This window comes from Peromyscus leucopus, chromosome 16_21 (assembly GCF_004664715.2).
Source record: "Peromyscus leucopus breed LL Stock chromosome 16_21, UCI_PerLeu_2.1, whole genome shotgun sequence".
NCBI lineage: Eukaryota > Metazoa > Chordata > Mammalia > Rodentia > Cricetidae > Peromyscus > Peromyscus leucopus.
In genome coordinates this window covers 47,079,964-47,151,327 of record NC_051084.1, presented here as the reverse complement: position 1 = coordinate 47,151,327, position 71,364 = coordinate 47,079,964, and the positions used below count along the sequence as shown (strand labels likewise).

The following is a 71,364-nucleotide window of genomic DNA, read 5'->3' as shown; positions in this document are numbered from 1 at the left end:
ATTCTACATCCTACTCCAGAGACACCTGCCCATCATGTTATAGCTGCTCTAGTCACAACACCCAGAACATGGAAACATCCTAGATGTCCACCAACTGGTGAATAGATAGTGAAACTGTGTACCTACATATGATGGAATTTTATCCAGAAAAATAAAATAATGAAAATTTCGGGTAAATGGATAGATCTGGAAAACATTATACTGAGTGAAGTAGCCCAGACAAAGTAAGACAAATGTCACGTGTTCTCACTCATATGTGGCTCTTAGTGTCAAATCTTTTGATTTGTGTGCTTAATTTGAAGTACCTGTTGAACACAGGAAAGTAGAAAGGAACTAGAGATTCACCTGAATAAGAATCCTAAGAGATGTGGTGAGGACTGGAGAGATGGCTCAGAGGTTAAGAGCATTGACTGCTCTTCCAGAGGTCCTGAGTTCAATTCCCAGCAACCACATGGTGGTTCACAACCACTTGTAATGAGATCTGGCGCCCTCTTCTGGCCTCCAGAGACACATGCAGGCAGAATACTGTATACATAATAAATAAATAAATCTTAATAAAATAAAATAAAAAATAATATTGAAAAAGAGAGAGATGTGGGATTGTAGGATGCCAGTCATATGAAAAGGGAAAGAGAATAGTAGGGAGGAGGAGATTAAGTGGGAAGAGGGGGAGGAAGGGGTTGAGGGAGAGATAATTAATTCTAAGGATGTTTGAAAAGCCGTATGAAAAATGGTGATAAGACCCTATTACCAAAGTCACCACACACATTAGAGAAATCAAGTCAGTGCTGGCCAGGAAGTCTCCTCCTTGCTGGCTAGCTTTCATGGTGCTGGAAGAGAGTATGAAGGCTTTTTTTTTTCTCCAGGGGGAGAGGGGGGTCATTAACAGTCTTACCCAAGTGTGAACCTTGTGAACTGCACTTATGACCAGCATTGCAAGGTCTGCCCATGGGTGCGATAGTGGCACAAACGTTATGGGGTTAACCAGCCCCTTCCTGCTTGAATTTGAGACCTGTTCCACAGGAGGAAACACATGCTTGGTACTATAAATCTGGCCAAGAACCACTAGTTTAGAAGCTCACAGGCCTCAGGGGTGAACCTACTATCATTATACTGTTAAATGGGCAAAGTATCAAACTTCTCCCTTAGATTCGTATCTCTCTGCCCAAAGATCACTGCTACTCTCAGGCCTCATCAGAAAATTTTCTTTGTGCCTTCAGGGAACTTTGTGAAAAGGGGATGAAAAGATTGAAGGAGTCAGAGGTCAGGGATGATTGGAGGGAAACAGTGTCTTCTGGATATGAGAGGACTGTCGCATTCATGAACTCACAAACGCTGTGATTGCCTTGACATGACCTGTGTGAGACCATGTCAGCCAACTCTCTAGCATAGGGTGGGAAAGTGGTTCATGACCCCTCAACTAACTGAGGAACTGTGGGTATATGATTGCTTCTTGGTGAGGAAGAATCAGGTTTGTTTGGTTTTTTTTTTTAAGGACATGTATCCTGGTAGATTGACCACACTCTAGTAGGTGGTCCCAAACTCAGAAGAGTATGGACCACACAAATCAGAGTCAATGGGTTACTAAATTTTAAATTTTTTAAAATTGGGTGAGTAGTGAGGTGGGGCAGATCTAGGAGGAGTTAAGGGGAGAAGTTGGGATGAATATGATCAAAATATATTGCATGAAATTTTCAAATAATTCATAAAAATACTTTAAAAAATAAGGCAGCCGGGTGGTGGTGGCACACGCCTTTAATCCTAGCACTCGGGAGGCAGAGCCAGGTGGATCTCTGTGAGTTCCAGGCCAGACTGGTCTACAGACCAGGACAGGCTCCAAAGCTACAGAGAAACCCTGTCTCAAAAAAACAAAAAAAAAAAATTTTTTTTGAGAAAAAAAATAAGGTAAATAACTCCTAAGGAATGGTACCCAGGGTGAACCTCTCGTCTCTATATGTACATATGCATCTGAGAACACTTATATACACCACGTGTATATATATACATATACAATTAGTAAAAAGAAGAAAAATCATGCAAGTAGACAATATGCAGAAAGATGTGAATTGGCCAGGCAGTGGTGGCACGCCCCTTTAATCCCAGCACTCAGGAGGCAGAGGCAGGCAGATCTCTGTGAGTTCAAGGCCATTCTGGGCTACAGAGTGAGTTCAGAGAAACCCTGTCTCGAAAAACGAAAAGAAAAAGAAAGAACAATGTGAATTATGCAGGAAGGGCAGAGCAGATGTAAATGCAGCACTGATGCCTACTGTCTTAGTTAAGGTTTCTATTGCTATGAAGAGACACCATGACCACATCAACTCTTATAAAGGAAAACATTTCACTGAGGTGATGGCTTCCAGTTTCAGGGATTCAGTCCATTGTCATCATGGTAGGGAGAATGGCAGCGTGTAGGTAGACATGGTGCTGGCTACCTCTTGATCAGAAGGTAACAGGACTGTGACACGGTAATATCTTGAGCATAAGGAGATCTCCAAGCCCGCCCCCACAGTGACACACTTCCTCAACAAAGCCACACCTCCTAATAGTGTCACTCCCTATGAGTTTATGTGGCCAATCACATTCAAACTACCATACTTATGCACCCTGTGGATCTGGATGTTCTCATTTCCAAGTCACCTGTCAATATTAAGTAACAAAAAAGATACCTGACCACCTGTGTTAAAACAAGTTGGAATTATTTTTCCAAAAAAAAACCTTACACGTCGGCAGGTAGGTTTCTGCCCACACTTGGTCTAGCTGTTCATCTGTGGCACTCAGGGTCCAGGCTCCAATCTCCATCTGACTTCTCTTAGTAAATCACTGTCGTCTATCGCCGGATGCTCTGCTGTCATCCATGACCTCGTGGTTATGAGATAGCTGCTGTTCCTCCAGATGTCATGTGTTTACAGGAAGGAAAGGGGGAAATAATAAATGTATCTGTCTATACTGTCTTCAGACTACCACCCCCAGCGTCATTATCATCTCCGCCAACATCGTCGTTCTTATCATCAATGCCATCATACTGTGATCATCTCCATCCATCACCATAACACATCAGCATTATCTTCGCTGCCACCATCTCAATGACCACCAGCAGCATCCACTTCATCCTACCACCATCCACACCATCACCACCCCCATCGACCACCACCTTCATCACAATCACCACCACCACCACCACCACCACCACTGCTTCCAACACCAACACTATTGTAGGTGGCCTGGCAAGGATGAAGACATTCTAAAGGGACACTTTAGAAAAAAGCCCAAGCTAGTCAGTCAGTTAGGTTTTCACTCAAAGATTTACCTTTTATTAGACCATCTTACGGAAAAGACAATGGTGTGTCTGTCAATGATGGGTATGACCACAACTTGCTCAGGACTGCTTAGTTGTGCATAACTATAACCCACTACTTAAAACTTAAGCTCTGGGGGTTGGGGATTTAGCTCAGTGGTAGAGCGCTTGCCCTGTGTTCGGTCCTCAGCTCCAGAAAAAAAGAGAGAGAAGAAAGAAAGAAAGAAAGGAAGGAAGGAAGGAAGGAAGGAAGGAAGGAAGGAAGGAAGGAAGGAAGGAAGGAAGGAAGGGAAAGAAAGAAAGGAAGGAAGAAAGGAAGGAAGGAAGGAAGGAAGGAAGGAAGGAAAAGAAAAAAGTTGGAAAAAAAAAACTAAACTCATTTCAGGATCCCAAAGATACCAGGATCCCACGTTAGGATCACTGGCTCTCTTTGCCTCTTTCCAATGAAACCATATAGAATAAATTTCCCTTTTCTGTTTTTCACCATTAACTTGGCTATTTTAATTGGCTTATTGGGAACAGATGGCTGAACATGGCTTGTTGGGACATAATCTAGACCTAAAGTCCAGTAACACCATCAATCATCCCTAACAATGCCATCACCACCAATAACACCACCACCATCATCACCACCACCTCTAACACCACCACCATCATCACCACCACCTCTAACACCACCACCATCATCACCACCACCTCTAACACCACCACCATCATCACCACCACCTCTAACACCACCACCATCATCACCATCATCCCTAACACCACCACCATCATCATCACCACCACCTCTAACACCACCACCATCATCACCATCATCCCTAACACCACCACCATCATCATCACCACCACCTCTAACACCACCACCACCACCACTACTACAACCATCATCTCTAATACTTACTATCACCATCATCACTGGTGGTACCAACCCCACAATCACCAGCAGGCTCACCATCAGCGCAGAATACTTATCTTCCACAGTGTCCTCTCCATATGTCCTCTGAGCCCTTTAACCCAGCCTTTGAATCAGTCAGGGAGTGAATGGGTGGTGCTCCTCAAATGTTCTTGGGCTGACCTGAAGTTAAGATCCACACATCGGTGACAAACAGCACAGGAGACCAAGACCCCGATGTCCTTGCCACCCTCGCCATCCTCTGTCCCTGCCCTTCCACTCAATCCTCACATGTACATTTCTCTTTCCCTTAAGGACACTTATTTCCGCAAGTGTACAGGATGGCAACAGGACTTCAGTGGGAGCGTTCTTGATTAAAGGCACATTAAAGGAACAGGCTAAAGAAAGAAAAGGTATATTGAAAGAAAACAGCAGGAAATGACCTCAACCAGCCCAAGAAAACACATGGTTCAGTTGAGCTCACAGTCACCGTTACATACCAACCACAGGTGATATGTGTCTGGTGAGTACAGAGCTGAAGACAAAATCTATAGTCAGAAGTCCACTGCTGCTGGGCGTGGTGGCGCATGCCTTTAATCCCAGCACTCAGGAGGCAGAGGCAGGCGGATCTCTGTGAGTTCAAGACCAGCCTGGTCTACAGAGTAAGTTCCAGGAGAGGCTCCAAAGCTACAGAGAAACCCTGTCTGGGAAAAAGAAGAAGAAGAAGAAGCAGCCCACTGCCAGCTCTCAGCTTGCAAGTGTGTCTTTAATTAAAAGCAGTAAGTCTCCACCTTTTAAAACCAGAATAAGACTTCGGGTTTGTTGCAAGTTCCACCTGAATAAGGTAGAAGTCCTGCGGTTTGATGATTCTAGGAATGATGAGAAAGTCCTGTAAGCTAGACCCCAGTGTCCCTGATGGTAGGAACAAAAACTATACCATGTGTCCATGCCATATACCCTTTGGTGAACTTTGATAAGACCCAATGTTATTTGCAGGTATTTGGGAGCAAGGTGAGCGGAAGAGGCTTAGAACTGCGTGTTGAGCTCCTGGCTCGTTAAACAGTTTAATTTTTCACCATGCACAGAGCACTCCGTTAAAGCGAAAGATGGAGCAAATGACATTCAAGGAGAAATTTTTTACTTGCCGAATTGAAAAAAAAAATCTGTTAGGAAAGATATTACCACTTCCAAATTTGCATGCTTAAATCCACTAATGTTCTAAACGCCTACTACTTCCATTTTTCTCCTGTGCTATTCCTACTGGTAATGAGTCGAATTTACTTTCAACAACTGAGAGCAATTACGTTGGCTTTCTGTCACTGTGAGTTAAATCCACTTAAAAACCAGGAACAGTGGGGTGAGGAGATGGCTATGGCTGGTAAAGTAGTTGCCTTGCAAGCACAAAGACGTGAGTTCGGGTCCCCGGCACTCAGGTGAGAAGCTTAGCATAGCACTGAACATCTGTAGCCCCCACATTGGGAGAGAGAGACAGAAGGATTCCTGGGGCTCCTTGACAGCCAGTCCAGCCAAATTGATAAGCTCCAGGTTCAGTGAGAGACCCTGTCTCAAACAATTAAGGTAGAGGAATAATTGAGGAGAATGTCCGGCATTGATGTACACAAAGAACGAACAACCAGAAAAGATTGGTCTTGGTGCCATAGTTGTTGGATGTTTGGGTTTGGACTGTGGCAAAGCAACGTGTCATGTTGAGAGTGCCTGGAAATGGCTCGTTTACCTCATTGCAGCCAGAAAACAAAGAAAGGCAGGAAGGGGATGTGCCCGTATATCCCTTTCAAAGGGGCTTCTCCAATGGCCTAACCTCTTCCCATAAGGTCCCACCTCTTGAAGGTTTCACCATCTCCCATAGGGTTATAGGCCTGAGACAAGGCCTTTGACACATGGACTAGTGGGGACATTAAGATCCAAACCACAGGGCCAGGGAAACTGTTCAGGGGGTAAAGTGTTTGCAGACAAGCATGAGAACATGAGGTCAGATCCCCAGATCTGTGACATTATCATGTGACGTCAGATGAGTATAATAGCACAAGCATCTGTAACCCCAGAGTGTGTAGAGCAAGATAGGAAATGGAGGCAGGAAAAAAAACCCTAGAACATAGAACAGTGGTTCTCAACCTGTGAGTCCTGACCCTACATGGGTAGTATATCCATCAGATATTTACATTCCAATTCGTAAGAGTAGCAAAATTACAATTATGAAGCAGCATTGAAAATAATTGTATGGTTGGGAGGTCACCACAACATGAGGAACTGTATTGAAGGGTCGCAGCATTAGGAAGGTTGAGAACCACTGTCCCAGAAGCTTTCAAGCTAGCTACCCTGACACACAGCCAGAAAGAAGAGACCCTCACCTTGGACACGGTAGAAAATGAGGCCCAATATCCAAGTCCTCTGACCTCCACACATGTCCTGTGTCACATGCCCACCTACAAACAAACAAAAGAATGAAACGACACCCATCCTACACATGCACACAGATACATACATGTGTGCACACACCATTAGAAATAAGAGCCAAGCCAGGTGGTGGCGCACGCCTTTAATCCCAGCACATGGGAGGCAGAGCCAGGCGGATCTCTGTGAGTTCAAGGCCAGCCTGGGCTACCAAGTGAGTTCCAGGAAAGGCGCAAAGCTACACAGAGAAACCCTGTCTCGAAACACCAAATAAATAAATAAATAAATAAATAAATAAATAAATAAATAAATAAATATTAAAAATAAAAATAAGATCCAAACCACAACAGCAACTAAAGTCACTGTGACCACAGCTCCAGGCACCAGGACTGATGGACAGAAAAGAGTACCGGCCACGAGGGGCCAAGCAGAACAGGAGCAGGGTGGGCTCGGGCCTTCTCTGGTTTGCTCCACAAATTTGGAGCACTGCAAACATGCAAATCAAGATCTGGAATATTCCCGTCACCCCAGGAAGTCTACTCTTTCTGCCCACAGACTCACCCACTGCTTTGGTGTGCTTTCTATTGGTGTGATGAAATACAGTGACCAAAAGCAACTTGGGGAGGAAAGGGTTGATTGCACCTTCCAGCTTACAATCCACTGTGAAGGGGTGTCAGCTCAGGAACTCAAGGCAGGAACTGAAGCAGAGGCCGAGCGTCCAGTTCACTTTAAACTCTCAATCCTCCTGCCTCTGTCTCCAAGTGTGTGCCGCCACATTCATTCATACCATTAATATTTGTATTTATTTATTTATTCATATTTTATGTGCATTGATATTTTTGCCATGGGTGCCGGGTCTCCTGGAACTGGAGTTACAGACAGTTGTGAGCTGCCATGTGGGTGCTGGGAATTGGACCTGGGTCCTCTGGAAGAACAGTCCATGCTCTTAACCACTAAGCCATCTCTCCAGCCCCACCATTAATATTTTTTAAGCTATTATGAATATAGTCATATTAATCCATGTACATATGAACACCTAATTTTTGACAAAGAAGCCAAAACTATACAATGCAAAAAAGAAAATTTCTTCAACAAATGGTGCTGGCATAACTGGATGTCAATATGTAAAAGATTACAAATAGATCTATATCTGTCACCATGCACAAAACTCAAGTCTAAGTGGATCAAAGACCTCAACATAAATCCAGTTACACTAAACTTAATAGAAGAGAAAGCAGGAAGCACTCTTGAACACATTGGCACCGGAGACCATTTCCTAAATAAAACACCAATAATACAGACCCTGAGCACAACAATTAATAAATGGGACCTCTTGAAACTGAGAAGCTTTTGTAGGTCAAAAGACACAGTCAATAAGACAAAAAGACAGCCTACAGAATGGGAAAAGACCTTCACCAACCCCACATCTGACAGAAGGCTGATCTCCAAAGTACATCATAAAGAACACAAACTAGAAAAGATCTTCACCAATCCCACATCTGACAGAAGGCTGATCTCCAAAGTACATAAAGAACTCAAGAAACTAGACATCAAAATCCAATTAAAAAATGGGCTAAAGAGCTAAACAGAGAATTTACAAAAGAAGAGTCACAAATGGCTGAAAGACATTTAAAGAAATGCTCAACATCCTTAATCATCAGAAAAATGCAAATCAAAACGACTCTGAGATACCACCTTACACCTGTCAGAATGGCTAAGATCAAAAACACTAATGACAGTCAATGTTAGAGAGGATGCGGAGCAAAGGGAACACTCCTCCACTGTTGGTGGGAATGCAAACTTGTACAACCACTGTGGAAATCAGTATGGCGGTTTCTCAGAAAATTGGGAATCGATCTGCCTCAAGACCCAGCCATACCACTCTTGGGCATATACCCAAGGAATGCTGATTCATACCATAAAGATACATGCTCAACTATGTTCATAGCAGCACTATTTATAATAGCCAGAACCTGGAAACAACCTAGATGCCCATCAACTGAAGAATGGATTAAGAAAACGTGATACATATACACAATGGAGTACTACTCAGCAGAGAAAAACAATGACAGCATGAAATTTGCAGGCAAATGGATGGAACTAGAAAAAATCATCCTGAGTGAGATAACCCAAACCCAGAAGAACAAACATAGTATGTACTCACTCATAAGTGGATTCTAGATATAAAGCAAAGAACAATCAGACTGCAACCCACAGAACCAGGGAGGCTATATAGCAGGGGGAACCCTAGGATGACTGTGGTTTATAATAAATTTTGGTTTTACTCAATTACTGGGCAAGCCTCAATCAAACATTTCACTATTAGGATAAGAATTTATACTGTATCAAGCTGATAATAGAAAAATAAATAGATAAATAAATAAATAGGAAAAAACAAAAACAAAAATAAGTAAGTAAGTAAGTAAGTAAGTAAGTAAATAAATATAGTCATACACATCAATAGATGGATGACCCAAGGAAATGAATGAGAAATGTGTAAAAGGAGAAAAAACAGATGCCATAGAGAGACAAAAGAGTTCATAACTTCATGCTCTGGAATCCCTTTATTTTGGTTCAAAGCTTCCTGATTTTTAACTGTCCTAACCACAGTTCTGAGGAAACTGTAGCTCTGGTTTGTAACAGTTTCCATATCTCTGTTAAAATACCTGAAGTGTATTCATGCGTGTTGTCTCTATTTGCTGCTGAATCCTTTAACATATGTTTCATAACTGTATTCAAATCTGTCTGATAATTCCAACATCTGGGCCCGCTTCTGTTTCTGTGGATTTCTTCCCCCCTCTTGGCTGAGGTCATTGTCTATTATTTCTTGGTGTCCTCACCGCTGGTTTTGGATACCAGATTCCATCTAAAATAACAGTGGAGACTGAAGTTAATGGGATACAGTTCCAGTGAAATATCCCTTTCTGATGTAGCCACAGCCAAGCAGAGATCAAGGACATTTGACTGTGGTCCTCTGGAGTTGGCAGGTCACAGGGATTCACCCTGTGGCGTCTGCTCTGGGCACTACTCTCCAGTCATGTGGGGCTACACAATGAAAATGTTGGCTGTCAACAGTCATGGTGGCACACACCGTTAGTCCCAGGCAGAGGCAGGCAGATCTTTGTGGGTTCTAGGTCAGCCTGCTCTACAGAGGATTCCAGACCAGCCAGGGACACAGGTGAGACCCTGTCTCAACACAAAACGAACATGAGTGTTGGCTGCCTCCCCCCTCCCTACAGCATGTTCTTTCTCCCTCACGATCTTCCAAGATGAAAGCTATCCAGACCTTAGCTTATCGTCAATTCTTTATAACCCCAGCTATCTGATGACACATATACACACACACCATACACACATCATACATACACACACATACACATATCATACATATACACACTATACACACATATACACATCATACATATACACACACCATACACACATCATACATACACACACATACACATATCATACATATACACACTATACACACATATACACATCATACATACACACATACTACACACACATATACACACACATACACACATCATACAGTATACACATACTATACATATACACACAATACACACATATATCATGCATACACTATTTATACATGCACATGCACATCATACATACATACACTATACACACATACACACTATACACACATACACACATCATATATACACACTATACACATACACACAATGACAATAACACACATATATATCATGCACACACACATCACACATACATGCACACATCATACATACAGATACACCATACATACACACATACATCATACATACACACACATATACCATACATACACACACACTATACACACACACATCATACATACATATACTATACATTCATGTACATATACACACACAATACATAAACACACATATACCATACGTACACATACCTACCCTTCTCTCACAGGTAGGGTAAAATTAATAAATGACATTGAGAAATTGATTCATAATTTGAATTGATTCATAAATTTTGTCATGTGGCAAAACAAATTCTAACTAAATTTAAATTTTAAACATTGATAGAACAAGAATGAAGGTGTAGCACGTTCAGAGAGCACTCACCTAGCAAGTGTTTAGTCCTGGACTAGATCACCAGCCCATACATGTTTATTTAAAATAATTACATAAAAGAAATGTGTAGTCATGAGGTGCGATGTGATAGTCAAATTATATCAGTAAGGTAATAAAGATGATTTGACTAAATAGAAAGCAAGAACTTATATATGGCCCCCAAAATTAATTGAACATATAAAACCTATGAAAATTATTAGTGAAATCTTAACAACTTAGAGGTTGACATCATTAATCTTTTCTATTTTGGTTGTGAGCCTCGCCTTTAACAGCTGAGCCATCTTTCGGACCCCATTAATCTTTTAAAAACAATTAAAGGGATGGAAAACCAGCTCCGCTGGTCGAAGCACTTGCCTCGCGTGTCTTGTGAGGGGTGTTCAGTCCCTGGAACCCACACACAGGTGGAAGAAGACAGCTGAGTCCACAAAGGTGTCCTCTGACCTCCACACACACCCATGACACGCACGCCCATATATGCACATCATGCACACACACTGCGCCAGCTAGTTTTATGTCATGCTGCAGGCCGCAGGAAAATGTCATGGAATCTAGCTACTATCGCAAAAGCTACCACTTGGAAAGGTCAAGGACCTTTCCGAAGGTCAAGCCACGGCTTAAGAAGTTGTGGTGATATTTTAGCTTTTGTATATGTATTAGCCATTCCTATGATGATTTTCTTGTATGCTGTGTGTGCTTCCAAGAACTCCTAATGGTGTATTTTATCTGAAATACCTATCAAGCATCCAAGGCCAAACGATCTCCTGAACTAAGGTAACAATATATATATAGAATATATATATATAGAAATATATATATATATATAACAATATATATATATATATAACAATATATATATAGAAACAATCCCTGTCTCCTGGGGCAGGTGGATAGCTTTATTTCTTGTGCAATTTAAGCTGAGACCCTCCTTTCTTATACAGCCTTAGTGGTATTTATACTAACATTATAGACATCTAACATTTACCTAACCACCTCTAGGAATGTAGTTTGAGCACATAAATTCCCTTTTTCTGATATATTAACCGATTTTAGCTCGTAGTTGACCTCCTCCTTTACCACTCCCCTTTTGGGTTGTAAAAGAAAGGCTGATTTCACTGCCTGAGGAAAACTCTTGTCTGCCTTTATGACCCTGTAAGAATTCAAGCCTGGTGACCTTGCACTCCTATTGTATGGATATATATCCATACAATATATGGGACTGAGGGAGGATTTTGACTGGAGAACTAGATGGAGAACTAGAAGAATAAGATGGAAGATGAGGAAGAGCCAGATGGGGAAGAACAAGATGAGAGAATTAAGATAGAACTTAGAGGGGACGACAGATAAATATAGACAGAAATTAGTCAAGAAAGGAGCTAGGCAGGCTGGAGAGATGGCTCAGAGGTTAAGAGCACTGACTGCTCTTCCAGAGGTCCTGAGTTCAATTCCCAGCAACCACATGGTGGCTCACAACCATCTGTAATGAGATCTGGTGCCCTCTTCTGGTCATACATGCTGTATACAAAATAAATAAATAAATCTAAAAGAAAGGAGCTAGGCATGAGTACAAAAACTGAAGCTGTGTAGACAGGATTTTATCCCAGAGGAAAAAAGTAGACGGACAAAGAGTTTGGTGTACTTATTTTCTTTTCCCGAAAATAATCCATGCCGTTTGTAGCTTCTCTTCTGGGTTCCTGGGAAGAATATTATTAAGGCTGGTCCATAATAATATTTGAGAATGTCAACTTGACACAAGTTAGAGTCATTTGAAGGGGAACCCCAATTGAGAAAATGCCTCCATAAGACTGGGCTGTAGGCAAGTGACTAGGACATTTGTTTTGTTTTGTTTGTTTGTTTGTTTGTTTGTTTGTTTGTTTGTTTCGAGACAGGGTTTCTCTGTGTAGCTTTGCGCCTTTCCTGGAACTCACTTGGTAGTCAAGACTGACCTCGAACTCACAGAGATCCGCCTGGCTCTGCCTCCCAAGTGCTAGGATTAAAGGCTTGCTCCACCACTGCCTGGCCATTTTTTTAATTATAATGATTGATGGGGGAGGGCCCAGCCCATTATGGGTGGTGCCCCCTCTGGGCTGGCGGTCCCAGGTTCTATAAAAAAGCAGCTGAGCAAGCTGTAAGGAACAAGCCAGTAAGCAGTGTTGCTCCATGGCCTCTGCATCAGCTCCTGCCTCCAGGTTCCTGCCATGTTAGAGTTCCTGCCATGTTAGAGTTCCTGCCCTGACTTCTTTCAGTGATGGACACAGATGTGGAAGAGTCGATGAAATAAACCCTTTCCTCCTCAGGTTCCTTTTGGTCGTGTGTTTCATGACAGCAATAGAAACCCTAACTAAGACACACACCATAGCAATAACTAAAATTTAAGCAAATACATAAAGCGATCAGAAATACAGATGTACATACTTCACTAGACAGATGAACCAAGGAAATAAATGAGAAAGTGTGGAGGGGCCCCAAAACAGCTTGACCACACAGCAGCCATGACAGGCTTAGTGGCCTAGACACAGCTTCTGTGACAGGTTTACTGGCAGGCAACACCCAGATCCAGGAAAAGCCTTAAGCTGACCCCACCCAGGGATCCACCCAGGGATGAGAAAGGACCTGACATCCCAGACATTCTAACCATTAGATAAGGTGGCCAGATGTCCTTGAGTCTAGCACACACCTATTTTTGTTTTACAGATACCCCTAGACAATTGTCAGCCAATCAGGGTCTTGGACCCTGGAAATCCCCTCACCCCAACTTCTGCTATGATTAAAAATTCTGCCCCACCTGAGCTCAGGGCTCTCTGCTCTCACCACTGTGAGACAGAGGGACCAAGGTCCAGAGCTTGAAATAAAGGCTCTACGTGTGGGATTCGGTCTCCGTGGTGGTCTTTTGGGGGTCCCCGTGATCTGGGCATAACAAAAGTTGCAGAAGAAGAACAGAGCTTTGGAGGGTTGGAAGAAAGAAGCAACTTTCTCTCTTTGGTAACTTTCTCTCTTAAGGTTGTGATTTTAGTTGTTGTGACTAAAGTTCTGTGGGAGCTAATGCAAAAATAGGAAACTCAGGGGTTTTGAAGTATTTTTCTTTCCAAAAAGTTTTTTTGAATTTTAGAGACAAGGTCTCAAGCAGCTCAGGGTAGCCTTGAACTCACTAAGTAGCTGAGGATGGCTTTAGACTCGTGATCCTCCTGTCTCCACCCTTGAGTGCTGGGATTTCAGGCTTGTGCTACTACACCATGTTTATGGTACTCTGGGAGTCAAACCCAGGCTTCTTGGAGGCTAGGCCAGCACTCTTAGCAACAGAACCACAGCTCCAGCCCCTCAAAAAATGTTTCAAGGGTTGATGATATGCAGAACCAGGAAGAGTGGTACAACACTGTCATAGACTGCTTACAGAATGCAAAACTAATATTATAATATACTAATATTACCCCCAGGAACTAGGATTCTTAAACACACCCTCCATTTGCTACAGCACATGCTTGTTTACTGAGCTATCCAAACAAAGGAGTCTGAAATGCTGACAATTTATGAATACAAAACATTCCTTTGGAGCCTGGAGAGATGGCCCAGTGGTTAAAGAACACCTGATGTTCTTCTAGAGGACCTGAGTTCAATTCCCAGCATCCACAAGGTGACTAAACAGTCCCTGGGACCCAAATGGCAGAGGAAGAGAAACAACTACCCCAGATTGTCCTCTGACCCCCTAACTTCCCTGGTGTGTGTGTGTGTGTGTGTGTGTGTGCGCGCGCAATGTAATTTAAAATTTTTAGTGTTTTAAAAAGTCAAAAGTTCAGCTGGGCGGCAGTGGCACATGCCTTTAATCCCAGCACTTGAGAGGCAGAGACAGGCAGATCTCTGTGAGTTCAAGGCCAGCCTGGGCCAAATTATGACATATCCAAAACTGGGCATACTAAGGTAGGCAAACACATTTTCAAGCATTCGTTGATACTTTGCAAATTTTCTTGAGATAAAATATTAAATGAAACCTTCATGGTCCCACACCAAATGAACAGCATTCTTTCAACCTCTGACTTAGTATGTACAAACAAAAACTGTCAGAAAGAAATCAAAACTCGCTACAGTTAATTCTAGATAATAGGACTATAAGTGAATGTCTTCTTTCTCTACAAAAGTTTCCTAGTTTTCCGCATTTAAATTTTATTTCAGAATTGACAGAATAATTTCTGTCATAGTATTTTCTTCTGCTATAACAGAAAACCAGATTGGGTGGGCTTATCTGCCTGCCTGCCCGCCTGCCTGCCTGCCTGCCTGCCTGCCTGTTTTTGAAACAGTGTCTCCTGGAGCTAGAGTGCCTGCACCATGTGTTATGCAGCTGAGGATGACTTTGTATTCTGATCCTCCTGCCTCTACCTCCCAAGTGCTTTGATGAAAGGAAAGCGCCACCGTGTCCAGGTTGTAAGTGCTGGGAGTGACATGCAGGGCTTTGCCCATGCTAGACAAGCAACTTACCTACTGAGCTGCAGCCAGATCCCTGCGGAGTGTGTTAAGGGGGTAAGTTCATTTAGCTCATGGTCCTCCTGAAGGCTGGAAGTTCACTCACACGGCACTACCCTTTGCAGTGGGCATCTAAGCTTCCACCATGGCTTGAGAATGGAAGAGAGTAAATCACTCACAGAAAGAGAAAGCACAAGGGTCAGACCCATGGACATAGGTGCCCACTCCCTTTGGATCACCAGTGTCTTCCTGGGAGCTCTGCCCTCAAGCCCTTGTTACCTGTTCCGGTCTCACCTCCCAACACCACCAGTGCAGGAAGCTTCCACTGTAGAAACCATAGCAGGCTGATTCTTTCAGTAAACAAATGAAGTCAACTGGCGAGGGGGTCGGAGGTGGGGGGGCTCAGTTGGTTAATGTAGGACCAGAGTTTAATGCCCCAAACCAGTTAAGCTGCATGTAGTGCTGTGTGCCTGTAATCTCAGTACTGAAGAGAGGCAGCACCAGGGGGGATCCCTGGGGCTCACCAGCCAGCTGAGCTGAATTTGGGGAGTTCTGGGACAGTGAGAGACCCTGACTTTAAAAAGAAACTAGGACCCTCAAGATGGGGATGGCTCAGGCCTTTAATCCCAGCACCTGAGAAGCAGAGGTAGGTGGATCTCTGAGCTCAAGGTCAGCTTGATCTACAGAGTGAGTTCTAGGACAGCCAGGGCTACACAGAGAAACCCTGTCTCAAAAAAACCAAAATCAAACCAACAACCTCCCTACCAAAAAAAAAAAAAGCCTCAGAACAACACAAAAACGAAAACCAAAATATATATAAGCAAAGGATCAAGACAAAAAAAATGCCTAGACAATGCAAAAGTGAGACAAAAATATCTACAGAAACACCACTGAGTTCATTTTGTGTTGGCCATCTACTGCTAAGCATGAGGCCGACCCTCAACTGTGGTTAATGCACCCAGGGAATCTCTTGTTCTCTGCACATTGTCCAGCCATAAGTCCCTGTGTTAGTTCCCATCTAATCCAAGAAGAAGCCTCTCTGATGATGGCTAAGTGAGGCAGTGACCTGAGTCCCAGCCTGGTGTGGTCACTGGAGTCCCTAGTAGAAAGTAGGACTGAGATTGGCAGCTGACACAGGGGAATAGTCCTGAGTTAGAAGGGAACTGAGAGGGTCCTCAGGAAAGACCTGGATCCACAAACAGTTTATACAACTTCTATTTCTTTAATGTATTACTATTTCGTGTGTGTATGTGCTGTGCATGTGTGTATGTGCTTGAGTGTGAGTGTGTGTTTGTGTGCCTTGGTGCATGAGTGTGTGAATGTAGGAGCACATGGGCCCCAGTGCATGTGTGGAGGTCAGAGAACCACCTGAGGCATAGGCTTTTGTTTTCTACCTTGTTAGAGCCAGGTTCTCTTGTCCTTCATTACTGCACGCATCCTCTAGGCTAGATGGTCCAGAAGCTTCCATCTCCACACCCATCGCTCCATAGGCATGCTGTAGGATTACAGATGCGTTACACGCATTCTGAAGACGGCCGCCCAACCCTCCTGCTTGCAAAGCAAGAGCCTTATCCACTCAGTAATCTTCCCAACCCTTGGAGCTTCTATTTCTTGCCTACGACTTTCTATTTTTAAAATGTGTTTCAAGAGAATTTCTAATTGCTTGTTGAGGCATTTTTTAAGATGGCTACTTGAAAATCCTTCCAGATAATTCCAACACCTGACTTAACTATGTGTTGGCATCAGCTGATTTTCTTTTCATGCTTAAGCTGCAGTTTGCCCAATTTGGGGGAATGAAGAGTGCTTTTTTTGGTTGGTTGGTTTTTGGGTTTTTTTTGTGTGTGTTTTTTTTAATTTCCCTGACATGTTTCTATTATGTTAAGAAAGATGAGTGCTAGTGAATGTTTTATTTCCGCAGCCAGTCCGCATTAGGCTGAGCAGGCAAGTCCCAGCCTGTACGGTGGGCTGTGGCTCTCTCTGTAAGAATCTCCTTTCTGAAGCCTTTTCCTGCTCCGCTTTTGTCCATGTGTGGTTTATCTGGTTCTTCTGGTCCTTCCATGGGCTGCTGCTGGTGACTGAGGGCCAAGTGAATCAGCTAGTCCTCCAAGGGGGTGGAGGAGGAATGTTCCAGCTAGTTGAGCTGAAGGGGCTTCCCAGGGTAAGAAAGGAAACTCCCTCTCTCCAACAAGGAAGTCAAGAGACTAACGAAAGGAAACAGTTTTTAATTCAACTCTGCAAAAAAAAAAAAAGACAGTAGCCTAGCCTAGAGAAAAAGCAGCTTTGAAAGCCCCTGATTGTGAGAAACCCCTGCGCTCCTTCCAGAGTTACAATCTGATCTCTTCTAGCATACCTCCTCCCCAGCTCCCTGTCCTATGGGTTCAGGATGCAAAGCTTTCCCCTCTTCTGAGAGTGGGCTCCCTCCATTTTTCTGATAGTGGACTGCCCACAATTTCTCATCTTTTAGAGTTTTGAGACAAGCAGCTTCCAGCTACTGGCTAGAGAGGTGTGGGGCAGAGAGCCTCCTGCTTATCTGTGGTTCTTTAATGAGCTCTAAGCCCACTTCAGGCTGAACACGGACCGTAATGATTTACATCTTGTACGGGCGAGGCTACTCTGAGTGTGTGGAGGCGGCAGGGTGGAGGGACAGGTGGGTGGGATGTACACTTGGCTGGTGCCACCCAGTGATATGTGGGGACAGGACTGGAACCTCAGGGAAAGGAAATTCCCCAGTCCAGTCTGTTATCCCAGCTCTTCCAGGAAGAAGAGGCGGGCTCACCTGAAATTCCCAATAGCATCGCTGGCCTATCTAGAAAGGAACACACCAGATAGTCCATCTGTGGCAGTTCACCTTGAGAGGTCCGTACGCCTGGGAAGATACACCCAGGGAGACACACCCAGAGAGGAGACATACCCGACCCACCTTCCTTTTTTTCCCCCAGGTCCCAGTTCAGATTAGCTTGTCTGTCTCTCCCCTGCCTTGCATCAGCCTCCTTTGGCTGCCTCTGATGCCATTTCCGTGGTCCAAACAGCACTCAGCAAAGAACAACAGAAACAGTCTACACCACCATGTCCAGACCAGAGCTGGACCAGGGCTGTGTCTGCCTCTACCTGCTCCCACCTGCCCGGGAGCCAATCCATTGTGAAGGAGAGAAAACCTGACGTAATCCCACCCAGGGAGCCGTCTGATCCCCGTAATTGCTGAGGCTTTCTTTTTCTGTCTTAGCTTTTGTTTATGAAAAGTTAAACTGAACACAGACCTCGAGCAGGTGGCATCATAATGGACTTGCTCTTTCCCAGTCTTCCCCCAGCAAGAAGCCCATCAGGTTTCCCACAGCCCCAGGCCTTGGGGACATCTGAAGCAAACCCCCATCCCTCTCACAGGGTCCCTGTGCTGCATCTCGGACAGTGCCCAGACAACCCCCCACCTGTTTGGACAGTCTGGTGTCTATTGGCATGGTTCAAGGGCATTTGTGGTTTTTGAAATTTCTAAATTTAGGGGCTCTTACAGGACCCCCACCCAGACAGAGGTGTGTGACTTAAGAGGAAGCACATCCCTGGGGTGTGAAGTCACAGTTCAGCACAGTGGGGCTCTGGGCCTGCAGAGGTGTTCGGGGTGTACCGAGACTCCAGGGACAGCCCCAGATTTGACTGTCACGGCGATAACTTGGCCCATGTGTCTCCAGCATCCATCCGGTCCTAGCCTGGATCCCTGAGTTCTGCATCCCCATTTGGGGCATAGTACCCTCAGGGCCCTGTCTCTGCACCAAAGACTCAGGGATGGCCTAGAGTGCCTGCTGGGCCCTTCTCTCCCAACCAAGGAACCACAGGCTTCATCTTCTGGACTTTCCTCAGTGATGGACTATGACATGGAACTGTACGCTGAAATAAATAAAGCCTTTTCTCCCTAGGTTGCTTTTGGACACGGCGCTCTGTCATAGCAATGGTAACCTAACTCAGGCACCCGGATTCATGCATGCTAGGCAAGCACTGAACCAGGTCAGCCACACACACACACACACACACACACACACACCACACCACACACGCCCGCAGACTTAGCTTTCATAATCTGAGTCCAAGACCATTCTTGGACCCTCTAGCCTAGGGGAGGTGGAAGAAATACACAAAGCCTCAGTCACTCAAAAGCTATTCAGGGGTGAAGCACCCACCAGGGGGCCTTTGCATCCACAGGCCCTTGAGCGCCACTCAACTAAGCCTGAAGCTCACGGCCTACCCAGTGAACTCGACTCCCTAGCTCTCGTATCCATTAGGAAAGACGAGATCATGAAGACCCTGTGTGGCACCTGGGATACGACCTGTGAGGCAGTGGTTCTCAACCTGTGGGTCTCGACCCCTTGGGGGAGGAGGGGCCATACACCAGACATCCTGCGTAAGAGGTATTTACATTACATTTCATAACAGTAGCAAGATTACAGCTTTTGAAGTGAGCAAGGAAATGATGTGATGGTTGGGGGGGTCACCACAACGTGAGGAACTGTGTTCAAGGGTCACAGCATTAGGAAGGTTGAGAACCACTGCCAGCGTGAGGGCTGAACACAGCTGGCCCAATCCTACCAGAGGGCCAGCTGTTGTCAATAGACACCCAGGGCTCTGAGCCGAATGACTACCCTCAGACCTGACAGGTCTAAGCACCCATCCCCAGTTGCTGAAAAAAGAGTCTGTGCCCTGCCACTCCTTCAGGAGCTCACCTCCTCCTGGTGGCCCCAGCTAGGTCAGGGCCCCTTCTGGGAAAGGGGCAGGAAAGGGCCATGGCAGGAATCTGGAAGGAGACCTCCCCCAGACTCCCAGCAAGTGGGTCTATGACTCCATTTTGCTCTGAAATTTCTCAAGGCAGGTCCTGGCAGACGTTCCAAGCAGAAAGGACCAGCCAGGGGTCTGAGGAGCTGGCTCAGCACATAAAGCCCTTGCTGTATAAGTATGAGGGCCGGAGTTCGGATCCCCATCCTGGGAGGTAGAGACTGGAGATCCCCAGAGATTAGATCCCCTAGCTTAGCAAAACTCCAGGTACAGCAAGAGACCCTGAATCCGTAAATAAAACAGGAAGACACAAGTTGTAAATACCTGACCTTCACACACACTCAAAAACACATGTGCATGCCTACTTACACACACACATATGTGAAAAACACACACACATGCACAACACTCACAAGTACGTGCAAGTGCATGCACACAGGCACAAGCAGGCGAAACCCTTTGGACAGTGTGTCTGCCCACATCTTATCAAACCGTAGGAATCTGCCTTGTCCAGCCCGCCATGGCAGGGGAGGGGGGGGCGGCGCGTGGTGCTCAGAAAAGTCGAGACAATGGGGCTTGAAATTAAGTCTCCACTGCTGGACGCTCGGCCGGTAGTGACAAGGACCAAAGTCTCCCTTACGCAGGCAGCCTCCAGGCCAGGAAGCTCAGTGGTTCCTCGGGGGTGGCCTTCTCCAGAGTGGCACCAGCATGCAGCAAGCTACTCAGACTCCCGGGTAAAGGAGGGGGCAGATCTCCCAGGGGCTCTGGTGGCCACCTCAAGTCTGCGTCCTTCAATCCACCGGAAATAGAATATTTTCTAGGGGACAACTAGATCTTGTGTGTTCTCCTCGGGTCTGAGCAGGCTTTGTGGGAGGGCTTGGAAGGGTGCTGTAAGGTCCTGGACCAGAGGCCCACCTGGCCACAGGACAATTCTGCCATGGGAGGGAAGGGAGCCGGAGAGAAGGCTGTTTGGTGGAGGATGCCGGGCACTCCGAGAAAGTACCATTCGGGAGACCAGGCGACAATAGAGGGTAAACGGAGCCGACGGGGTCTAAGGAGACTGATGGGCTCAGGTTCCGCCAGAAATCGGCCCAGCTCGGCTCCCCTGGCCCCTACAGTACCAGCTCTGGACTCAGTCCATTGGCTGCTGGAGAGCCTGAGATTCCATCGCTACCCGGAGTCACCTCTAAAAGTTTGTCCTCAAGCAAAAGGCTCCCGCCTGCAGCCCCAGGGGAGGCTCTAAAGACAGCGTGACTGCCCCTCCACTCCTTCAGAAACAATGGGCAGACAGCCGACGACGGAGAACCAAGGAAGCAAGTGTGGAAAATCCCCCAATTTTACAATGTCAACTGCTGAAACGAGGGAGCAGCCGGAGGCTGTGCCCCCGCGTGTCCGCCCGCGGGACTGCACTCCCGGGGATGGGGGGGGGGGGAATTGATCTCCTGGTTCTCAGACTATGAGGATGCATGGTGGGTAGGGAATTATGTTAGCTTGCTAAAGACGAAAATCTTTTTTTTTTTTTTAACGTTTTATAAAATCTTTATTGACAAATAATTCACATAGTATATAATTTGCCCGTTTGCACAGTTCAATAGACTTTAGTCCAGCATCCTCATTAGGCCCATGACACCATCACCACTTTCTATATTAGAACATCGCCGTAAAGACGAAATCTTCATCGTTTCTCCAACAGAAGTACGGTAACCTGTTTTCACCGGGTCATCACAACCCACCACCTCTAGCCTTGTCCTTTTCTTTTTCGTCCATATTAGCTCAGAGCTCTGAAGTAAGCCTTCAGAGGACAAAGTAGTATCTGAGACACTGAGGCTGGACACCGCCTCCAGCAAACACTCAGGGCGGCTTCTTCTGTCCGTGTGCTCTCCTGGGGCTATGGGGAACCCTGGCTACCAGGGAGAGAAAGGAAACAGCTACTAGGACCCTTCCTGAGTGCCAGGTGACAGCTGGGCCTCGTCGATCTCACTGGCAATCCAGGGCAAACTCTCCGTGTCACATCTCTGCCAGCTTTTCAGGGCAAAGAGCCTGGTAAAGCCTGGCTGCAAAAGCCTCACTCCTTGACTTAAGACCTGGGGGACTTGATTTCGGGGCAGTTCACATGATTGCATGATGGCCTCGGGACTATCAAGAGGGACTCCTGGCCTTGAAGAGGACATCGGCGTAGTAAAACTTGCCTTGTAAGAAAGGGCTTCCTGGCTAACGAGGGGGCTCTTTGCCCATTCTGGCAAGAATGAAGTCTGAATCAACAGCCTCTCTAGATGAGATGCTGTCGATCCTTGAGCCAGAGTGCCATGGCTACCACTGTGGTTTGTCACAGGGACACCACCCACTGCCTACCTACCCATACCAGACTCTTCTGCCTTCCCGGGGCTTCCGTTTTCCCACTGGCCCAGGCAAGCAGAGGTGGTTTTCCCTTGAACGCTCTGGGGCCACTTGGCGACAGGTACCATTGTGGTGGCCCTCTCGACCCACAGCGCTTCTACCTCTGGCTCGGGGAACAGAGATGAACACAGGCCGGGCAAGGGCAGAGCTCTGGAAGGAGTTTCACCTGGTCAGGGAACAGAGTGAGAAGTTTGTCTGGCTCTGGAGTGCCCCCCTCTCCCCCCGCCCGCCCCCCCGAACCTGTTTTTTTTTTTTTTTTCTTTTATAGAATGGTTATTATAGCCTGTGCTTACAAACGCTTGCTGGTGGGGTTGGAAATAATGTATGTGTTGTGCCTGGCACCGGAGCAGCCCTATTTAGGATTTGCCTCTTGGCAGAGCCTTAGCAGCTGGGCTAAATAAATAAATAAATAAAACATCTGATGCGTTAGCTTGCCGCAATGCCCTGTAAGTCTGGACTTCTATGTCAACCAAGTCCCATGCAGGAACACCACCCTGGTCAGCTACAAAAAGGCAGCTCCCTCAGCACACTGCTGTGTCCCTGCCCATAACCAGAATAAATCATTACTGGTACAGGCTGACCTCAGGTTTTCCCTGGGCCCAGGACAGTTCCCACTTGTAAGTTCAACTTATAAGGCGGGCAGGGGCAAAGGGCCCTGGATCTCACCAAGGGCACTCCTTCCCCTCCCCCTTCCCCAGGATCTCGGTCACAGGCAGTGTGTTCAGGGTCATGTATTCATCTGACCATAGGGGTTATTTCTGTGCTCTGACTGCAAAGCTTCATGTTCAGAGCGTGTGTGTGTGTGTGTGTGTGTGTGTGTGTGTGTGTGTGTGTGTGTAGAATAGAGAACAATGGACAACCTTGGATATTGCTCTTTGAGAGGGGCCCACCTTGTTTTTTGAGACAGCGTCTCAACATTGGCAAATAGGTTAGACTGGCTGACTTGCAAGCTCCAGGGATTGGCCCATCTCATCTTCCTCCCCAGTCCTGGAATTGCAAACAAATGCAAATATGTATGGCATTTTATTAATCTATTTATTTATTTATTGGTTTTCCAAGACAGAGATGGGGTTTCTCTGTGAAACAGTCCTGGCTGTCCTGGAACTCACTCTGTAGACCAGGCTGGCCTCGAATTCACAGAGATCCACCTGCCTCTGACTCCCGAGTGCTGGGATTAAAGGTGTGAGCCAGCACCGCCTGGCCAATGCCTGGCAATTTAAAGGTGGGTTCTGGGTACTGAACCCAGGCCCCCATTCTTGCACGGCGATCACTTTACCAACCGAGCTATTGGCCCAGTTTCTGCGTGTTCCTGAGGAGCTGGATATAAGTGTGTCTGTATTCTCTCCTTTTCTCTGTTTGCTTCTGGGAGGGATTCCTGGTTTGATCTTATTTTCCACAGTCTTTTTTGACATGCATTTATCCTGGTTTGATTTTACTTTCCACAGTCTTTTTTGACACGCATTTATCCTGGTTTATTTTCAATAGTCTATTTTGACAGGCAACACTCTGGACCCCGAGTGCCATCCTCTCCCTCTCCTCCTTTTGATCCACCCCCTTAGCAGGACAGAACCAGGGCATCGCCCAGCAGGACTTGATGTAGGCACCTGAGCCCTACAGCAGGAGTGCCTCCCAGAGGCCATGCTGGCCTGAATCCAAGCACTGGAGCCCATCCCAGCTGCCCTAGGGTGTGGAATTCTGGACAGATTATCTCACGGACATCCCACCTCCAGTTGCTGCTGAGGACTAAGTATAACTAAGGACCCAGTATAGAGTACATACAATACGGCACAGGCTGAATGGAGCTGCTCGCTGGAGCCTCCACCGTGCAGGCGAGGGCCTGGGATTGGGTTGGGGGCCCACGCTGCACCCCACTGCAGGGAGAACACCGGTCAAGGCTGCATGCAGGTCCCGCCACCAACCTAAAACCATAAAATTAAGGAAGTTGGGATTTTAAATGTTTTTTAACGTCGGTTCAATTTTTTTTAAAACTATGTTCTGGAGTGTGACCAGGATCCAAACAATGCATTCTGGAGGAGAGGGACAACACAAAGCCGGTCATCCGGTCTTTGCAGACATTGAGCTTATCTTCATTGCTGGCTTCTGGTCATCGCCCCAGCGCCACCAGGGGAATGGCGAAGTCCTCTTCAGACCCGAAGACGTGCCCTCAACCTCTCTTTACCTTCCCCACCCTTGCTGGTAGCCCCCAACCGCATGGTGGTCCCAACTCCCAGCGCGCCTCGAACTTGGAACTTCGGATCCTTCCGTGTGAAGGTCAACACCGCCCCCCACCCTCCGTATTCCCGTGGGGGCGCAGGTGACACAAACAGTCCGGAGGTGAAGAGACTCCGGCTCCCAAAGCCACGGCCAAGGCCCAGAAGAACCACCCACTCCTGGGCTCGGGACAACCCAGTCGCCACCCACAGGTCTGCGAGCTGGAACCAATTCCCTTTGCCGTCAGCAAGCAGCGTAGACAAGTGTGTGCGAGCCACGCGACCCCGCGCCGGGCAACTGGCCCGCGCCCTGGCTTTCCCCGACCCTCCACCACCCCAACCCCTCCCCCCAGGGCGCTCCAAAGGCGGAGCGGAGGATCGGAGCGCGCGGCGACAGCAAGAGGCGCCGCGAGGGCGGGCCGGGGGCGGGCCGGGGCGGGGCCGCGACGGACTGCGGAGACGCGGCGGCGCACGGGGCGGTGCAGAGCGTTCTCGGCGCTGAGCTTTGCGGGCGGGTGCGGGCGCGCGCGGCTCTGGGGCGCTGTGGCGGGGGCCGGGCTGTACGCTAGCCAAGCCGGGGACCGGGGCGGGGAGCAAGCACGGCGCCGCGGAGGCCCGGGGCCCGCGACGCTGCGCACAGCCTGGGCGCCGAGTAGCCGGGCCGGGCCAGAGTGCGGGCGGCAGCAGCAGCGGCGGCGGCGGCGGCGGCGGCGGCGGCGGTGGTGGCGGCGGAGCAGCTGCGCCCCCGCCCTCCCAGGCCCGGCGCCCGGGCCGCCGGCGATGGTGACACATGCGGCGGCGGCGCGCCGGCGGCAGGACCATGGTTGAGCGCGCCAGCAAGTTCGTGCTGGTGGTGGCGGGCTCGGCGTGCTTCATGCTCATCCTGTACCAGTACGCGGGCCCGGGGCTGAGCCTGGGCGCGCCCGGTGGCCGAGCGCCACCCGACGACCTGGATCTCTTCCCCACGCCGGACCCACATTACGAGAAAAAGTACTACTTCCCGGTGCGCGAGCTGGAGCGCTCGCTGCGCTTCGACATGAAGGGCGACGACGTGATCGTCTTCCTGCACATCCAGAAGACCGGCGGCACCACCTTCGGCCGCCACCTTGTGCAGAACGTGCGCCTCGAGGTGCCCTGCGACTGTCGGCCGGGCCAGAAGAAGTGCACCTGCTATCGGCCCAACCGCCGCGAGACGTGGCTCTTCTCTCGCTTCTCCACGGGCTGGAGCTGCGGGCTGCACGCTGACTGGACCGAACTCACCAACTGTGTGCCCGGTGTGCTAGACCGCCGCGACCCAGCAGGTCTGCGTTCGCCCAGGTGAGCGCCCGCTGCGGGCGAGTGTGATGGCGGGGGCGGAGCGGGGGGTGGTACCCTAAACCCCGGGCCAGATCAGCCCTCCTCGCTCTCCTGGGGCCCCTTCCGATCTGCCGGCTCATCTGTCCCTGCAGCTGCTACTCCTGACCTCTGATCTCTCTTTTCACCCTCTCTTCCGTGCCTTTTCCTCACCACTGGCCTGGCTGCGCAGTGCCCAGACTTCCTCCTGGGTCACCGCCCGCTGCCCTCTGTCCACCCCACCTACGGTGTACTGCTGGGCTCGCCTAAAAGATAAACCTCCGGACTCAAGGTCCAGCCTTGGGTCTAGAGGCAGAAAAACAGGTGTGTTTGTGTGTGTGTGTGTGTGTAGCCCATACCTGTCTGGTACCAGAAGTGGAACCCGAGAAACGAGGTCCCTCTTTTCCCTGCACCTGTGGTGTCTCCAGGTCCTCCAGTGCCTGCCAGCCTGGGGAGGAGCTGCCAGGAAAGGGGTGGGCTCTGGCTGCCGGTGTGTGCAGGTAGAACAAAGGCCTGTGTGACCCGGGCTGAAGGCGGGGAGAAGACAGCCCTACCTGGCCACCCCAGCCACAAAAGTGGAACAAAAGCGTCGGGTTGGGGGCTGCCTTCCCTAGAAATCTATCCGCCATCCAGGTTAGGGATAGCTGAGATAGTTAGGGCTACTTGTGCAGCCAAGGACCTTCCAGCAGGGCCCTTCAGTCTCCTTGTCTGGGGGGAGTGCGGGTGAGGGGGTCAGTGGAGTTGGGGCAGCCCCCCTCCCCCAGGAAGCACTTTGTAAAGTTAAGACTGTAGTCCTGTTTCTGTTGGTGCCGGCTGGTCCTTCCCGGATCGTTGTGTCCCCCCCCCCAACCCCACCCCAGCCCATCCCTGGAAGGGCCAGGATTTAGGGCTTCTTGCCTGCCTTTGTTTCTCTCCCATATTCACTGTAGGACTGAATTTACAGATGAGCTAGGAAGTGGGCGTGGGCAAGTCTTGGCTGATGTCGCTGTTTTCTTTGGTTACTCTTGGGGCTTTCTGGTGGATCTGGGACCCTCCAGGGTCCAGCCAGCCTGGAGCTGTTAATGGTTCACAGTACTGCTTGCCTTATAACCCTAAGTCCATTTCCCAAACTGAACACTAGGATATTAGAGTTGGGTAAAAGATCTATGTTCTTTGGCCAGACACCCTGAGCCTCCACCCCTAGGAGTTCCCAGTCTCAAAGGACCCTAACCTAGACCCAGAGTCTCCTTTCCAGGCAGCTGCTTCCTGTCCAGCAGGAGCTCTGCTATGCACACATACATGTTCCAGGTACAGGACCCATTCCATGGTTCAGCCATGCTATGCTAGATGGAGCAGCCGGGTCTGGCCATAGCCGCTGTCTACTTGTCAACCAGTCAAGGCTGTGGGTGCCCGGTGCTGGGCACTGACAGACCCCCAGCAGGCTGGAGGAGGCCATCTCTGTCTGCAGGATGTGGAGGCAGGGACAGGGGGCATCCTATTTACGGGCAAACTCTGCATGCTGCTCTTGGAGCTGTAGAGAGGCCAGAGCTTTGGGGGTGAGCCTACCCATCACGGATGATTATTGGCCACAGATCATAACCAGGATGCTCTTCTTGCAGGCCAATGGGTTCCCAGGGGGAAGGACCCCAGTGGCCCTTGGCTAGAGTGTGTCCCAGAACAGAGGCTCAGGTGGCTTCCACGGCTGTGAATGAGAGGAACAGGGGAGGTGGATGGCACCCGGATGCTCTGCACAGGCCTGGACTGCCTGGAAAGGGTGTGTGGGGCAGGGACGAAAACGCTGCGTGGACTGCTAACCCCCTGAGCCAGCAAGTTGCTGACTCAGCAGCAGCGGACTGGGTGGGGGAGGGGCCTCTAGGGCCCTTGGTTCCAAAGCCTCTGACAGTGCCACCCAGTAGGTGACGCTGGGTTCCTCTATGTCTACCTCACCCCATTTGTTTCCTTTCTAGGCACTAAGTATATAGCCACCCTCCCCACCCCACCCCCAACTAGCTCCGGAGACTTTTATGCATTGACCTCCTGGCTGTACCTGAGTTTCCCCACTGAACCCTGTCTCAAGCAGGACCTGTACGCCCATCTGCCCAGGGACCCTACCGCTGCCTGCCATTGTCAGGGAAGAGGCTGAGCCCATGATGGCAGGGAGGCTGGTGTTGAGTGGTACTCACTGTCCCCGTCCCCGTCACCGTCCCTTTCCCTCGCCCCTGCCCCAAGGCTGTTCCCTCCCAGACTCCTTGTGAACTGGGTGAGGTGGGTCTTCTCTTCCTCTTCTCTTTGCCCTCGGGGTTACGATAGAGCTTGGACAAATGACTCTGCCCAGCAGCTCCCAACCTCCCCGTGGAACCAGCTGCCTGGGGCTGCTCTGAACTGGGCACACATTTGGGTGACCAGCGGGGTTGGACAGGTTGGTTACTTAACAGCAGCTCTGGTACTTCCTGCCTTGGTGGGGGGACAGGTGTGTGAGGAAAGCGTTGGAGGTTCCTGTGGCCTCTGTCGACTACAGATGTCTCACATCTGCAAGCTGTGTGCTTCTAAGACCGGCCTGGAGAGACGTGAGAGTTGCTGGCTGGCCTTGGACAGATGAAGCTGCGGAGGGGGGGGGGGGGTGGTCGTTACCAGGGGCCACTGGCACCTGGGCCAGCTCTAGTGTGAGGATGTGCCTTCCCTTTCTGATGAACACAGCAAGCCTCTGGGAGCCGGTAAAGCCCACAGTTGGTGGCTTTGGGCTCCGGGTTTGTGACTTCATTAGTGACGAGGGGTGAGGGCGTGAGGTCCGGATGCCATTCTGGGGTGGTACCTCGTGGGTCTGGAGTCCTTATAGTAAGAGTCCTCCTCTCTGTTGTAGAGATGGTTTTCTGTGGCTGAGCAGGAAGCAGGTGTAAGGTTGAAACGAGAAGCCCATATCCCCTCCACGGTTTTGTTTATGTTGAAAGCCCCAGTGTCGTGGAAAGCTCAGACTGTGGCGGCTGTAGCCGGGCCCTCAGTGGGTCCATTCTTAGCTGCCCCACGTGGAGAGTTGGAGTGGTCCTTTACTTCACGTCCGCAAAGAATGAGTGCCCAGTGGACACACCGGTGTGCAAATATTTCACAAAGCTTTGATTTCCTTTGGAAATCCGTCTGAGTAGACTATCTGAACGCTCTGGAGAGCGTCCCTGTTAGTTTACTCTTGGGGACGTCCATGCTTCGTGCCTTCTTCTAGCCTGTGCCCTCAGAGTTCCCCTCCCAGCTCCCACCTCGCTGGGATCACAACTGTGGTTTTACTAAGTTTTCTTGGGCTAGGAATGTAGCTCGGTTAGTAGAGGGTTAGCCTAGCATGCAGGAGGCCCTAGGTTCTAGCCTAGTACCACATCCAGCCAGACATGGGGGTGTACCCTTCTACCTCCAGCACTCTAGGGAGTGGGGGGGGGTGTCATAAGGTCACAGTCATCATTGGCTATATAGTGAGTTCCAGCTTGCACTAGGTCTCAAAAACAACAATAACAAGTTTTTCTTTCCTTTCTTTATGCCTTTCTTCCTTTTTTTTTTTTCATTTAAAACCTAGGCCCCAACTTGGAAGTCACTCTTATTAAAAGAAAACTATAATTACATTTTGCGTGTGTGTGTGTGTGTGTGTGTGTGTGTGTGTGTGTGTGTGTGTACCTGCCATGGACACACATCAGAGGTTAGAGACCACCCTTTGGAAGTCAGCTTTCTCCTTCTACCCCGTGGGTCCAACGGATCAGGTTTTATGCCTGGCATCTTTTATCTATTGAACCATCCATCTTACTGGCTCCCCAAAGTGTGTGTTTGTTTGGGTTTTTGTTTGTTTGAGCAAAAGGTACTTATGTTTTTTTTTTGTTTGTTTTTTTTGTTTTTTTTTTTTTTTTTTTGGTTTTTCGAGACAGGGTTTCTCTGTGTAGTTTTGGTACCTGTCCTGGATCTCGCTCTGTAGCCCAGGCTGGTCTCGAACTCACAGAGATCCGCCTGGCTCTGCCTCCTGATTGCTGGGATTAAAGGTGTGTGCCACCACCGCCCAGCTGTACTTACGTTTTTTAATGCAAAGCCCTGCCCTAGCCACACCATTGAGGCGGCATGGCCTTGCAGGGAACCAGGATGGCCGTGTCCTGTCACCCCAGATGCTTCCCCGCCCACTTAGGGACATCCACATCAGGGATCAGAGGACAGTCTGGGGTGCTGGTGAGGTAGCGCTTGTCCCTGAGCTCTTGGTGGTGATCTCAATTGGCCCTGTGGCTTTCTGGGGGTTCAGTCCCCAATGTGATGATGGTTTTTGAGGCTCCTTTCAGAAGGGAGCCTAGGTGATGCAGTTATCTGAGGACACCTTCCTGAAGGATAGGGAGATCCAGCCCAGTTAGTTCCTGAAAGAGTGAATCTGGGCCTTTCCACGGTTGCTCCGCGGCTTCCGGTCCAGCCACGTGCTCTCTCTTGCACACCTTCCTGCCCTGATGTCATCTGTGCGCCACAGGGCCCTCACTAACTTGGAGCTGCTGCTGGCATCATATCCTTGGACCTCTAAGAACTGAGTTAGTCAGCTTGGCTTTGGAAAGCACCCAGCCTCGGGGATTTCATTACAATGGAAAAAAAAAAGTATGAGATAGTCCTCAACACCCCATAAAGCAGGTGTATGAAGATTGGCCGAGTTCAACCCATCCGAGTGTCTGAGCCTGGAGGGCCTGGGGCAGCATTTGGATATCTGTCCATCCTGAGCCCTGTACGCCAGCCAGCCCTCGTACTGTCTCCTGCCCCGGGGGAATGATTGTCCCAGGTAAGAAAGGCAGCCGTAGATTCAGGGTATACAGGCTTCCCATACCTAGACAGAAGTGTACAATTTGACATGAAACCTGAGTCATCAGGCTTACTAGAAACCTGGCGGCCTTCGCCCTAGGGCAGGAATCAAGGCATGTTCTCTTGGCTCTGAAAGGGAACACTGGCAAGGTCTGCTGACTGACCATCCGCAGCGGCGGAGGGCAGCTTCGAGCAGCGTCCCCTGCATGGCTGGGCTGTTTGTTCTCCAGTGATTGAAAAGAGTAAAACATGAGAGGCCGTGCTTTGGAAAACAGTTACAGAGTGAGGGGCAGGTCAGATCATCAGGCCAGGCTCTCCCGACCCACTGAATAAGTGGTATGCACTGGGGGGTGGGGGGAGGTACCTCTGCCCCTCTTTTCAGGACCCATCAGCAAGGTGACGGGACCCATGTTACTAAGTGTCTGTCATCTTGTAAGACTTTTTGTCTTTTGGGGAACTCAGTTGCCTTTTTTTCTCCTAAGTTAGACTTTGTTATTTTGCTTTTGTTTTGAAGGGAGAGTGCATGGGACTGGCGGGGGAGGGGAGGGGAGGGGACTGCCGGGGCAGGGACTGGGTGGAAAACCCTCTCCTATCTGTACGGGTTTGCAGGATGGGGTGACTATACCTGGTTCCAGAGGGCAGTTCCCTCTGGTTTAGGCATGTTGCCCAAAGCTGGTCACAGAGGTGAATGGAAGCAAGAGATACTTGCAGTACTTGGAGATAGCCTAGGTGGAGAGAGCTAGCCCAGCCGTTAGTGTCTCATCTGCCTTAGAATTCAGGCCCGTCCTTGACTGGCTCTCTTGGACTTCTGGTCTTGTTTGTCCCCTGAATAAAATGCCCCTTCCTGCTGTGGTATTGTCCCAAGTCCCCAGGGTCTGTTACTTTGTAGGAACGGCTTATACATTTGCACACACAGGAGAGAGCTGACCTCTGACCCAGAGAAAAGACTCTCCAGCTTCCATATAGTTTCCACGGGAGACAATACATCCTGCTGCAGCCTTGGTGGGAAGCTGGGGCCCTTGCAAAGCCAGCTTGGACAAGCCTTCTTCCCTCGACCGTCCGCCCTGGTGAGGCCAGGCCCATTGTGTGGGCACTGGGAGCCTGGCTGGTCCACACCCCTTAGCAGCCTTTTCCTGCTTCCAATCTGCACTCCTATTCATCCCATAAACGTGTGCTGTGGAGGCTTCTCTAGCCTCTGTGGCTGGCTTGTGCTCTGTGAGTGAGATACCATCCAGGCAGTGGGACCATTTGGAGGCTTCCCCCATTATTCATTCATTGGATTCACTGAGCCACGGGCTTTGGCCTGGGCAGCCTGTCAGAGGAAACAACCCCCACGTTCCAGGAATGTTCAGATCCTCTCTATGAACAGGGCTTGGGCACCAGGGGAGAGAACACACAGTAACCTACCTGCGTCCCTGCCTGCCTGCACATGACCTCAGGGCACGCACGTGTTATGTGGGGTTCCAAATTGGACCCTCGAGCCTAGAGGGAGCCTCTTGAGTCAGCCTCTTCTGCCTTGTGGTCAGAGCCAATGTGGCTCTGGGAATCAGTAAGACACATCTCCATCATAAAGATGGAGATGGCCGGCCACCATTGGGGTCCAGAGAAGGACAGGTGACCTCATGGTGCATCCAGCTCCAGATTGTGCCCACATCTTGTGGGAGCCATAGCCATTCATGAGCGATTGAATTCCACAGTCCGCCAGCAGGGAGGGCCCAGCTCCCCATCTGGAGAGCAGGCTGTCTGTGGTACCCTGGTGGGCACTGCCGAGCAGGGCTTTGTGCATATGCATGGGGCTTCGGAGAGAAACCACTCCCCACAGCCCGGCATCTGACTCAGCTTTGAAGGCCATGAGCCTTGCTACTGCCTCTGTTTGTTTACACGGAGAACGTTGAAAGGCCCAGCAGCAGGGACATCAGAGCAAATCAGTAGTCGTCTGGAAGGACAGTCAATTAGACTGGGGAATTAATGGTTTACAGACCTCTAAAGCACAGAGGTCAGTGGCCAAAGTCATCGACCCCTCCTTCCCTCTCCTGGCAGGCCTAAGCCTCTGCCTCCGAGGGCCAGGCTACCCCAACAAAAGCCCTCTCCTAACTAATAAGCCAGGCCACTCCTCAGAAACTGTGCCTGCCCTGGGGACCCTGCCAGGCCCGCATCTGGAGTCAACAGTATGGGGTCCAGTTTGGGCTGCTGCCTGCCTGGACCACTCAGATCCTCATTTTCTGTCTTCACTTATTCCCTCATGAAATGGTGAGAGTCCAGAGCCCAGCAGGGCTCAGGTGGTAAGGTCCCCTGGGTGCAGTGGGCCAGGTGAGGACAGGAGGTGCTATGGCTGCCCATCATCACGGAAGCCAGCTAGGGAGATGGAGGAGAGCGGGAGCTGGGAGTGGCGGGCATCTCCAGGACCATACTGAGGTGAGGGGCCCAGGCTTGAAGCTGGTCCCACCAAGGACGATCCCAGCTTTGCCTTCCCTAGGCTTTGCAGCATCTGTGCCCCATTTCCCCTTCTGTAAATGATCACCTTGACTGCCTGCCACGGGGGTAGACGAGAACCTGCACATACAGTTCCTCCAGGGGCCTGTCTATTTCTTCGATGGGCTACAGGGAGTCCTTCCACTTCGGGGGACAGAAAAAGGGCCTCCAGAGCCAGCTCTCGACCTTGCTCTGTGACCTGGCGGGATCTGAGGCCGGCAGCTAAAGCCCAGGCAGGGTCTAAGTAGCAGAGGATGGTCTTGAACTGATGTCCTGCCTTTGCCCTCTGAATGTTGCGATTAGAGCCATACACACCTCCATGCATGGTTTATTCAGTGTCGAGGACTGAGCTCAGGCCTCTGTGGGTGCTAGGAAAAGTACTCTGTCAACGGAGCTACATCCCTAGCTCAAATGTGGAGCCTGGGATTGTATCCATGGCCTGACTCCCCTCTGTTCTTCTGAGACATTTGGCAGGAACTGAAGGGCAGGGGCAGGCAGAGTGAACTTGCTATGGGGTGCGCTCATTGAAACCTGGCACCCAGGCTCCAATCAGCCCCACGGGAGAGTGCAGGGGTGCAGTGGAGAGTGGGCTTATGTTCACTTCTGTCCCGATTGCAGGCCCAAGATGGAGTCTCTCGGCATCTGCCCCGCCCTGCCGTCTCCGATTTCATGATTCTCCTGTCTTCCTTTTACTACCTAGCAGCCAGGCTACCTCTTCTCCCTTAAGCCAAACACTAAGCTGTTTCAATGTTGCAAACTTTCTAGGCCCTGTATCCAGCTCTACGGACTTGGCCTCCTGCCGCCCCGCTGTCTGTGCTCAGCCTGTCTCTGAGGTCTATCCTTGCCGGTCCATGACATGCATATATAATCCATCCACCTCCCACTTCAGCCCCATGGCTGTCTAGACACAGCTCCTGTTTTCTCGGCTTTGTTCTGCGAGCAGCCTGGAGGGAGAGCTTCATTTCATGTTGCCTGCCACAGTCCAGGTTATTAAAACGGCACCTCTTCGTGGTCCTCGATGCCCCTTCTAGTAAGACAGAGCGGTCCATCCTCAGCCCACAGCAGGCCCCTGCAGACTTAGGCATGTAGTTTATCTGCTGTGAAATAAGCGTCAGTGGCCTTGGTGCCCAACTGCCTGCCGCTGGGTAATCTCTCCTGTGTGTTGACTGCTGACGCTTTCTCTGCCGTTTCTCTGTGCATTTGGCTTTGGTTTTCCCCTGTGGGGTTGTTTATCCTCTCCCTGTTGGCTGGTAGGGTCCTCTGTGTGTCTTAGGCCAAGTTCCATGGGTGATCTGCCCAGCAGATGTCACCTCCAGCATACCCATCCACCTTTAATGTAGCTCTAGGCTCTTGGCTTGCATGGGCACTGCAGTAGCCAGAATCAGGACAGCTCAGGCACCCTCTGTCCCGTCGCTGGGACCATGTGTACACATGGGGGAGGGGGCGTGCCCGCTGACCTCTGAACCCCTCTGGGACCTTGCTGATAGAGGCAGTTTCCGCCGTAGGCCTAGATAGCCAAAGAAGTGGACAGATGGCTGTTTTATTACTGTGCTCCCAACAATGTAGATACCCCAAGCTGCCTTCAGAGGTACTCAGTAGGGCCAGGGTACACAAGCTGAGCCCAGGAAGGCCAGGTACTGCAGGCCCCATTTATCAGGGCCTGAGTGGAAAGAAAAGGCCTGAGAGCTAAAACCAGAGCCCCAGAGGCTGCTGCTTGGAAAACACACGGGCTCCATCTCTCTGCATGGGAAAGTGGCCCTAAAAGACTCATCCATGTTACTCACAGCCTGACCAGGACCTTGGGCACCGCTTGTCTGCATCTGGTACCTGACCCTCCTCCCCTCCCCATCCACAGTCAGTCCCATCTGCTGCAGCCACACCCAAGGCTGCCCCCTGCATGATGCCGTTTTGTGGACAAGCTCTTACTTAGCTCTGTCCTCCCAGGGGAGGAGCTTATCATGGATGACCCACACACACTCAGCCCCACCCCCAGATGCCTCACCCCACCAGTGCGGGACAAGAGAGCCTGACAAAGTGGCACACACACACACACACACACACCCAGTATGAGAATTAGAACGCTCTGGGGCTTGCAGAACCCAGGGGACAAATGTAGGCAGTTGCTTTTAGCTCATGGGCAGCAAAGGAGAGTCTCTCCCTCCAAGGCGGCACTAAAACTCCCGTGTAAATATTTACCTCTCTGGAGCTTTGGTGTCCTTGGAAAATAAGGAGTAGAGAACATTGAGTTTGGGTGTTTGCGTCACCCTGGGGAGAAGTGAGATGGGTGTCGTTTCAAGCAGGGACATTGGGGGGGTGTAGGGTCTAGTGTGAGTCTTCCTGAATCTTAGACCTTAGGGAAAGCTTTGTCGCAAGTACTACCAGAAATGGGGGAGGGTAGCAAAGAGTGACACTGTAGGGAAACCAAGGCAGATAGGAGTCAACGCGAGTCCTGATTGGTCTTAATAATGAAAACCTAGAGTCAGATATCGGGGTAAATGCTGAAAGGTCAGAGAGACAGAGGAGCAAGTCACAGCCACCACCTCCTACCTTAGCTTAAAAAGAGACTGAGCTCCTGTCTCCTCCCGCCTTATATTCCTCTCTCCGTCCAGCCGTATCACTTCCTGCCTCCACCTCCCTAGTGCTGGGATTAAAGGTGTGAGATCCCAAGTGCTGGGATCGAAGGAGTGTGCCACCACTGCCTGGCTGGGTTTCTCTTTTAGACTGGATCAATCTTGTGTAGCCCAGGGTAGCCTTGAACTCACAGAGATCGGTCTGCCTCTGCCTCCTGAGTGCTGGGATTAAAGGTGTGCACCACCACTGCCTGGCCTCTGTGGCTAGCTAGTGGCTTAGCTCCGCACCCTAATCTTCAGGCAAGCTTTATCTGTTAGATAAACAAAATATCACCACAGATAGGCTTTGCCAGGGTGGATGGTAAATGATCCCACTACAGCCCTCGCTTAGTACCTGGCTTTCTTCAGTCCTCATCATTAGGGGCCCCATTCTGTAAACAGTAAACTGAGGGACAGAGAGCATGAATAAATTGTCACATAAGGTTATCCATGGCAGAGCCACAAGCCTGTGGTTCCAAAGTCCCCTATATCTCTCTCTTACCCCTCCCCAGTGACAGGCAGCAAGGTGGTCTCCCCACCAGGGGATCTAGGAGTCTGCCTCATGCCAGGGTCTGGGACCCACCATGCTGTCTGTCTGCAATGGGGGTAAATGTAGCTGGTCATGGTAGGCCTGTCAGAGGCCTGGGGTAATGTGAAGGACATGAGTGGAGGTCCCTGAGTGGCCACCAGGTTCCCATAGAATCTAAGTAAATGGATGGTTGCTCAAGTTCATTAAGTGTGATATGGTGGCTTCCCAGAGATCCAAGTTAGGGGGATGGGAAAGTTGATGGTCTCCCTTGTATGGAGAGGCCTTGTTCTTGTTGTTGTTGTTGTTTTGAGACAGAGTTTCTCTGTAGCTTTGGACCCTGTCCTGGATCTCGCTCTGTTGACCAGGCTGGCCTCGAACTCACAGAGATCCACCTGGCTCTGCCTCCCAAATGCTGGGATTAAAGGTGTGCACCACCACTGCCCAGCTTCTAGCGGCCTTTTCAAGTGTAATTTTTAAAGATTTATTTTTATGTATTTATTTTATTTGTGTGTATGACGTGTGTGTTTCTGAGTGAGTATATATGCCCAGTATGTGTGAGTGGATTCGGAGGCCAGAGGAATGCATTGGATCCCCTGGATCTGGAGTTACGGATGGTTGTGAACTGCCCAGTGTGGCTGCTGGGAACCAAGCCCAGGTCTTAACTGCTAGCCATTTCGAGCCTCTAGTTACGTGCCGAGTGTGAAAGTCAGAGGACACTGGGTGTGAAAGTCAGAGGACAGCGGTTCCCTCCATCCACCCTGAGGGCTCCAGGCATTGAACTCTGGGTGGTCAGGCCTGGTGGAGAGTGTTTACCTGCTGAGTCACCTTGGAAGCCCGAGTCTAGAGGTCTCTGGAGAGGGAGGCCCTGCCTGGGCTGGGGGTGGGGAGAGAATGAGCCACAGGGAGAGTGGGTTGCAGCTTGTCTTTGTGAACAAAGACTTCGGTGGCCACGCGGTGCACGGCCTTGGCAGTGCACGGCCTTGAGGGGCTCGGGCTTCCTCTGCCACCTCTGTCCCCGTGACAGGTGCGGGTTGTTTTGCTCATGCAAGCCCAGGCGAGGCTGCTTGCCAGCCCGCCTCCTGAACTCTGGGAAGGTTCACTGCCTCCCCCATCCTGCTGTTAGAGCCATCAGGAAGTGGAGTCCTGTAAGGACAGGTTTGTGCCTTTGCTTTCCTGGAAGCTGGGCTGGCAACATTTTGGCCCAGCAGAAAATGCAGCTTCTATAGGGGACCAGCCGGCTTTAGTCACGTGGGTAGAAGGGCAGGAATGGGACCAGTGGGCCATTTGATGCAGAAGCACATCTCTTCATAGCCTCAGCTCTCAGGGAGCTGGCTTGGAAAGGATCCAGAGCGCATCCCAGCAGCCCAGGATTGCTGTATTAAGTAGGGTTTTCAGAGGAGAAGAACTGAGTGTGTGTGTGTGTGTGTGTGTGTGTGTGTGTGTGTGTGTGTGTGTGTGTGTGTGTGTGATGAAGGGGATTTATTAGAGTGTCTGAGCAGTTGACATCAGACAGTATGCATGCTGGAGAGAGAGGCTAAGAACCCAGCAGCCCACTTGCTGCTGAGTCTAAGAGGCAGATGCCTCTGAAGGCCTAGATTCCCAGAGCATCCCGGGTCTTCAGCTTGTGCTGGAACCAAAACAGGCTGATGCCAGTGAAGAATGGCAGCCCCACCAGGAACACATGTAACCCTGGACCAAGAAGTGAAGGCAGATCAGCAGGCAGCCATGCTTTTCCTCCGACCTCTCTACATCTAAGCCGTCACTGGGGGATGATGGGATAGTCTTCTTCCCCCAGTTCCTGGAAATGCCTTCATAGACCTTCCCAGAGATGTGTCTCTTAGTTGAGTCCAGATGCAATCAACTTGGCAATCAAGATAGTCATCACAGGAGGAAAGATCTTCTGGCTCTGTCTGCAGCGTGTGGATGTGTGCATCAGGTCAACCTCAGGTGCTGTTCCTTGGGTTCTGTCTGCCTTAGCTCTGTTTTTTAATTGATGAAGTCTCTCACCAGCCTGTAGCTCCATAAGTAGGCTAGGCTGGCCGGCCAGTGAGCCTCAGGGACCTGTTTGTCTCCGCCTCACCTCCCCAGTCCTGAGATTACAAGTGTGTAATTACAAGCCACCAAACCTGTCTTTTAAAAATTGGTGTGTGTTAGTATGTGCACATGTATGTGAAGTTGTATATCTCTATGCACATTGATGAGGCCAGAGGAAGGCATCTGGTGTCCTGCTCTATCATCCTCCACTTATTCCAGGGGCTCTCATTGATCCTGGCAGCCAGCAAGCCCTGGTGATCCTGTCTCCACCCTCTATAGTGCTGGGGTGAGAGGAATGGGTGTGTGTGTGTGTGTGTGTGTGTGTGTGTGTGTGTGTGTGTGTGTGTGTGTGACTTTTCAAAAGAATGCTGACAATTGGAGCTCCGTAGCCAGTACTCAGAGGTGTGTGTCTTAAGTTGATTCCAGATGTGATCACGTTGACAATCAAGATAGCCATCACAGGAAGAACGTGGGTTCCTCACTTTGCTCACAGATGTTCAGAAGACTTGGGGTGGGGGTAGAGGCCATGCAGCCAGGACTGTGGCCTCCTCCCACACTACAGCATCCTCCCTGCACTCAACACTTTTTATCTGCGAGTGAGCACCATGTGATCTCCACCTGGCACAGGCTCCCAGGCAAGAAACTGTGCTGGGGGGGGGGGGATTTGAACCTGAGCTGACTGTTAGCCGAGCGGGCCCCTCCAGGCCCTGTCACCCACTTGCGTTCTCTATATCCTCCCTTGGCCTCAACCCTGCTGCAGTTAAGTCACCGTGTCCCCTGGCCCAATCCCCCATCTCTTTTGCTGGTCAAGATGGGACAGTGCACGGTCTTGGCTTAGCCCTGTCTCACAGTGTGCAGCACTGTGGACTGCGAGTGACCCTACCCTTGCGATACATCATCGCAGGAACTTGGTCAGGTCGGTGGGGGGGGGCTACCACAGAGCCACGGGGTGATGCCTTCCCCGCAGGGAGTGGTGCTTGGTCCTAAGAATGGAAGCAGGTGGCCATCCCTTGAGGAGCCAGAGGCTGAGCTGTTCCAGGGTGGGGTCCTCTAACTGAGCTGGACGTCAGTGTGCAGCTGCTGCACCGCTGTGCTGCGAGGACTCAACCAGGACACAGCCCTCCCCGTCCAAGGCCCCCGAGTTAGATAGAGGCTTTTCCCACCCCAGCTGCAGGCAGGAAAACCACTCAGAGCTGAAGGACTCACCACGGTTCCAAGCTGGTCTTTCGACGATGTGCTTGCCCGGGGGTCTTTCCAGAGACCTCTGTTTCCAAGGCCACCCCTGAGAGACAGGAGACCTTTGCAGTCTGTGGCAGGTGCTTATTTTTTTACTTACCCCACATGCGACGAATCACCTGCGCTTGGAGCAGTGGTCTCTGCCCTGAAGGCCTCATGGCCCTCTTCTCTTCAGTCATATACAAGAGGAGATGAGCTCTTAGGAGGTTGGGTAGGCTTTGGGAAGATGGGTGTGGCCAGCAGTGCCCCCAAAGGGTGGCTGCACTAATTTTCCAGAGAATCAGAACCCATAGGATATAGGTAGTGGGGGCTGATGAAGGTGGAGTCACGGGAATTAGCTCGTATCATCATGGAGGCTGCGTTATTTCAGGACGCGTTCTCTGCCAACTGAAGATCCAGGGAAGCCCTAGCAAGTCCAAGTCCAGCCTTGCAGACACTGATAACCCAAAGTGATGATGCCAAGGGCAGGAGGAAGGGGTCGGGGGGGGGGGGCGGGCGCAGAGCACATGCCCAACCCCGCTGTGTCGTTTCCTGTTGTGCAGACCCCTGGCTGTTCGTGTGGTGTCTACCCACACTCAGGGAGGGAGCCTTACTTCGTTCCCTGATTCCAGTGCCAGGCATTCTTTCCCAGCCCCCTGGGAGTCCTTAGTGCAAGCAGGCGACACCAGAAGTCAGCCATCAGGGTACCCGTTGACACATACCCAAGGCCAGACGCAATGTCAGCTGCCCAATCAGAATGGCCGTTGTTTCCAGGTACCTGCGCGATGGATGTCCCTCAAGGACAGGCTGGACATTGCAGAACCATCGGAAGTTGATTTAATGGTTAACAAGTAACAAATGTACACCCAACAAGGCTGACCAAATTACCCCTGCTGGGGATTCCCAAGCATCCGGGCCCCAAGCGGAGAGAGGTGGGTAGCCATAGGAGGCAGAACAGCTCAAAGGCCCGCCTTTCCTTGAGCAGTGTGTTAGGAGAGAGAGGCTGGGACCCTGGTGTCCCCTGCAAGCCTCACTCTCCCTTCCAGGCTGCTTGCTGCTACTTAGGCACCACCCTCAACCTTTGGCTGCTTTTGTTTGCGAGTGCCCCTCAAAGAACAGAGTTACACCCCCTCCCTGGGCTGTATGGCAAGAATGCTATAAAGCCAGGTGCCAGCACAACACGGATGTCCCCAACCTACTCAAGCTGCTTGTGGCTTCCCGGTGCTGTGCTGATGGAATGAAGTGCTGTCACATGTCGGGAGGTTGGTTCCGGTCACCCTCTGTGGCTAAAGAAGCCCACAGAGAGCCGTGACTCCCCATGAGGTGGTCCACGGGTGTAGGAGGCAGGATGAGTTGGTTGAGTGAAGAAGCCGGGGTGGAAATAATGCATGTGTGGAGAGCTTCTCCTTGGTCACCAGACGCCTCTGCGGTGCCCTTCTTGAACCAGCAAGGGACTTCGACCCCTAGGGAGCTGCCAGGCATTCCTGAGGAGCCACAGAGGGATTCGGGAGAGGGTATTGTGGGTGCATGCAGGCATTCTCAGCTGCAGGCTCAGGGAGGAAGTAAGCGTGTCTGCACATTTTCGCAGCCTCGATGGAAACAGACCTGGCCCTGCCTGTGCCCAGCAGCACCCTCAGCTCCTGGTCAGCGTTTGTGACCTCGGGTCCTGCAGCTCGGCAGCTGGCCATTGAGTGGCAGGACCCAGGAGCAAGTGTCCTCTTTTGCCATGCGTAAGAGACGCCTGAGGGAAGAAGAGCACTCACATAGAACACAGGCCTGACCGGAGCCCTGCGGTGCTCAGGGTCTGCACCCACCCCTACAATGCACAGTGACGCCCACTTCTTTTTGGCAGTGTGGCCTGACTTTAAGGCACAAGCAGAAGGATCATCTCACTGGTGTGTGTGTGTGTGTGTGTGTGTGTGTGTGTGCGCCCCACCTCGGGACCCTACTGTTCAGATGATTAAACCTAGGGCATGGGTACTTGCCTTTATCCTTCCAGACCCAGCCAAGACCCATGCCATTTGGACCCGTGAGGTGCCAGAAGGGTGCCCCGGCCCCCTCACTCTGCTGCTCCTGTGAGCCAGTGTAGAAATAGACTCGCCAGGCCTCGAGGACACAGCAGTGATTCCCTGGGATCCTGCTGGAGACGGGGCTGTGGCAGGGGAGCCACAGGTCTCACATCCGTGCCCCAGTGCAAGAGTGTGTGAGACCCCTGGGATAAAAAGCAGAGGCTGACGGGACAGGAAGCCTGCTCTTCACATGCACCCTCGCCCTCATACCTGCGTGTGCATGCCTACTCATCCACGCACCCACATCAGCTCGTGCCTCGCAGCCAGTAGTGACTCAAACACTCCAGAATCCCGTTTCTCCTTACAAGCAAGCGCTTGGCACTCAACACATTTCCTCCTGCTTGGAATTCCTGCCCGCCAGTGCCTGCTAAGAGCTGAGCCATTTTCCACTCGGTGGCTGGGCAGAGTCTGCAGCCTGGCCCTTCAGAAGCCCTCAGAATGACTCAGATGTGGGAGGATATGATTCAAGGGTGACCTCTCACCGCAGAGGTGGACCTGAAGCCTCCGTCCAGGGTCAGGTCCCCAACCCATACGGAAGACTGTTGCTGGTGTGTCTGCGCATCTGAAAGCTTGTACTAAGATGATGTGAGCTAAGGGCTGGCTTTCTTGCCTTGGGCCCTCCTGGGAGAGAGGGACCCGTCTAGGAGGATGGCAGACCTTACGTCTTAGGTGAAACGTGTATCCCCCTCACAGCCAGGGCTTGCTGTGACCTTCCCTCAGGAAGGACAAGGACCAGCAATTGGAACAGACTGAAGAAGATACTGAGCTTCTCTGTCCTGGCAGCCCAGAGGGCAGGCCTGTGGTCCCGCCTCTGGCTCCTACTATTGGGATGATTGGAAGGCAGCTCTCAGCACAGAGACCTGGGGCATGGACCTGAGGAAGAGGGTGCAGTTGACAGTGTCAGAGTGCCTTTCCCTGTGCCAGCCTGCCCCTTCGTTCCAGGCGCTTTTTGGGGGGGGAAGGTAGGGGATTTCAAGACAGGGTTTCTCCATGTTGTTTTGGTGCCTGTCCTGGATCTCACTCTGTAGACCAGGCTGGCCTCGAACTCACAGAGATCCACCTGACTCTGCCTCCTGAGTGCTGGGATTAAAGGTGTGCACCACCGCTGCCCGGCCCTTTCCAGATGTTTTTTACCCTGGCACAGAGTCATTACTGATGGAACCCTGGGTGGGGAGTCACAGGGAGTCAGCTGCCCTTCTTTCTCCCTGGGGAGTGGCCTCCAGGAACAAAGAATGGGGGTATTCGGGTATGTGTATAGGTGGGCGTCCTGTGCGGCCTCTGCTTCCTCCCGGGAGAACCCCACCTCCACTCCTGAGTACTGGAATGCAAGTGATGTGCCACCGTGCCGAGCCTCCTACCTTATTTTTTGAGGCAGGATTTCTCCCTGAATCTGGAGCTCACCTATTTGAATGGGCTGTCTGACCAGCAGGCCCCAGAAATCTGATTGCTACACCCTCCACACCCAGTGCTGGGATCACAGGCGTGTGCCACCATGCCCCACTTTTCCGCATAGGTGCTGGAGGTTGGAACTCTTGCTTGTATGGCACATGCTCTACCATTGGGCCCTGTCCCCTGCCTCACTGTGGTTTAGACTTGCAGTCCTCTCAGGCTCGGGAGTGGCAAGCATCCTGTGTGCTTGTCTAGTCAACTTCTTTACATACTTTTCAACAGACGGGTTGATGTTTTATTAAGTCCTAAGAGTTCTTTATACATTATGGATATCTGGGTATCTATCTATTACTCAATACAACATTTGCAAGTATCTTCTCCTATTCTGTGGATTGTCTTTTCTCTCTGGTGGCGACTTTGGCTTTCTAAGAGATCATCACCCCGTCCAACCTCAAAGCTTTTCTACAGCGTTCATTTACCTCTTAACCCTACTGATCCATTCCGCATTGGTGTTGATATGTGAAGGAAGACAAGGTCTCAAGCTTCAGACTGAGCACTTGTCTACCCTATACTAGACCCCAGATCCAATGCCAGCACCACGAGGTGGGGTGATGTGGCCATCTAGTTCTCCCATCCCTGTCTCTGTAGACTGATCTTGACATCTTTGTCAAACTGTGGGGGGTGGGGGTACGAATATGCAACCATTCAGGTACTTATTTCAAGGACTCCTTGTTCTCTTCTGCCTCTGTCTTTGTGCCAGTACCAAACTGTTTTGTTTTGATGGGGATGGTGGTGGGTTTTTTGTTTGTTTGTTTGTTTGTTTGTTTTTTCTTTCATTTGGTCTTTTGAGACAGGGTTTCTCTGTATAACAGCCCTGGCTGTCCTACAACTCACTTTTAGAGCAGGCTGGCCTTGAACTCACAGAGAACCGACTACCTCTGCTTCCTGAGTGCTGGGATTAAAAGTGGGATGTATATATCCTTTAACATGTTTGCTCTTTATGACATACATGTTTTGGTTATTTGAGATCCCTTCCAGAATACTCTAAGGTGAGCTCTATATACATGGAAAGTATTTTGTAATTATGAGACGTATAACAATCTGTGTTAATCCTACTACCACAATTTAAAGCCAAATTTGAAGCAAGCTTTAAATAAATCCTAGCCAGGTGAATGGGCTCTGGTCAGGTCCATACCCTGGTTCCCGGGACATGGCCCCAATCAAGTTTTGCAGGAGCTTAAGTATTTCCCATCAGGTCCAATCAGGAGCAAGCACACATCCTGAGTATTTCCTGCCTGTGAACCTCCTCCTGCCCACATGTGAAAACAAACTGTTTAGGGGAGTGAAAACATGTGGCTTGTTATCTCCCATAAACAATAGCCTCCAGCATTTCAGAAGCTATCTGTCCTTGGGCAAGGGGTTTGCAGATCAGAGGCATTTTTGTTTCCTGGGTCTCTAAGGCACAGTGATTAAAACTTAAAATGTAGCTTTGGCTCTCACACCTGTAGTTCTGTAGTTCCTGGTTAGGTCTTCTAACCATCAGCATGAGAGTTCACACCCATGGGTGTCAGTTCCCATCTCTCTCGTTCACGGGCTACAGTTTTCTGTATACACATCTTTCACCTCCTTGCTTCAGCGTACCCTTAATGCTGCTGCTGAAAAGGTATTTGTTGTGTTAATTTCCTTTTCAGATGCTTTATTGCTGGTACCGTCAACTGATTTTTAAATTTCTTTTCCACAACATTGCCAAGTTTATTAGTTGTACTCCCCACCCCCTTGTTGGGGGTCTTGTACATAAAAAATGTGTTCCTCTGCGAACATAACTTCCTTTGTCTTTTCCTGTTTGGATGGCTTTTATTTCTTCTCCTTGCCTATTTCTCGGATCTTTATTTCTAGGATTATGTTGACTAGAGCGAGCAAGTGGGTGTCTTTGTTTTGTTTCTGATGCCCCCTGAGCCCCATTCCCTGCAGCTTCCCCTCTCCCTGACTGGTTGCTGACCGTCGCAGAAGCCAGTACTCAGGTACACAGACGATTGACCTGGTGGCCTGAGCCCAGCGCCATGTCCTCACCTTGCTCGTTGCTCTCCAAAGGCTAGCATTGCACACAGACAGGCCACCTCTGTTCTCAGCCTCCGAGACCTGGTTTTGTCAAGGAGCCCTGTGCAGGGTGGGCGAGGGCTGTAGAGGCTCCCGAGTCCTGGGCTGCTGGCCACACACCACCCAGCCAACAGCACTGCTCACAGCCAAGTTCCAGAGCAGCCCGGAGTCAGTGCAGGGCGCCCTGGGCACACTCACAGCAGGCAGTCCCCTGTGGGTGGAGACCTCTACTAGCCAGGAGCCCCTGGAGGGGTGATGGCCACAGGACTGTATCCCGGCCTCTACACAGTGTGTTGTTGTCTTGATCGTCTTTGTGAGAGAACTTTGTGCACATGTGCGTGCGTGTGCGTGTGCGTGTGTGCGTGCGTGCGTGCGTGCGTGTACACACGCGCAGGCCTGTATCTGTCTGTCTGCCTGGGTTTGTGTTGGCTCATCAGTTCTTGCTTCCTTCAGAGCCTCCAGCCAGGGATGGTCTCAGGGAAGGGAATTTGACACCTAACTGCAGCCCTGCCTCAACTCCTGAGCTTCCGTCTGCACCCAGACCCACCCTGCCTCACCCAGACCCACCCTGCTTCACAGGCCCAGGATACACATACCCAGAGGCCGTGACCTTAGGAGACAAGGACAGTCCCCCTGGATGCAGCTCTCTCGGCCCCTGGAGACCCTTCCACACGGTTTCCGGCCTCCAGATCTTTTCTCTGCTGCTCTGACCACCCAAGGCTTCCCTACCTCCCCCCCCCCCCAGCACTTGCTGAGTACAGTGCGGTCTCCGACAGTCATTTGCTCTCGGTTTTTGGGAGTGGCTTTGGGATGGTTAGCCAGTGGGCTTCATGCCAGGCCTCACCTCAGAGGCTTAACTGAGGCTGCGTTCCGCCCATGCCCCATGGGGCCAGACTTGTGGAGAAACAAAAGAGGAAAACAGCACAGCTCGGCCTGGCGTGCCCAGGGCCCTCAAGTAGGCCATGGCTAAGAGCCGCACTCCCTTCCATGGAGACAGGTGCAGGGTGGGTCACTGGCATGTGTGGCCTGTGCTGCCTTCAAAACAGCATGGCGAGGAGGTATGTTGCCGCGATATGGTGTGTGCGAGGCTGGGATGGGCCCTCCAGGGGGCAAACCATGGAGGCTGTACATAGACCAGGGGCTGCAGCCGCACCAAGGAGGATCTGGGTGCTCTGCTGAGCTCATTTTGAAAGAGAGGGAGGGAGGGAGGGGAGAGAAAGAACTTCCACACACATACAGGCAGAAAAGAGAGAACGGACTCCACAAAGTTGTCCTTTGCAGCCGGGCGGTGGTGGCGCACGCCTTTAATCCCAGCACTCGGGAGGCAGAGCCAGGCGGATCTCTGTTAGTTCGAGGCCAGCCTGGTCTCCAAAGAGAGTTCCAGGAAAGGCGCAAAGCTACACAGAGAAACCCTGTCTCGAAAAACCAAAAAAAAAAAAAAAGTTGTCCTTTGCGCCCTGTACACACACCATGGCATGCACACACCTATCCATACACAAATGCACACCATAATAATGGCGTAGATTTAATTCAAAAGAAAAGAGATTCAATGGTGTCCCAGTGGCAGCGCTGGGACCTTCCTTCCAGAGCTCCCCAGAAGTGCTGGCAGGGCCGATATGGAGGTGGTGTTTCCACAAAGGGGCATGTGACCTAGGTGCCACCAATCTAGGGGGCCAAAGGATCCGCGTGTTCCCGTGGCACATCCTGTGCACTTGAGAGAGGTCTTCTGAGGACCACAGAGACAGGCCCCCACCCTGAAACATAAGAAGACAAGGCCAGTGACAGACACAGGGGGACCATGTGGCCAGAGCATGTCACGGGAACCCTGAACTCTAGCTCTGTGGTCGTCTTGCATGAGGTGGACACTCGGATGCCTCACACTGCAGTCCAGGCCTCATGCCGCCCTGCTCCCTGACTGGATTCTCCTCTTCTGTAAACCTCACACATCTCCACGTAGCCCAGGGACTCAGTTCTCACATTATGGGGTGCAAACCTTTGCCTCTCAGCTCCTATCTGCTGTCACCTCCCCATCAAGAAGCATGGTTGCACCCTGTGGGTGCTGGTGGGCATGTCCCCATCCCAGGAGGGGCAGTAGTGACAAGGACAGATGAAGTCCAAGGCCACCACTCCCAGCTGCAGGCTGCCCTCCCTCTCACCCTCTGTTTCCATCTCCTGGGTGAGTCAAGCCTTCATTTCCACCGGGGACCTGTCAGCTGACCACACCCGAGTTGCCCCTCCCACTGCCCTGAGTCAGACGCACACCCCCATGTCAGAGGCCCCATGTCTTGGCCTTTGCATCCCATGTCTGGGGTCCTCCCCCATACCCAACAGGATGGCTGAGCCCCGTTTGCCGCCATTACATACTGACACAGTACGTTCCAGTTTTCCCCACTAAACTTAGCTTCCCCAAGGCTTTGAGGGCCCCAGCGTCCTGCCCAAGTGCGTTCTCACGGCTGCTCCCCGGAAGTGTAGTCCCACAGCTGCAGGAAGGAAAGGCCCTTTTTCCTGGGTGAGCCTCAAACCCTGGTGTCCCTACCCCGGTGGGTGTGGTTGTGCCCCACCCTCCACCCCCCTCCCCACCCCCCCCACCCCCGACCCAGAAGTGTCTGGAGGGCAGGTGGGCCAGAAGCCTGGAGCATTCCTGCCGTTTCACGAACCTAGCTGCTCCCAGCCAGAGCAGGTCAAAGCCAGGGGGCCCAGAGCCACCCAAGCCTGTGCCTGTCCAGGCCGGCCTGGATGATCCCTCTAGATCCTCTTGGCCTGACTTAGTGCTGCAGGAGCGCCTGGGGGCACTGGCTGGGCTAAATCCCTATTGTGTTTGCTCAGCCCTCCCCCCTCCCCCCACTTCCCAGTTCTAGCTGCTGCCTGCCCGCCCTTTCCTTGTGGGCACTGCCCCAGCCTGGTTAGTGACTTCTCCAAATACCCAAAGATACTCAAGAGCTTTACAGGCTACACTCTCTCCCATTCACACCCTAGGATCAGGGAGTTCAGGAGAGGTCTTTGTGGTACTGCCCAGGCCAGGCTTGGGCAGTGGAGGAGGACTAAGAACACCATAGAGAACAATTAAGTATGTCCTCCGGCAGAAGAGCCCGGGGGCAGGTAGCCAGCTGCACGGCTCCCGCGCCCCGCCTCCATGTCTGTCCAAAGCCTCCCACAGACACAGGAGGAAGGCGGCGGAGGACTGGAGAGGCCCAGCTCTGTCCATTTGCATGTCCTTAAACACCTTGCTGTGGGCTAGAGAGATGGCTCCCTGGGAAAAGGTGTTAGCTGCCCAGCCAGAAGGTCTAAATGTGATCCCTGGGGCCCACATGGTAGAAGAAGAGTACTGGCCTCACACGTGCCCTTACGCACACATGCGCACACGAACACGCACATGCGCATGCATGCACGCACATATACACATAAATGAATAAATGCTCTTTAGGCAGGGCGTACAGCACTGCTTCTTGGTGAGGCCCACCCTCCTCCAGGCAGGATACTGGCCCCTGGAGGCCCCAAGGCCCCATGTCACCGTTGGAGCCTCCCTGGGGGTGCTGAACTGTGCCCTGGCTGACGCACAACTGAGCTCACTGGTACCCAGGAGGCCAGGCCAGGACAAGGAGGAGATGGCTGAGAAGGCCACTGCACTCCACCTCCAGCCTCCGGGACACGCAGCCTCGGCACACACACAGCCTGAACTGCTGGGACCCAAGGACTGTGGGGAGTGGCGTTGTCCACCCTGTACTGGGGCTTCCTGCTGACCATCGATGTCTGCACATAGAGGGGAACTTATGGACGGGGGTGCCCCTGAATCCTGTTGCTTCATATCGGGACAGGGAATTAATGCAGGGAAGCATGGTCGTGTTGGACCTGCGTTTGAGGAATTCTCACATGATGGGAATTCGGTATTCCTGCTTTCCTGGGGGCTTAAGACTGAAGAGGCATTCCATTTTAGCAAATACCCCTGAATGCCTATTGAGATCTATAATCTGCTACGTGCGGAGTCCACCGCAGGGGAGTTTTCTCATTGCAGCTCACCTTGCACACCTGGTGCGATACTTAATCTTGATTGTCAGGCTGTTGATTTAGAATCACCGTGGAAATAAGTTGTCATGCGTGTCTGTGAGGGAGTTTCTAGATTAGGGTCATTGAGGTGGGAAAGAAAGGCCCGTCCTCAGTAGGGTTGGCTCCATCCCAGAGGCCCATGTCCTAGCATGATGGAAAGTGGAAAGGAAGCTGAGCGGCAGCATCCATCTCTGCGTCCTGACTGCGGATGTGATGGGACCTGCTGCCTTACACACACACACACACACACACACACACACCCCGCTTCCGTGCCGCCCCCACCATGACGGACTGCGCCTTCAGACTGTGAGCCAAAGTCAACCCTTCTCCCCTTAGTTACTTTGGCCTGTCAGAACCTGACCCAGTCACAGTACACCGCCAACACGTTCTCTTGGAGATGAGTGGACCAGAGTTTTGTTCGGGCCCCTGGACATCTGCGTTGTGATGAAATTGTGCTGTCCTCTCTCGGTTTGTCTGAGTTTTAACCTGGCAGTTCCGTTGGGTTTGCCGGACATATGCCGGAGACCGTTGTCTCCTCCTTTCCTGTCTAGGGCAGAGCACCTGAATGTTGGATAATCTATTATCTTAAGTTTTGGTAGAAATAAGTTGCATTTTTGTAGGAACACCACCACACGCACACACACACACACACACTTTTTTATTTTGAAAAATACCAAATCAGAGCTGAGGAGATGGCCTCATGGGTAAGGTGCTTACCATACACCATGAGGACCTGAGTGGGTTCCTGCCTTCAGCATCCTCATAAAAAGCTGCGCGTAGCAACACAGGGAACTCAGAGGCAGAAGGATCCCTCGGGCTTACTGGCCAGCTAGTCTAGCCACATTGGTGAGCTCCAGGTTCAGTGAGAGACTCTGTCTCAAAAATAATAATAATAATAATAATAATAATAATAATAATAATAATGTAGAGAGTGATTGAGGAAGACACTTATACCTTCTGCACACATGTGCGCACACAAAAGCAGATCTTTAAGCAGTTGGAATAATGAGCTGAGATGCTCTTCCACTTAACTATCAGTATTTTATTTGTGCTCTCATATGTGAAAACTCACTCAATTCCTACACACACACACACACACACACACACACACACACACACACACACATGTGAACTTGTAGATACATGTACACATGTGGGCGCGCACGCACATGACTGTGTAAGTGTGTGGTCGCGTTAGGTAAGAGTAAGCCGCAGCTGTTCCTCGGTGTATGTTGTTAGACCTTTAGGAGATTTTGTTCTGAGATAGAGTCTTCCCTCTGTATTAGTCCAGGCCGCCTCAGACTAGTGATTCTCCTGCTTCAACCTCTTGTGCTGGTGGGGGTGGGGGGGAGGTGCTTGTATATATGTGATGGCGTGTCTGCATGTGCGTATGGAGACCAGGAGCCAGCCTCTGATGTTAGTCCTCAGACACCGTCCACCTTGATTTTTGAAACAGGGACTTTTATGTGCCTAGAACTCTTAAAGTAGGCTAAAGCTAGCTGGCCAGAGCTCCCTAGGGATCCACTTGTCTCTGTCTCCCCGGTGCTGAGATTATAAATGTATGACACATGCTGTGTGTGTGTGTGTGTGTACACATGCATGCCACTATGTGGAGCGTGTGCATGCACACACACACACAAGTATACAGGAGTACTCAAACGCATTCATATGTGGAGGCCAGAGCAGAACATTGGTATCTTCCTTTCTTGTTCTTTGCTCTATTGCCTTGAGACAGGGTCTCTCACTGAACAGATAGTCACAGTTGAGTCTAAGTTGGCTAGCCAGCAAGCTCTCTGGATGGACCTGCCTGTCACCCGCCCCTCCATACTGTAGTGACAGCCTGCCTGGCTTTTTACATGCCTGCTAAGGAGTTGAACTCGGGTCCAAAGCAAGTGCCCTCACTGAGCCCCATACCTGGCTTTTTAAGTGTGGATTCTGGGGATTGAACTCACATTCGCATGCTTGCGAGACAAGCCCTTTACTGAGCCAACTGCGCGGCCCAGTTCTGACTTCACTTTTGAGATTACAGGGCAATCTCTGATCTTACATCTGGACAGTTCCTGCAAAATAGTTGACAAATGGTTTCTCTCTTTCTTTTGCATGTCCTGGTACCTCCGCCTCGATGGGTGATGGGTGAGAACAGGTAAGCACCTTTTAGCTGCCTCTCCTTCCTTCCATGCTGGGCTGGGCTGAGCCTGCCTGGACCACTCCTGCTAGGTGCCAGGTTGTGACCCTCAGGAGATGCAGTGTCTGTATTTCACAAAGAAGAAACGAGTCAGGGGGGTTCTGTGGGGACCCTGTTCCGGCCACAGCTGCTCAGTGGCAGAGCCCAGTGCTGCCTGTGGCCCGTCTGGTTCCTGCCGGGTGCCTTGGGAAGGCTGTCAGTGACAGAGCACGTGTGGCCTGGGAAGCTAGACGCCTCTGGGAACCTCAGTTTGCCAGTCCACAGAGGGCTCTCATGGTGACCAGAAGCAGGCTCAGCAAGTACCTGACAGGCTCTGCCCTCCTTTGGAGGTACCAAGCAGAAGAGCACCTGTCGAGAAGCTGAAGTAGCCAGGTGTGGTCGGGGAGGGTTCCTGATTAGAAAGACAGTCCTCCCCAGGACGCAGGGTCCTTACGGGTGACACAGCTTTCCCACTGAATCCACCAAAGGGGGTCAACCCCTTCCTTCCCTGTGAACAAAGCCGGTCAACAGGGCCACAGGCTGACCAACATTGGGATATTGCAGGTAATCTGGTCACACGGTGGTTCTTTTTCTAGGACAGTTGTCAAAGCGCTGATTTCTTGGGGAGAGAAGTAGTCTGCTGTGGGGTGGGTGGAGGTGCGTGATGTGGAGGTGCCAGCCTCCTTTTGAGGAGAGACTGCTCGTGGTGGCTGGAAGAGAGCTGCTACTGATAGGGTGTTGCTTAGCCTCGTGGGCAAGAGCCGGCCAGCCACCATCTTTGAGTTGAGCAAGTTGGGCCTGGAGGGTGACACACACACCCCCAAAGGTAAAGATACAGAGTAGCCTTCCAGCTTTGAATATAGTGTCTATAGTGCACATTTAATTCATTGTGTGTTTATGCGTGTATGTATATTTGGTGGTGGTGGTGGGGTGTGTGTGTGTGTGTGTGTGTGTGTGTGTGTGTGTGTGTGTGTGTGTGTTCACACATGCGTGCACAAGCACATGTGGATCAGAGGACAACTTTCTGGAGTCACTTTAGATGGTACACATTTTTGTGTTTCTTTGGTTATTTTTTTAAAAAAATTGGAAAAGTACAGCGAAAGGAGAGAAAAATCTACCCAGGATGCTAGACAAAGACCCCAGCTTCAGGCCCGTGCCTCACAACTGCCCTGTAGTCTACCATGTCGTTGACTCTGGCTTGTGGGCCCTGTGCCCTTCCACTCCCGGCTGGGATGGTTTCTGTCAAGGTGTGGCGTACCGCGTGGTGCTTTGTGTGGTCATAACCGTGTAGCATACGTGCCTGGCACAGATAACCAGAGTCGGGCACCGCCTGGCTAGTGGCAGAAGCGGGTGGAGATTGGCTACGGGTGGGTGCCTCAGCCCAGCCAAGCATGTGGACTGCACACACTGGCAAAGCCCGCACTACCCTCCTTGCCGGCCTCAGTTTCTCCTCTTTGGCCTGGCATTCGTGGTTAGGGAGGAGGAGGGTAGACACCAGCCACAGGCCATGAGGATGTGGAGAAGTCTTGAGTTCTGAGCACCAGCCTCCACGGAGGCGGAGAGGCCGAAAGAATCCAGTTATCCTTCCTCCCCGGACCCCCAGATCTGGAGGCGGGTCTGAGGTGGGAGTGCGCAGGCCCATGCCCACCTCCTTCCTGCACACACCCAGCACAGGAGCAGTGTCCCCTTCCCTCGCCCCCAAAGCAGGAGGGCATGCAAGAAGTGACATCTTGCCTGCCCAGCATCAACAAGCCAGAAAGTACCAGGCAGGTGGGCGTGAAATATGAATGAGTTACAACAGGCAACCCCTTCTCTGCTCTTCCCTGGCATGAGGCCCCGGGCGGGCAGCCTCTCCTCTCACTAGAGAGGCCCACTCACTGGAGCCCTGCCTAGATGCCTCAGATAGATGCCAGGACAAGTCCCTGCCTATGTGTAGGAGGGTCCAAGTAGAGCACTGCTTAGAATGTCTTTGAAAAATCCTTCAGCCAGACTGACGGGGCACAGTGAGAACCCCCAAATCCAGCTGCTCGTCCCCTCTTCTCTCAAGAGAGCTGATAGCTCACAGGCCTGGTTCAATGGGCTGTCCTGTTTGAAGGCATTGATGGGACCTCCTCCAACAGCCCCTCTCTGGGCGGGGCTCCCCCAGAGCCTCCCCTGAACCCCTACCAGCCATACTGGCAGCAGCCAGGTTAAAACGATCATGGTTTAAACCATCCCAGCCCCAGCCCAGTCCTCTAGGTTGCCCAGTGAGGGGCTTGCTCTGGGTCTCCAATCACGCAGGGTTGGGACTGGAGCGGGTAACTAGGAAGTATGTCATGGAGAAGGGGCCTCACCGTGGCATGTCCAGTCAGCTCACAAGCTGGGCCAGGAGGCAATCCTGAGCTCTCCCGGACCTTGGCTGGGCCTCATGGGATCTGCATAGTTCTCAAAGCTTTGAATAGCTGGAGCTCCTCTCAGGGTGGGACCACTGCCTCTCGTCAGTGACCTGCCCAATCCTAGGGAGAAGAGGAACTTTGGGGACCCTCATGCTGCCACCCAGATGCCCACACAACAGCTCAGTTCCTCTGTGGGTGCAGCTCTTTGGCAGGAAGGCCTCTTGGTAAAGCAGCCAGCGTCATTTATAAAGTGAGCAAAGATGTTCACACTCCCACTGTGCCACTAGGTGTTGCCAGCAGGAGGGGACCATCAGGGTTCCCACAGCGAACCGGGGAACACTGCACTTTCTCAGTTTTGTTTCGTTTCGTTTCGTTTTGTTTTTTAATAGTTTGGTATTTGGAAACAAGAATGAGAAGTTTCGTTTTGCTCATGACGGGGCCCTCCCCATCCTGTCCTGCATACAGGAGATATTTCGTGAATCCTGTGAAATAAGAAAGGAATCAGCAAACCAGAGCTGAGAGGGCAATGCTTCCTAAGGCTGGCTGAGGCCTCACGCCCCAGGACCCAGCCACACCTGTCCCTTCACCAGGTAGACGAAGCCAGCTGGCCAGTGAGCTTCTTCGAGGGCTTGCCCGTCCCCACCTCCCATCTCACTGACACCGAGATTACACGTATATTCCAGTCCCAGCTTTTTCCGTGGCTTCTGGGGATCGAGCTCATCTCCCACCCCCCATCCCAGTAGCGAGCGCTCTTTAGTAGATACCACCCCACCAGATCTTTGTGGGCCTAGAAGTGTATGTTTTCTGTCCTCCTGTTGAACAGATAGACGTGCTGAGACCTGGGAACTGAGTAACATCCCCGCCCCAAGCTGTGTAGGAGGACAGCTAGTCCAGTGAGGTCCTGCCTGTCCGTCTAGCCCTGGGACCTCTTGCTCTGCTGTCCACTCCCCAGGCCAGAACTACAGGGGTTGGGGTGGGGTGGAGAAGATAAACAGTCTTGAATGCTAGGGCAGGAATGAGTACCCCCGTCCACCACCCCACCCCCCCACCCCCATGCACCCTGCAGAGAGAGGCCAGCCTGCACCCATCAGGCCAGGGTGGCTGCCATGGACAGAGAATAAGAAAGTCTGTCTCGAGCCGGGCAGTGGTGATGCACGCCTTTAATCCCAGCACTGGGAGGCAGAGGCAGGAGGATATCTGTGAGTTCGAGTCCAGCCTGGTCTCCAAAGCGAGTTCCAGGAAAGGCACAAAGCTACACAGAGAAACCCTGTCTTTAAAAAAAAAAGAAAAAAAGAAAGTCTGTCTCAAACAAAAATTGAAGGCAAGAACCTACACCTGAGGTTGCCCTCTGACCCCCCCCTCCACACACACACGCACACACAGGTGTTCCATGGCATGCGTACATAGGCACACTCATGTATACACACACAAAAGAGAAGCATAGGAAACTAGCTCCCCCGGGAAGGAGCTGTACAGGCCCTGGGCCTCGGCAGACTGCCCTACCCAGGCAGACTGACCTTTGACACACTTCCCACCCCCATGCTACATTGTAGCCATGCAGTGCCTGCCACTTCACATCTGGGTGTGAAAACAGTGTGAACCAAGTTCAGATGAGCCTGTGTTCTCAGGAGAGTGGCCCAGGTTCTGAGGCTGGTGAGTGGATTAACCGTGGTAAGCAGTAGGTACCCTGTCGGTGCATGTTTTGGGGGATGCTTGTGCCTCCTGGAGACCAGACATGGGTTTGCTGATGCACATGAACCGAGGCCCAGCCCAGAGCAGGGCAGGAGCACACTTAGCCAGAGCACCAGTGGTCAGAAGGGCTGTAGTTTTCAATTTGATGGAGTGAGGAGGGACAGGTCTAGCCTTGTCATCCAGTCATGTCCTGGCTATAACCCAGGAAAGTCAAACCTCTTAGGACTCGGAGTTAAAGGAAAAGGTGTAGGCACGGACGTACCCAGGCCTCAACAGGAAGGAGAGACCACAGTGCACAGGCTGGGTGAGCACGTACCGTATGCAAGGCAGATGGCAGAGACCTAGAACCCAGGGTGGCTGGGACAGATGGGAAGGACTCGAGGCGAGGCCCTGGAGAGGTGGAGGTTGAGTATCAGGCCCTGGGCATGGGGCCCAAAGTATGCAGAGCCATGGACCCCTGAATCCTCCAAACACCCAGCTGCAGGCTTAGCAGTAGAAATCTGGAGGAAGGCCCAGGGCGGGCAGCCTGCCTCTTGGCAGTAAGGCCAAGGCTGAGCAGGAAGGATGGCTGTGAACCTGGCTGAGAGAGAGACCAGTACTCAGAATGAGGTCGCAAGGCTGTTTCAGGGGTGGGGATGGGGCATATCCCAGCCTGTGTCCAGCTTGATTCAGGCCAGGTTTTCTGTAAGTAAAGAGCCTTCCCTGGCCTGCCTGTTGTCAGCCTAGAAAGCGAGGTTCTTACCAGCGCGTCTGTTTCTGCCGTTTCCTATGTGTGTTTCCCGCAGCCCTAGGAGGTGCATTGTGAGAGCTCCATCTGCAGGAGGGGTTGCCTCTGAGCCCAGGGAGCAGCCGGGGGATCCCCAAAACTTTATCAAGAGGGTTGGAGGCCTCCTTGGCACAGGCATTATCACCTGCACTTCAGCCATGGGCCCGCCCTGCTGGCCGATCACAGGAGACCCCACTGGCAGCCTTGCACACAGCTCTAGCTGTGAATGTGGCCATTGAAGGCCACCGCGTCACTCTGGAGACCTGGGCCAGGCGCTACCTCGTGGTGGGGATTGGTGGGGAGGAGGAGGGTGGGTTCCCCCTGCTTCTGAGCTGACAGTAGAGCTTCCAACAGTATAATCGCACAGGAACCCTTGAGCCACCAGGGTGTCTATGACCACTGTCACTATAGGAACTGCCCAGTGGAGATGCAGAGGCACAGTGCTGCTCAGCCTGAGGGGCAGAGAAACTCCAGGCCCTCTCCCGCCCAGGCCCGAGCCATTGGTGGCCGTGACCAGCCTACAGTTTCCCATGCGGCCAGCAGATTCCAGTGCATCTGGCAGCCCTGATGGCCGTCACCAGGAGGCACCAGGACATTGTTAGTTCTGCCCCATCACTGTGTAGGAGACAGCTGGGAGGACCATGTCCCCATTTCACAGGTGGCCTGCCCAGGGTCCCACAGCTGAAGGCCTGGAGCCATGCCCTGGGTTTAAGATAATAGCTAGGTCTCTGCCAAAGAAGTGACCCGGAAGTGGAGCTCGGTGGAGCTGGGGATGTGACTCAGTTGCTAGGGTGCTTGCCTGGCGTGCGTGAGGCCCCGGGGTCAGTTTCCAGCTGCACATCAAGCAAATATAGTAGCACCTGCCTGTCATCCCAGCGCTCAGGAGGGGAAAGAGAGAAGGTCAGAAGTTCAAGAAAAGTCAAGGTCATGCTCAGCTACATAGTGAGATTCAAGCCACCCCCCGCACCCCCCACCCCCGGGTTCCTTGAGACTATGCTTCTAAAAAAAAAAAAATCCCCCAAAAAACCAGCAGGTGTTCTCTCCTGTATTAGAGATGCCCCTGGACATGGAGGTCTGTTGGGCCTAGACATCTGCATGCCTTGCTGCGCAGCGGCTGCTGCATCCTGGGATGACTCAGGACTCAGACTTCCGCCCTGGATCTGTGGCCCCCTGGTAGTTAGACTTCATGGCCGGCCGTGTTGGGAAGGGGCAGGACAGCGTCAGTGAGTGGAGCTCATAGCATCTGCCTTTCTGGGGACAGAGGGGCACGCCACCCCCCACCCCATCCCCACCCCCACGTCCATGTCTCCCAAATATCTAGCATCTTTTCTTCCTACCAAGGAGCTCTTAGGATTCCTGTCCTACTCAGCTTGGATCCTATAGTAAGAAGGGGATATGTGTGATGGGGTGGAGGGAACCTGTCCGAGAGTCCACACATGGGACCAGGGTGTGTGCCCTGGCTCCTAGGACAGGGCCAATTTCTGTTTAAAGTCACTCACCTGGGGTGCTGCATTTTCCCTGCAGGGCTGACTTACAGCTAATGGACCTTAGCCGAAGTGACCTGGGGTGGATTTGTTTGTTGTCTGTGTGCTTGGAGCTGAGTCACAGGCACTGCCACCAGGCTGTGATTTGGACAGCTGTCAGCAGGTTGTCCAGGCACATGTTCCAAGCGGACACATTCACCTGGCCTTCTGGCTCACTAAATTAATTATGTGATTATTGCTGAAACCCTAATACCCTGGGCCCTGGAGCCCTGGATCCAGGAGCTTACCCTCACATTGCCTAAGGTCCTCAGTGTGTCGGCTCTGAGGAGATGCCCTAGGTTCAGGAACCAAAACAGGGTGGAAGTTTACATCCCTCCCTTTCAGAGGAGCCAGACACAGGCTGGCCACAGTAAGAGTGCAGCCATGGAATCACCAGAGGCTCTTTCTCTACCTGTCTAGAAAGTGGAACATCCGCTTAGGGTCCAAGAGGACCACAGATACTTGGCAGCCAGCCACATGTACATTCCAGCCAGGAGGAAGAGAAGAGAACGCGGAAGTGTCCCTGGGGACATCCTGATGGCCAGGCTTAGTCACACAACCGTACTTAGCTGCAAATCACCTCCTGAGACGCTGTCATCTTGAGTGTCCAAGCAAGCGTAGCCCCCTAGATCTACATTGGCTTTTTTGCGATCTATAAGAATTCTGCTTAGGCTGGGGCTCCTGAAGTGTCCGTGTGATTTATGTTGGGCTAGCCACTCACATCCCTGGGTGTTCATTTCCCATCTCTCCAGCTAGCTGCATCAGCAGATCGCATAGGTCACCAAAGAGGGCCATCTCGGGCTCAGCTGCCCTTGTCCTCACCCAAGATAGGATTCGATTCTGCTGTTCCACACTTCCACACACGGGCTGTTGGTTGGTTTTGGGCATTCCATGCTCTGGATGTCCCAAGGGCAAAGGGGACTCATGGAAGGGATCGGTAGGAAGGCTGTGGCCAGAGTCTGCCTCCTCCTTTGTCCACACAGCCCCTGACCCCTGACGTCATGAGGCCTGAGCCTGAACTGGGATATTTTTGGAAGCAAAATCAGTGACTCAACAGAAATAACCACTGCTTTTCTTTAGGCGTTAGCAAGAGGGGTGGCCTTAGACCAGCATTTTCTATGGAGAGAAAAAACACACGTGCCTCTCCCTAACAGCAGCTCAAACTTGATGGGCTGAGTGTCCCACAAGCACCAAGCTGGGCTAGTGGGCCCTGGTTACAGGGTCAGGAGCGAGGAGGTGATGGGCAGGCCCCTGGGAACCTGTCGGCTTGCAGACATGGGTGCTAGTTTCCCATCTTGTGCCTCTATGAACCCCTGTCCCTCCGGGCCACCCACTTGATCCTTTATCCCCCCAGCCTGCAGCTGTGCCCTCGGAGGGGAAGTAACACAGCCTCGCAGTCTCAAGAAGCCTTACCCACAAGCCCCATTCCGCTCCTGGAGAAAGGAAAAGGCAGCCCGCCCCACATGGCCTCTGCCCCACAGTGGGACCTGACGCCAAAATCACACCTCGTTTTTCTAACGTAGGAAGCAGCTGGCCCCCGGGGATCTGGTGGCAGGCAGTGGTTAGGACGCTAGCCAGGGTACTTTGTGTCGGGGGCTCTCCAGCTTTGGCAACCTCCATGGTGTTCTCTTCCTTATCAAGGACCTAGGGCAGACAAGGTCTGCTTCTCACAGAGAGTCCCTGTCCTGCTCTGTGATGCCCCACGGGCCTAGGGTGGTGGCAGTTGTCGGAACAGGCCTGGGGAAGGGGACCCCATGCTTGAGTGTTCTGAGTATCTGGGGATTCTTCACATTGCCCTTCTTGGGCCTTCTGGACTGGAGTCAGGTGTCTCAAAGGGTTATTTGTTAATTAATTTATTTATGTATATATGTATGTGTGTGTCTGTGAGTTTATGTGCACCACATGCAGGCAGGAGCCCCCAGAGGCCGGAAGAGGGAGTCAGATCCCCTGGAACTGGAGTTACAGGTGGTTTTGAGCCACCATGTGGGTGCTACAAACCAAACCCAGGTTCTCTGCAAGAGCAGTCAACACTCTCAAGTGCTGGGCCAGCTCATGGATAGCATTCCTCAGGCACCATCCACCGTGGTTTCTTAGGTTTTTTTTTTTTTTTTTTTTTTTAATTTATTTTCTCTTTCTCCCTCTGTACATACAAACAGAGTCATATGAATCTGACTTTATCCTTGTCTATGTCCTCATGAAGGGTCCCTGGGCCCTGAAGAGACCAGTTAGGGTTAAAGAGGGTCCTCAGAGTCCTTCACACATACCTCACCACTCGGTGACCCTGGTAATCCTCTCCTGCTATCAGAGCATGCCACACTTCATTGTTACTGCTGCTACTAGGAAGCTGCTGCAGAGGCCGCCATAAGTGCTTCTGTGGGAACCAGTGTGGTTCTGTAATGTTTGTTTAAGGACTGAACTGGGCCAGGCCTAGTGGCGCATACCTGGAATCCCAACACTCAGGAAGCCGAGGCAGGGCAGGGGAAGCGCGGAGATTTTACAGCCAGCCTGGGCTACACAGTGAGACCCTTTTTATTTTATAGCCCTCAATTGTATCATCCTTCTGACTATGGGTAGCGGTAGCCTCACTCTCATCCAGGGCACAACTGAGCTGGCACTTGTAAAAACTCCTGCCTTTGTTCCAGAGTCTGAGTTTTAGGACCCATGGCTGATATCCTGACCTTCAAACACCTTTGGTTGGTCTTAGAGAGGGTCTCAGCCTTGGAGAAGCCAGCAAGAAATGTGCCCTGACAGAGAGAGAGTGTGTGTTTCATGTTCATATGTGTATGGGTGCACGTGTAAACTGCATGTAGAAGGTAGAAGCTGGAAGTCAACCTCAGGTATGATTCCTAAGGTGTTGTCCACCTTGGATTTTTGAGACAGGGTCTCTTACTGGACTGGAACTCACCAAGCAGACTAGACTGGCTGTCCATCACACCATCACACCTCAGAGATCCACCTGTTTCTGTTTCCCCAGCTCTGGGACCCAGCCTTTCATTCATTCATTCATTCATTCATTCATTTATTTATAGCATTTTTAACATGACAACATATGTGTTGGTAAGTAGGTGCAGACATGCCATAGTACACCAGTGGCCGTGTGTGTGTGTGTGTGTGTGTGTGTGTGTGTGTGTGTGTGTCTGTCTGTCTGTCTGTCTGTCAGTCTGTCTGTCTGTCTGTCACAGGCTGCAGGAGTCTGCTCTGTGGCTCATTGGTGTCTTCCTGTTTCATATCTCCCCAGGACAGACAGCACCTGGGTTTTGTTTGTTACCTTAGCTGCTTTTCTCAATGACAGGAGAAAAGCATAAAAGGGGGGATCTTTTTCAGGGCAGGGTTCATCATGACAGGGAATGCATTGTGATGAGGTACAGGACTCCTGGTCACCATGCATCTTCAGTCAGGAGGCAGAAATGATGCAGGTGCTCCGTCTTTCCTCCCTGTGTTTATCATCTGGTACCACCTACAGTTGCTGAGGCTCTTCCCACCTCAGTTAATCTAATCTAGGACACCCCCACCCCTCCATCCCTGCCACACTGCCACCGCCATGCCCAGAGGCATGTCTCTTCGGTGATTCTAGATTCTGCCAAATTGGGTGCTGATGTTAACCATCACAAGGGGCATCGCCACACCCCTCTACAGGGTAAGCACTGTTTTGGAGGTAGAATTACCTAAGGCTAAACTTCTCACTAAGCCACAGCATCCTGCCCCTCCTCCATCCAGGCTCTGGACTTGCTATGAGCCTGAAGACAGTTAGCTAGGTTAATTGGTTGGTTGGTAGGTTGGTTGGGCGCCAGATGTTGTTCGAATCTTAGATGGTTGTTTAATAAAAAACGCAGAGCCAGATATCAGAAAGCTGCAAGATCAGAGAAGAACAACCAGCCACTAGTTCTTACCGCTAGGACATCCTCAATTTAAAGAGAGTGAGTTCCTATTTCCTCATGCCTTATATACCTTTCTCTGCCCAGACATCACTTCCTGGGGTTAAAGGCACACATGCTTCCCAGTACTGGGATTGAAGGTGTGTGCTACCACTGCCTGACTCTTTTCCATTGTGGCCTTGGACTCACAGAGATCCAGACGGATCTCTGCCTCCCAAGTGATAAGATTAAGGTTGTGTGCCACCACTGCCTGACCTCTGTGTCTAATCTAGGGGCTGGCTCTGTCCTCTGATCCTCAGGCAAGTTTATCAGGGTACACAACATATGACCACAGGTAGATGCAGGCACAAGTGTTGGTTAAATCAACTCCCTGAAATAGAAGGGACCGTGAAGCTGCATCCAGCTAGCAGTGTGGTCCACAGGAGGAACAGGTACGGGGGTGGGGGCTGGGAAGCACTGTCTTCCACTACGGTAAAGCTCTTGAGACTGGCAAATCTCCGAAGCCACATCTTCATTGAGCTGTTACAGACACTTCAATAAAGGATTGGTCCTGGGTGAGCTCTCTCAGTTGCCAGATGAAGACAGTAGGGATGGGTAACTGCTGAAAGTATGTCTACCAACCTAAGAACTGAGAGCGTCTCTACCGTGAAAACTGGCAGAAGGCTTGGGGCGTGGCTCGGTTGATAAAGTACTTGCCTAGCAGGCACAAGGCCCTGGGTTCAGTGCCCAGCACCATAAAACCAGATGTGGTGATGCATTCCAACACTTGGAGGGGAAGGGGGGGAAATCAGTTCAAGGCCATCCTTAGCAACATAGCGAGTTTGAGGCAAGAGACTATCTTAAATTATCAACAAGGAATTTACCTTCTCTATAGATAAGAGAAGCAGGATTATACTAATTAGAGAGGTTACAGGGTTGGAGGGCAGTCTATAAAGGGAGGAGCTCCTTGTTTCCTGCTACTGGGTTAGTGGTTCTGGGATTTATATGTAAATAAGGCATGATGGCAAGCACGTTGAAGTCTGAGTCAAGATTTCAATATCCATTCCGAATATAAAAATTGTGGGTTTTCCCCTGAGCTGTTACCCAATTCATGTCCCCTTTCTCTGATTTCTCCCAGCCTCATCCAGTTCTTGTAATTAGATTTGGGCTATGTTGGGGTTTTTATTCCTCATGGTTGTCGATAGAGGACTTGGCTCTGGCAGGGCCAGTCCCTTGACTCTGAGACCAGTTCCCAATCATTTATAAGTATTGTGAGAATCACCTGAGTTAATTTGGGGTCAGATCCTGGTTCGCTCTCTCCCCACAGGGCCAGCAGGAGATAGCATGCTGATTCTAACCCTGAAGTCGCTCTTACATACCCCCTGGCTGGCCTCAAACTTGCCATGTAACTGAGGCTGGCTTTGGGGTTACTTTTCTTCAAAGATTAAGGCAAAGGGAAGCTTGTTTTTGTTTGTTTGTTTTGTGTGTGTGTGTGTGTGTGTGTGTGCCAGAGGACACATGTAGAGGTCAGAGAACAACTTTACCCACCAAGCCCCGTTCCCCTAGAACCCCAGTGCTGGGACTATAGACGTATGCCACCATGCATGACTTTTTAATGTGGGTGCTGGGGACCCAGACTGACTCCTCACGATGGCACAGCGAGCGTTTTACTCTGAGTCGTCTCCCAGCCCTCCTGGTGTCCTGTTTCCTACAAACCAGGAGGGCACTCTGGTCTGGCCTTGCCTTGGCCTCTGGTCTTCACCATAGGCCCTTCTGTAGTCAAAACCCTATGTCCATAGTCTTCTAAGAAGTTTGGGAGTCCTGCCGGAGGCCCAGGGACTGCCGCCTCCCACCAGGCATCGTTGGTCCTGCCTGCCCAGGCCAGAGAGAACTCGGAAGTACTAGTTAGGAACCAGTGTTCCTTCTTGGTAACCCCTCAGTCAGTGGACAGGTGTGAGCATGGCTGCTCTCAGGCCAGGTACTGCCACTTCATGTCCATCATCAGGTATTTCTGTAGAGGCTGGGGGAGAGCCTTCACACGGTGGATCTGACCCCAGATCCTGTTAAGGGAGCTCACCCTTCCCCAGTGAGGAATTCGGTCCTTGGTGATAAGGGCAAAAACTCTAATTAGCGCTCACCTGTAGTCTCTAGCTGTTGTTGCTTAAAGAGACCCAGCCTGGGTCAGAAGTAGTTCATGGTCTATGCAGAGATAGGCATTGTCATAATCTAGTCTGAGTGACCACCTGAGGGTGGCCGGCCTCCTTCATGATTTTTCTGGAGATGATTTTTCCCAGCGCTAAGTGAGTTTTGCCGAAGCTGAGATTTGCAGGTTTCTAGTTAGAAGAACCTGCTGCCTGAGCAGGTACGGGTGGTAGTCACTGTTCAAAGGGGAAGATACTGCTTCCAGAAAAGAGGAAGGGCCAAGCAGGTTCACACAAGCAGAAGGCAGCAGGGTGGCTTTAACTCTGTGGTCCCAGATCAGAGGCCGGGTTCCTCTTCTGTGCTCTTATTCCGGTGACCCCAGTATTTCCTAAGGAAGCTTGTCAGTTGTACTAATGTTAAAGCTTGCTATTTCCCGTTCTTCCTTCAATCCCACCAGCAATCACCCCCACCAGATCCCAGGTGGCACCAGGAAGCTGGCAGTGTGGGGGCTAGAGGAGGTGACATGAGAACCGAGCCCTAGGCCACCCTCTGCTCCCCCACCCCTCAGCCCAGGTTCGCCACCCCTCTGGTTGAGACGGCACTGAACGCACTTTGCAATGATGGCGCCCCCCAGCATGGTGTGGGCAGGGCTGCAAGGGAAGAGAGGGGCAGTTTCACGGTCTTCCTGCCCCTCACCCACCCACCCATCCACCCGCCCCCTCCCATGGCCCCCGGCAGTGTCAGCTGCCTAGAATGACCTAGACTGGTAGAAACCGACCAGCTTTCCCGGAATTCCAAGGAGATAAGAAGCAGGACATGGCCTGGAGACATCAGTTGCAGCCCTTTTTTTACTGCCGAGTGTTGTCCCAAGAGGGCTGCACACATTATCGATGCCAGTTACCGCCTGGGGGTCCAGCTGGGCTGCATGGTTGTGGCCACAGGTATAGATAGGCCTCCTTCCTCCCCATCACTCAGATGACCACCATTCTGCTGACTACCGTGAGCCCAAGGCTTGTCTCTGTATGGAGTGTGTATCCAGAGACGTGCCCTCGAGGTCAGTGTACCATGGACACCTTATAGGTTGGGACCATGGTCGACACTGTGCTCACAGCAGCACAAGTGGCCAGCCACCCTGAGAGGGCACCATTTCCGGGGGAGTCCCTGAAAGCAGAGCTGCTTCTGGGTACATCCCCAAGGCTCTCCGTGTGACAAAGCCAACTATCTCCAGATGCTGGGGCGCAAGAGGACATGTGGTTCCTTTCAAGAGAGCAGGTGGGGTGTGTGTGTGTGTGTGTGTGTGTGTGTGTGTGTGTGTGTGTGTGTGTGTGTGTGTGAATGTATGTGTGTGTGTGTGTGTGTGTGAATGTGTGTGAATGTGTGTGTGTGTGTGTGTGTGTGTGTGTGTGTGTGTTGGAGACCAGAGACAAGAGGCAGTTGTGAGCTACCTGTTGTGGGTGGTTGGAACTGAATTCAAGTCCTCTGGAAGACAGTACATGCTCATAACCACTGAGGCATCTCTTCAGCTCCCTCTCCTACACACACACACACACACACACACACACACACACACACACACACACACACTTTTTTTTTTTATCTTTGGTTTTTCTTTTTTCTTTTTTTTTTTTTTTTTGGTTTTTCGAGACAGGGTTTCTCTGTGTAGCTTTGCGCCTTTCCTGGGACTCACTTGGTAGTCCAGGCTGGCCTCGAACTTACAGAGATCCGCCTGGCTCTGCCTCCCGAGTGCTGGGATTAAAGGCGTGCGACACCACCGCCCGGCTTAATCTTTGGTTTTTCAAGACAGGGTTGTTCTGTGTGACAGTTCTGATTGTCCTGGAACTCTCTCTCTCTCTCTCTCTGTAGACCTGACTGGCCTCAAACTTCTGTTTTTCTTTTTAAATAGAGATTGTATTTATGTGTGGGTGCCCACTGATATCAAAAGAGGGTATCACAACCTCTAGAGCTGGAGTTACAGATGGTTGTGAGCCAGGACATGGGCGCTGGGAACTGATCAGGTCCTCTGCAAGAACAGCAAGTGTTCTTAACCACGGAGCCATCTCTCTTGCCCCTCAGTTTCCTTTTCTTTTTCCTGAAGTGTTTGGGGCACATAAGAACTTGCATCGCATCTGAGAAATAACTCACAGTAGTGAAGACCTGTACCCTTGCCGCCCTGAGAGCATCCCAGAAGGATGGTGTCCTGTATACACCCTGGGCCCTCCATCCCAAAACACACCAGCTCTAGCCTGTCTTGAATTTCCAAGTATACCATCTCACTACCGTGTTTTTATATCATTTATAATGATTTCAGCATAAACACCCATTACTAAAGATAGTTTCTAGAGATTTCTTTTTTTTTGGTTTTGTTTTGTTTTTCGAGACAAAGTTTCTCTGTGTAGCTTTGCGCCTTTCCTTGGAACTCACTCTGTAACCCAAGCTGGCCTCAAACTCACAGAGATCCACCTGGCTCTGCCTCCCGAGTGCTGGGATTAAAGGTGTGCGCCACCACCGCCCGGCTGGAGATTTCTTTTAAGATTTATTTTGTTATTTATGTGTATGCCGGTGTCTTGGTATGTATGTACCTGGGGGGGGGGGTAACTGAGAAAGCCAGAAAAGGATCTCAGAAACCCTATAGTGGGTTACTGGCCATTGTAAGCCACCTAGCGGGAGCACTAGGGACTGAACTTGGGGTTCTGTAGAAGAACATCAAATACTTATAACCACTGATCCATCTCTCTAACCCCAGGATTTTTATTTCTGAAAACCTGATAAACATTGTTACTATAGTCCGTGGGAAAGCCTGGGCTCTGAGGCCAATCCGTACAATGGCCATGCAGATAGGAAGTATCTCACTTTACGGGACCCTAGAGAGGATGGTGGAACTTGTTCAGGGTGCCTGACCTGTTTCTGAAGTCAGGGTGACATGAGCCATGGGATGGGTCATGGCAGATTCTCCGGGTGAGGAAACTTAGACCTGGGGGCTGCTGGCTCTCCAGCTGCACAGGACTCATCCAGGAAGAAGGCAGGCCTGTCGATGAGCCGTGGCCTGACCCTGGAACCGCCATCGGTTCAGTACTGATGGGCATCTTGACACCAAGGACACAGAAGGCTTGCAAAGGGCAGAGGCCACCACACAGCATGTCAACAAGGTATATAAGGCCCGGGCCCAGGCCCAGTCGGGCCTCATTCAGTTCCAGCCTTTGAGGGGCGCGGCCACTGTCTGACCCACTGAGAGAGACAGTCGTCCCCTCCTTCCTGTGGCTTGTGCAGCCCATGCCTCCAGGATGCTCTCCATCCTAGCAACCTTCCAGGACAGGGCCTGGAAGTCTGTCAGCCCACCGAGGCTCCAGAGCACAGGACAGTGGAGGACCAAGAGCTGCTGTGGGACCTTCCTCTGCAGTCAGAACTACCACTCCTGTGGCTTTCAGGATGTTTGGTGGCAGCTGCTGGGGCCTGGGGCAAGAGGGAGCCGAGGCCAGGCACTACAAGGCATCGTCCTGCGGTCCCACTTGGAAGGCATGCATGCCCTTGGCAAGTTCCTGCCTCAGACCCCAGGGTTTTCTTCCCAGAAATGAGTGGTAGAGCTGAGAGCTTTGTGCTGCAGCTGGAACCGGCCGGTGTCACTTGGCCAGGGGTCCATGCTGAAGCGCCACAATCGCCATAGCAGATGTAGCCCGATCCTCTCCTCTTCCTCCCGCAGTACTGATCTCTCCCCGCTTTCTCACTGCAGGAAGTTCTACTACATCACTCTGCTGCGAGACCCAGTGTCCCGCTACCTGAGCGAGTGGCGACATGTACAGCGTGGAGCCACGTGGAAGACCTCACTGCACATGTGCGACGGGCGCACGCCAACCCCAGAGGAGCTGCCGCCCTGCTACGAGGGCACAGACTGGTCAGGCTGCACGCTGCAGGAGTTCATGGATTGCCCCTACAACCTGGCCAACAACCGGCAGGTGCGCATGCTGGCCGACCTCAGCCTGGTGGGCTGCTACAACCTGTCCTTCATCCCCGAGAGCAAGCGGGCCCAGCTGCTGCTGGAGAGCGCCAAGAAGAACCTGCGCGGCATGGCCTTCTTCGGCCTCACCGAGTTCCAGCGCAAGACGCAGTACCTCTTTGAGCGGACGTTCAACCTCAAGTTCATCCGGCCCTTCATGCAGTACAACAGCACCCGGGCGGGCGGTGTGGAGGTGGACGAGGACACTATCCGGCACATCGAGGAGCTCAACGACCTGGACATGCAGCTGTATGACTATGCCAAGGACCTCTTCCAGCAGCGATACCAGTACAAGAGACAGCTGGAGCGCAGGGAGCAGCGCCTGCGCAATCGCGAAGAGCGCCTCCTGCATCGCTCCAAGGAGGCGCTGCCGCGGGAGGACCCGGAAGAGCCCGGCCGCGTGCCCACCGAGGACTACATGAGCCATATCATCGAGAAGTGGTAGTGGTGGCAGGGGCAGAGAGTGATGGGCAAGATTTCATGGGGAAAGAAGTGGGGGCCAGCAGTTCTTGCTGATTGGCGTCGAGGGGAGCGTGCCGGTAGATCACCCTAGACCTTTGATGGGCGAGGTAGGACCTTTGGGACAGGTGGCCTCCCTGCTCTCCTGGCCCCCATGTCACACTTAAAACTGAAGATTTGAAAAAGACTCTCGAGGGGACGTGTCTGCCCAGCCGGAAGCCCCACACCTACTATGCACGCACTGGCTCCAATGACCAGCCCCTCTAGGAACATATGACTAGCTCCTAATAGTTCATCTAAAGCTCCTTGGCCTCTGGGGACCCTAATAACCCAGAATCTCGGGGAGCCTTTTCCCTGAGAACACAAGCGAATCTCTGTGGCGTCCTCAGACCTGGAGTTCCCCCCCTCCTCACCCATCACAGCTGCTTTCAAGGTCAGGGTCAGCCCCAGCCATGGCAGAGAAGAGTCCACGTCTGGTACCTGGCTGCTGCACTCTCTGGGCCATGATCAAAATCCACAGTCCATCCTGGCTTTGAGGAGCCAGGCCCAGGCAGGAAAGGGATGGACACCAAGAGTCCCCCACACACACACCAGTCCCTGTGCTTTCTGATCCCCCACTGCCTCCAGCCCTGTCACTGGGACATGTATACAAGGGCTCATGTGCCACTGTTCCTGCCATACCAGCAAGTCTTCAGTCCCGTGCATAAAAGCATCCCGTGGCTGGGATACAGGGCCACACCAACCTGAGCTGATACTGAATGGCCAGGGTGGGGACTTCCCCATCCTCAGCTAAGGTTGGAAGGAACAGCTCTGTCCTTTCTGGGGCCTGGATGCACAGCCCTCCCCGCCCTGGCTCTCTCTCTCTCTGCATCTTTCCGACCCTTCAAAGTCCGACCAAGCTATCTCCAGCAGCCCTGTGGGCCAGCCAGTGTCCCTACTAGAAGCCATGTTGCGTATCTGTTTTTAAGCACTTGCCCAGTGCCCTATCCCTTGTGTTCTCTAGGAGGCCCTGGTGGGCCCACCACTTACTTAGTGGAGGTGTCGTGACTTTTTCAGCCCATTTGCATGCAGACAAGGGTTGTGAGCTGACCCTGAGGCAGGACAGGACCGGCCTACTCCCTGTCTCCGTCTCGCTCAGCACTCAGGCTAAGAAGGGGTGGGTTACCGCAGGCAGGAGTAGGGGCCATATGTAGCATAGCAATATTCCAGATGTTGACAGGTGTAGCCGCTGCCCCAGAGCAATGGCTTCGTCTTCACATGTGGGTGGTTATAGGGTCTACATACTCAGGCACCAGGCACCTGACCTTGGGGTCCACAGGCAAGGTGAGTTCTGATAGGCACCATCCGGCCCCGTCCAGGGCCACCTTCATGGTGAATGATCACACTGGGTAGCAAGATGAGTTAGGCGGTCAGGACCACTGTGAAAGGGATTGGCTTAGACACTCAGTTTAGAGCAGTTATACTTCTGAGAGGAGCTTGGCATATTTGGGGAGCCCTGGGGTCTTTCACAGGTCGTGTTGGTTGTCGCCAGCTTCTGTCAGGAAGTACCCCATCTCCACATGGCCCCCCTTCGCCACTTCCTGTGTATGTGACCCAAACATGGATCTGTTCTATACATACTAGAATATGTTTTAACTTACGCCCCGCCATCCTGACTCACGGAAGCACGGGTCACTTCTCTATCTCTGCTGCGTTTGAAAAATAGTCCCTCCCATCTCAGGCCAGCGCCAGGCTGAGGAATCCTCAGTCCCTTGACTGTCCACCCCTGCCTAAGGCTCAGGCCACCAGCTTTGGGGCACAGCTTCCTGGTACTCAGCATCTCAGAATAGGGTGCTTCCCCGTCCCTCCAGCTCCAAGGACTCTGCCTACCCCTGGGGCTGAGAGGCCATGCAAAGGCAGCAAGCTAATAACTCAGTCCCGAAGCACCCTGCAGCCCTGCAGACACCCCCTCTTGGAGTGAGCGGGAAGCGGGGACCACAGAACTGTCCAGGCACCGCGTCTGAACTGGAACTGTTTCACTTGAACCCGGGAGCTTTAAAGCTTTATTTATTTATAGCTTCTTATTAAAAAATAAAAAGTGTTGAGAAGGAATCTTTTTGGTTATTCACACAGAGCAATGAATTGACGGTGGAAAAGCAACTGGTTGTCTTCTAATTGTCTTTGTCTAGGTGGAGAATGAACATTAGCAGATGAAATAAACCCTGAAAAGGTCCCCGTGTGCTGTGGTCTGTGCTAATCCCTTCCAGGCATGGCAACTGCCAGCATCATAGGAGGTTAGCAGGGGTGCAGGTGACCCGGCCCAAAGTGGGTGCTGGTAAAAACAAACCACAAAGGGTAGAAACATCATTTATCACAGCATGTAGGCAGGTGAAGGGGGGGAGCTGCCACCAACAACAATGTCAGTACCATCTGTCGTGACTTCCTCTGCTCGGTCTTAACTTGGAAATGTTTCAAATGGCAAAGGGAACGATGGCCCAGATACTCAGTTGGCAGAGTATTTGTCTCGCATGATGCAGGAAGCCTGGGTTTGATTCCCAGCACTCAGGAGGTGGAGGCAGGAGAATCTCTCCAAGGTCATCCTTGGTGACAGCAAGTCGGAAGTCAATGGTGTAAAACCCTGTGTCAATAAAACTAAGCTTACTCTTTGTTATAAGAAAGCACAAGTTAATAGAAAAGACTTCAGGGGCTGGCAAGATGGCTCAGTGGTTGAGAGCCCTGGCTGTTCTTCCAAAGACCTAGGTTCAATTCCCAGCATGGACATGGCAACTCAAAACTGTGATTCCAGTTCCAGGGTATCTGACACACAGATATACATACAGGAAGACCACCAATGTACATTTTAAAAAAAATGTTTTTTTAAAGAAAAGATTTCATGTGGAAGGAGCGAGAACTGTTCTCAGACCATCAGCTCCATGTTTCTTCCTTATCTGTTGCAGGTAACTCAACACCATGACTGAGTTACAAAGAACAAAGGTTTGCCAGGCGTCGTGACATGTGTCGGCAATCTAGCAAAAAGAAACAGCGTTCGCTGTGGGCTCACAGTTTTGATCCACATTAGCAGGCCTGCTTATGGCAGCCTTGCTGGCAGAGCCCTTTCTGCCTGAGGCAGGCTGCCCCCGGTGGTGAGAGAGACAGGTGGGGCAAGCGTAAGGCCGTCCCATGTCCTCGTGGAAGCAGGAAGGGCAGGAAGATCACAGGTTCTAGGCCAGCCTGAGCTGCATGGTGAAACCCTGGCTAAAACCAACATGAAAGGCTGGAGAAGTGGTTCCGCTGCTAACGCGCTTGCCTTGCCATT

At 51.4% G+C, this 71,364-nt stretch overlaps 1 protein-coding gene across 1 annotated transcript; it reads left to right on the top strand.

Moving 5' to 3' along the window:
* The first annotated feature begins 25,256 nt into the window (after nucleotides 1–25,256).
* Nucleotides 25,257–70,281, top strand: Hs6st1 (heparan sulfate 6-O-sulfotransferase 1). The gene is made up of 2 exons (XM_028865335.2): nucleotides 25,257–25,854; nucleotides 67,347–70,281. Exons 1-2 carry the CDS (start codon nucleotides 25,328–25,330, stop codon nucleotides 68,053–68,055), a joined length of 1,236 nt encoding a protein of 411 aa, XP_028721168.1. The 5' UTR covers nucleotides 25,257–25,327; the 3' UTR covers nucleotides 68,056–70,281.
* The last annotated feature ends 1,083 nt before the right edge of the window (nucleotides 70,282–71,364 follow it).

Excerpts from the sequence above, each read along its gene's own strand:
- Hs6st1 (XM_028865335.2), top strand. The coding sequence starts at position 25,328 with ATGCGGCGGCGGCGCGCCGGCGGCAGGACCATGGTTGAGCGCGCCAGC. Across the intron at positions 25,855-67,346 it reads GCAGGTCTGCGTTCGCCCAG|GAAGTTCTACTACATCACTC; the intron begins GTGAGCGCCCGC and ends TTCTCACTGCAG.